Raw genomic sequence first — 71,054 nt, forward strand, 5'->3', positions numbered from 1 at the left:
ACCGAACATTTTTCCGTGTGTCAGAAAACCAGTGATTGTTTTCACAGTCGGTCTGATGAATTCTGCTTTTATGAACTGATGTTTTTCGTCGTTAAAATGTCAAACATGGTATTCAACTTACAAAACAGCTATTTTTCTTTCAATGTCTCAGTTTTCTTACTCAAGACTCTAAGCTGCTTATTAAAAGCTGTGTTAAAAAGCTCTATATTCCAGCAGTAATCACTTATAATAGAGTGTTTGGTCAGTGACTCATGTCTCTCCTTCCTCTGGAATTTTCCGTATGCACTGATGCCATGATTGACCAAACTCCACATTCTCCCATCACATGCAACACGATTTGGGTAAGCGCGTTCCCACAGAGTATTCTGCAGCTGATTTAATAGTCACAGACCGGGATGTGTTATTGAGAACTGGAAGCATTGCATTATGTTCCAACATGTACTGTTGAGCCTGTTCTCCTCGATTGACCTTTAATAAATACCTCGACACAGGGCATCATGGCTCCTGAATCTACTTTCTCACCTGGGTTAATCTGATTATTCATAATTCCTGTGAAAAATGCTTTGCAGACAAGAAAGAGGCCGAGATTTGCCACGGAGAAAAGAAAAGAGTCGTGCAAGTGTGGTGACGAATAGAGGAGGGAGGGATACTAATTAGCTGAGGATGTCTGACAGTTTCTAAGAGGAAAAAAATTATTACTTGCAATTTTAACAACACATATCAAAGACTGCACACACAGTTACATCAACATGGAGTTTATTTTCAATAATCAACAGCAGGTTTGAGGTAAATTTAAAGGCTGATTCCACTCTCGGTCACAGAAAGCTCATGTTGCCATGTCCTTTACTGGTTAAAACTTTTAAGCGTGTTACACATTAGGCCACACCCCAATCAGTGATGTCATAACAGATAGCCACTTTGATTCTTAACATACCACAAAACCACAATGTTCCCAGTTTGGTTCCGGGTGGGGACCCTAGCTGCAAGTCATCCTCTTCTGTGTTTCACGATAACTGATCTGGTAAATTTGTTTTGTTAATGTTGGGGTGGAGCAACATCCAGAAAATAATGTATTTAAATATTGTTAAAGTTACTCTCTTGGTTTCCAAATTTTGAGATCTAGAGGTTCGGATTTGTTGTCAGAAAACAAACAAAAACAAAACGGCACACAAGAAATAGTTTAGTTCCTTCCATCACTTGTGCAGATGAAGTCCGTCAGTCAACAACAAAGAAAAAGAAACGGATATTGAGTCTTTGTAGGACCCCGACAGTGTCCTCTCTTCTCCTCTCAGCCCTTACAAGGAGGGCGAGGCATTTCAGTCCTGGGGGTCATGAGGGTCTTGATGATGTTTCTGCTCCAGGTTTGTTTGTGGGGTCTAGAACGGTCCCTTCATATGTGACCTTGTTCTTAATGCCGTCCTGGATCACCCTCTGCTGCACACGAAGCTTAGCATTGGTTATCCTGCAGTAAAACCTGGACAGGGTGACACGGCAGGCGCGAAGTCATGAGAGGCAAAACTGCAGAGAGACGTGAGCTCATGTTGGGAGAATAACTGGATGACTGTATACGATACTCTTTTTTTAAAATGTCAGCAAGGGTTTTTTCTCATCAGAAAGTGAAAGACAGACAAGAAAACGATGTCAACATTAAGACCTACCAGGACCCGAGCGTGGTGAGCATGAAGCCGGCAAATCCAACGTCAAAAGACCTCTTCACCCGACCTGCAGACGACAGGAACACAAACTGAGTCCAGACAAACTTTTTCCCTCACAACGTCAAAAAACCTGCATCTTTCATCGACAATGGAAATGTCACATGTGGTTTTGAGACCAAAATTCCAAATCATCTTTGACAGTTTGTCATCTGTAACAGGGACATAGGAGTTAATTTGTTAAAGACATTAAAGTTTAATTCCTGAAAGACGGACCTTTACCGATAGTTTGATAGTTGTTATGCAACTTGACATTCACTCAAATGTACACAGTTTCTTGTATATTTACTTGAAACAAAAACATTTGTTTAGCTAATTGCAGTTGAGAATTTCAAGACAGACACATGGAACAAACGCTGCATGTCATCAGGCTTTTAATGCATCACTGTACTACATTTGATATGTAGTTTATTAGATGTGCAATTTCCTCTTAATTTATCACACACAGTACTTTCCCTGTAATATTATGGACAAGACATGTACACTCATGGAGCTGTTGCAAATCAAGCCAACCAATTAATTCTCAAAATCCTGTTTCTGCTGGTTAACATTATAAAAAGATAGAAAGGACAAACTATAACTACGTTTGCAAAGAAAACAAACACAAACACAGCTCAGACTCTAATAAGACCCACTTGTCGCCAGAAAGTGCAGCAGACCAGCAGTAAGTGACCCTCCAGCTCCATGCAGGATGGCGTCTCTGGCACACGGAGTGTTCTGCACATCCAGAATCCCCAGCAGCCTGAAACCCTGTAGGACAGACAGACGGAGGGTAAAGAAACAGACTGACAGTAATGTATGTAAGCATTCAATGGCTTCAAATCACAACTTGCACTATGCGGCTACACCTGGCTGTAAATGCACTGTACATGTCAGCAGCTGGATGGAAGGAGAAAATGAGTCTGGGATCAATGTTTTACTGAAATCTATTCATTATTTGAAGAGTGATCTGTAAGCCGAATTGTTTAGTAGGAACAAGTCATCGCCGGGAATATTTCAGAGAAGCTTTTTACAGACGAGTTTCGTTTTCGGGGACAAGTTAATCTTTAATGACGTAATATTTGAATGGGATTCGGTTTCAGAGGTCATTTTTGATAACGGAGAGCTGTCAGCTGTATATGTTTGCTGACTTATTAATGTTATCGCTATATACTTTTGGCACTCTAATTTACGTCATGCTGACTTGAGATACAGTTGGGTAATGTTTAACGTGATGTCATGATGCTGTTGACCTTCTGAAAACTGGAAGGTAGCAACATTATTCCATCTGAAATGTTTCCTGATGTGAATGACCGAGCGGCACTAACCTTGTTCGACTCCTCTTCTTCTCCTGCCATTATACAACTCTGGTTGTCTCCTTGTGCAAAATTTGCTCTCAATGTATGGTTAAATAACCACTTCCGTAACCATATTGTCTTTCACGCATGCGCTGTACATACCGAATGGTCCGTCTGCTGTTTATCGCCGACTCGAAAAGAGCAAAATCCTGATGTATAGTTCCGATGTACATACAAATTGGGATTGAAGGTGCACTATATTGTTTTGGGAAATAAATTCATATAGTATGATATACTATTCATATTTAAAATAATACAAAATCAGATTTATTTATTTGATGAATATCTTTCCATAATGAATAAAGCAGCTGTTCTCAGAGGCTCCCCAGAAGAGTGTTTAAAGGTAGAAAGGTTGCTGTCAGAAGGTTCTTGCAAATATAAGAAGTGAAACAGTATGAAATTGTGTTGTCCTTGTTGTACTTACAGTTTTTTTATTCAGTTAATTATGTCATGAACATTATGTCTTTCTGACTAAAATGTTCCCCAAAAACTACATATATTTATTCAAAAGGTCATTAAAACTTTATATTTCAAGAATGTGAAAATGTCAGAGGATAATGTTTGCTAGATGATACTATTAAACTTGTGCATAATTAAATAATTTTCCCTTAATTATTCCCAATTACTATAGTTTTTCTTTTTATCATTGTATTTATTTATTTATTGTTTATTTTTTGTTTAATTTTCATTAAGTTTTGGTTAGAGGCTACTTCTGCTTCCTAATTAGAGATTAAATCAAATGTCCTGTACGTGCTGCACCCAAAGGAAAACAAAACATTGAAGTCGAACTGTACTTTATCAAGTAAGTAATTTGCTAATATATATTCCAAATATCTTCAAATGAACTAATGATGAGTTTATGAGTTCATGATATATCAAATCATGTTGTAATATAAATGTTCCTGCTTTTCAGCATAATCAACATTTTTTAAAAAGTGACATTTTACAATATCTGTGATTTGAAAGTGCAACATTTGGGGCAGCACAACCTAGTTTTTTAGGGTTTAGTGATATTTCTGCTTCAGTTTTGCTTCATATTATTATCAACAATGTAAATTCCGGTCAGGATGGGGGAAAGAAGCAGTGATTAATTAAAATCCCAAGGCTGAAGTTTTGAAATGTGCTCATTTGTTCCAAACAGGAAAACCATACTGTGTCATCTCACCTTGAGTCTCTACGACGACAGGATTGATGTTATAAATAAACCATGTCAGGAGGAAGTCTGGATGTCACAGTGATCCTGCACTGATAAAACAGGATTATTACACCGGCAGCAGCAGATTACTGCCTGACGTCTTTGCCCTGCTCCATGATCATGACCACATAAAGATCAGTTTATAGGCCTGTTCAAATGGAAACTTAACTACCACATAACGCTAATTAAATTACATTAAAGCTGATATCAACCTGTTAAACTGTGTTCCCTTTATTACCAAACAGACATGTTAACAGCACTTTACACACAATTCAACCAATCTAACAAACAAACTTTATTCATATGATACCTTTAAAACAATAACAAAACATGGGCTAAGAAATAAGATTAAAAAGGGTTAGAGACTTTGAAGTCTTATGCACACCAACTACAATACATATTAAAATGTAATAAAGGGGAAGAAAAATAACAGTAAAGAAAAATATGAAAATTGATTATAGTTAAAGGGTTAATAAAATAAATACATAAATAACAGAACATTTAAAACAATGATTGAACATAATATGAACAGTTAAGATTATGTTTATTTTCTTCTTTTACTTGTTTGTTAATACATTTCTATATTAGCTTAATGTGTAGTTTAAAGTCAATCAGTCAGTCATATCAAGACATGCATTATTAATTAACCTCGGATGACATTTTGCTTAATCAGTGAAAAGTCATCGTTCCCATACCGGGAGTCGAACCCGGGCCGCCTGGGTGAAAACCAGGAATCCTAACCGCTAGACCATATGGGACATACGTGCCTTCCGTTCACGTCATCATTCCAGTACTCCATATAGGAATTACAGTTGCAATAGATTATGTATTTATTATTGCCTTTTTTCCCTGCTGTGCACTTTGCCGTGTAGATCAATAATCAGTATAAGTCCCCATCCGACCTGACAACACGTTCATTTTAAATGTACAGGTAGGTTAAGTAAAGAAAGAGATTAAGAAACACACCTTTGGACACACAGAGCGCTGCAACGATCCACAGGTAGTGTGAGGCCTGTGAAGGGCAGCGGCGCCCTCTGGTGGTCATGTTGGAGAACAGCATTCAGATCTAAACTCCTTTCAGTGTTAAAAGCGCAGGTGTTACCAGTCACGTTAATGGCACCTGTACACTTCCTGCTTTCACAGTGGAAAGTGTTTCCATTTTCTGCTGCTCTAAACTTTCTCTCCATTTTGAAAGATATCATTTCTTTGTACTAAACTACATTTACTGCCTGAAAATGAAGATTCTGGATGTGTGACTTTCACTTCCGTATCAGTGTTATATTTTAGCACAGATTCTTTACTTTGATGACTTTATGACCCTGCAAATAATTAATCATTTTATGCAAATACAGACGATAAAACACAAAACAAAGATCTCAATTTAACTGACGATATTTAGTTTTAGACCAACTATCAGTCTAAACTGTCACGTTGGACTGCTTCACAGTGATTTTATTTATGAACCCTTTGTTGGTTGTGATTCTAACATCACAGTTCAGCCTCAGGTCAGAGCACAAACCCTCCTCTCTGCTTCAAAACTACAACCGTCACAGAACCCACCACTTGCTCCTTCTTATAATATTCTAGTACTTGAGAATAACAGGATGCACAAAAATGTTCTCTCTTTAAACCAACACAGGTAACCAGGGCTGACGTCCAACATGAGCCTGTTTCATCCTGGATACCAGGCTCCTCTGTGCTGTATAAAGACTGACAGGGACACCTGACCTCAGCACACCGCCTGCACATCACAGAGAGGTAAGTCAGACTAACAACCAGCGGGAGATTCTTCACATTTATCTGAACCTGATTTATTAATTTCTATTTTTTTATTTGGCTCAAGTATTGTGAAAGAATTGAAGTAAATTATTTGAACTCTAGAGATACAAATAGAAATGAACAACTGTGGTCAGCTGTAGTTCACAGGAGCAGCTCACAGTAAGATGTACTGTACATACGGGTTGTCGTTAATGATTTTATTAATGGTTTACAGATCATTCCTGAATGCCTCACGGATGGTCATGTGTTTCAACTCTTTACAGGAAGGTTGAACACTCTTTAAAGTCTCTTTCTTGATCAATTCAAGCTCAACAGGGAGCACGAGAGGATTCAGATCAACCAACCAATCCTGTTTTCTTCCTCTGCCTGCTGATACTAACGGATGTTGATGCAGATAACTATAGTGATGCTTCTCTGTCTGAAAACTCGATTTCAGATCATATTTTTTCCAACATTTATATTGTGTCTAAATAAGAAGTAAAATATGTTATTCATTTATCTTTTTAAAATATTTTTACACCCAGTAGCACAATCGAGTTAATTAGTTTCATGTGGTGTAGTTCATCAGGCTCGATTGACAGTCTTGGCAAACAACTCGACGACTGTCATCATATTTTTATTAATTTCTTGATGAATCCTATTTGGTGCACAGTAGTGTATGTGACATCACCTTCTATCAACTCAAACCAGTGAGAAGAGGGCAAAAAAAAGAGAGAAAATGTAGAAATCTCTTATGTGAACCAGCTAAAACTGTTCTAACTCTTCACTCAACTTGCTGATGTTTGATATTAAACCAAGGACACAGAATAAATTGAGTTATAAAAGCTGGCGCAGCAGATAATCAACAGAATGACTAACTACATGGAGTGATTGATTAACCAACTAACTGACCCCACCTCCTCTGCTGCAGGATGACGGCTGTGCAGGTCATCAGAGTGATGTTCCCCTTCATGTTGAGTTTCTTTCTGGGAGCCTCACCTTCCATTTGGCCCCTGGCGCCTGCAGGTAAATGAGGCAATCAGACAGTTTTGAGTGGCACTTTTGTCTGCAGCTCACACAGGATTTTATCACTTACAAAATAATGATACAGTTCTGTATAAGTGACTTTTTAGAAAGTAACAAAAAAAGGAAGGGGCTCCTTTTTTGTTTTGGCTTCAAACGAGCATTAAGTAACTTTTTTTGTGTGTCCAGAGTTTTAGCCTACTTACGTTCAGGTAGATCTTTGGGTGATTTAATTTGTTCCCATCCTCCCTCACACAGCCCAGACTGTGTTGAGCATCAGTGGCCAATTTTAGCCTACCACAAAAACATGCTGTCCGTTAAAAAAAAAACCCTTTGCTTATTTCAAAACATAGTGCAGAAAATTAAGCTTGGAGTAGATTGGAATGATTAAATTCCCAGTGAAGTTTACTGTTTCAGTGAACTGATTTCCTTTTAAATCATAAAGTTGAAGCTAAACTGTTAAATATACGGCCTCTGATCCATACATACCCTTGTAAAGTGTTTAAGGGAGCACTTCAAAAACACGTGTGTGTGTGTGTGTGTGTGTGTTTGTGTGTGTATGCATTTATAAAGAACCAGAATCTGTTTATTCCCTGATATTGACATTGGCCCCAAAAATCCAGTATTGGTTAGGCTTTACATGATTCATAAAACTGGATTTCCACGTCAAAGGGAAATTTACTGCAAAGAAAGAGGAAGTTTGTTGTATTAAACAGGAAATGTGCTAATGAACATCATGCATGCTGAAGCTTCAGTGCTGTGGGTCACACTGTTCAGCTGAAGTGTTAGCAGGGCCTCTGTGAGTGACAGTGTGTCTTCCATCACCAGAGGCCTTCCAGCTGCCGCCCTGCCAGCTCATCAACCAGACGGTGTCTCTTGAGAAGGAGGGCTGTCCCAAGTGTCACCCAGTGGAAACGACCATCTGTAGTGGTCACTGCATCACCAAGGTATCGTGGTGACTTGGACTTTTCTCGCTTTTTATACAACTGCGCTTGAAGGGTATACACAGTGTCAAACTTCAAAGCATAGGGGCACTGACCAGGCTGTTTTTTTTTTTTAAATGTCATGGTGAAAATAAATGTTTCCTGTGTGGAATGGAGTGAAAAAAAATATATTTTAAAAGGATTTTTTTTTTCAAAATAAAAACAAAGAACATTTTAACAATGATTTTTTCTCTCTCTCTCTCTGTGTGTGTGGAACCCAGTCGAAAAAATACAATTTAACAAGGATTTTTTTTTTCCTCATGTGGAACAGAGTGGAAAAAAAATAAAATAAAAAATCCTGAGTGGAACGGAATGTAAAAAAGATGGAATGGTGTGGAAAAACCAAAAAATTTCACAAGGAACATTTTTTTTCGTGTTTTCTTCTTGGTTCTACACAGGAAAAGCTATTTCTTTTACTCCATTCCATATGGGGGAAAAAAAAATATTATGTGAAACTGAGTGAAAAGACAAAAAGATATAAAAAAAATATATATATCTTTATCAAAATAATATAAAAAATGTTTTTTCACCTGATTCCAAAAAGAAAAACAAAAATTTAATTTTTGTCCCCTATGAAATATTCCCACCATTCCACACAAGCAGAAAAAAAATAAATAAAAAATCCTTGAGAAATTTGTGTCATTCCACTCCGTTCTACACAGGAAAATAAGTATTTTTTTTTTTTTAAAAAAAACATAACAAAAAAAAAAATCACAAGGAATTTTTTTTTCTCACTTGGGAACATTGTAAAAGTTTGTTTACCACTCAGGAAAAAAGTTCCACACAAGAAAAAGAAAATTCACCCAGTTCCATATTTTTCTCACTTCTTCCTTTCAATTCCACACAGGAAAAAAAAAATTCCTTATGAAAAAATATTAATTTCTTTGTGTGTGAAGCCAAGTGAATAAAAAACATCTTTCCTGTGTGGAACAGGGTGGGAAAAAAACATTCATAAAGAATTGTTTCTTTCACTTGTGGCACAAAGTTAAAAAAAATAAATAAATAATAAAATAAAAAAATAATAAAAATAATGTTTCTTCATAGAAAAATGTTTGGTGTTTTCACTCCAATCCACACAGGAAAAAAAAATTGCCCTATGAAAAAAATATTCCTTATACGTGTTGAACGGAGTACAAAACAAAACTTTTTTTTATTCCACAAGGAATTTTTTTTTCCTGTGTGGAATGTAGGGGAAAAAACATTTTCTTCTGTGTGGAACTAAGTGAAAAAGAAAACATTTATTACCACTTGGTTACACAAATGAAAAAATATCCACACTGACAAACATTATTCACTAGGTTCCAAATTCCATTTTTAAAAATGGATCAACAAAGAAAACAAATTCTAACTGGTCCGTCAGGGCTTCCATGCATTGGTGTACTTTTGTGTATGCCTTTATACATGTGGAGAGATCTTTCAATGTTTTGTTTTGGTCTTTACATTTTTATTTGGGTTCATCTTAAACTGAACATTTTGCTCAAAGAATAGTTGAATCTGTGATTGTTTAGAAGACAGATTCAACCCCCGTACGTATGACCTGTAGGTTAGAAGCGCTGCTGCATTATTAGACTTGAGGGAAAACAATGACCTTTTTCTTTTGCCTCTCCAGGACCCAGTGATGAAGACCCGGTACGTTTATCAGCATGTGTGCACATACCGGGACTTACACTACAAGACATTTGAGCTTCCTGACTGTCCACCCGGTGTGGACCCGACCGTCACTTACCCTGTGGCTGTGAGCTGCAGCTGCGGCCTCTGTGCTATGGACACGTCTGACTGCACCTTTGAGAGCCTGCAGCCCAATTTCTGCATGAATGACATACCTTTCTACTACTAGTCTCGAGTAATGGCAGCATAAAGCCCATTAAAGTGCACTATACATATAGAAACTGTGCACCCATTGTTGTCAATAAAGATTTGCGCAAAGAGTTAAGTTTTCTGTTTCTTGTGCAGTAAACTAGACAGAATAACCAGGCTGAACATACATAATCTTAGAGTTTCCATTAAGTTGAACATTGGTACTCAGATACCAACCAAATGTTTCTATATCTGGAAAGCAATCATGAGGAAAAACAAAACAAAACACACAACTGCCTTCCCTTCCCTCTTAACTGGTATTTAGCAGACCAAAGTGATTAACAGTAATTCAAACATACATTCATACACTGAATGTGGCTGCCATGCAAGGTGCTGACCAGTACTTCAGGAGCAGTTTGACATGCTGACCAGGGGAATCGAACCAGCAACCTTCTACTAACAAGAAGCTGGTGCTACCACTGAGCCTCAGCCCCTATTTATTTATTTTCTTGAGAATGTTGTCATCACACCTAAGCACACTTACCCAACTGATTATATTTCATTATTTTATATTGCAACTCTGACTGTGGCAAACAAACTCAAGTTGGTTAAATAAAGAAGTCAGTAAACTATTGACCATTTTACACCAATTCATAAGCAACAGCCATCTGATTAAATGTTCCACCCCGTGAGATAGTTTTCCACACAGCAGCAGGGCACAGTGAAATTAGTTGGTAGTTGGAGGTGCCTGTCGCCTGCATCTCTTCATCTTATCTGTCAGCTAACTTACCAGCTAATCAGAAAGAAAAGGTATTCAACGAACAGTCAAACGTTTGAGAAATGCACTAGTTACGTGTTGGATATCAGTTAAAAATAAGTAAAAGTATAAAAGGGGGAAACATTCAGTGCGTTTAGACTTTACTGACTGGAAAACTTGTATCTGTTGTCCCTGTCACACCTTATAGTTTATGGAAAAACCCAAAGACAAGATCCTCTGTGGCAACTGCAGATTTGGGCTTAATGGTTATTTATCAGGTTTAAATTCCGAAAGTTGGTCAAGGGCAGACATTCACATTTTGTCCAGAAACAGATTTTTATTTGAATTTCCAGAAAATGTACAATTTTATTTTAAGTGACAAACGTCACGATAGAAGATTGTATCCATACTGAAAGTACAAAACAGCTGCTGTTGAACTCATATTACATAAAGACTAACATATATACATAATTATTATTACGTTTAGTTTTTCATTTGTCCCAAAATTAAAATAATGCAAATACAACAGAATGACAGTTTTGGATAGATGAACATTAGATACAGCTTTAACAAATAAACAACTACACTGATAAAAGGTTTCAGGAGTAAGACAGCAGGGCAGCTCCTTTCTCTGCCTACATGAAGCTGACTGTGTGAATGTTGTCATCATTCACACTGTTGGACTGTCATTGCTGTCCATTCTGCAGCAACACACAGAGGCCAGAAGCTTGTCTATGGTCCCTTTCCTCATGAAAACATACAGAAATAAGTTGGCAAGGGGACTCAACTGGACAAACACAGAAGCCAGATTGGAGAGGGTATAGTCTTCACCCTTTGCCAGAAAATAAATGATTAAGGGCAGAAACAGCAGTGTGTAAATGAGCAGCACCAGGACCAAAATCCCCACAATTCTTCGTTTTTCATCAGAGGGGACACGACTGGCAGACAGAGCTCTGATGGTCCCACCCAGCAAGAAGATGAACAGTGGGAGAGGAAGGAGGAGATAGGTAGAATAAATGATCGAATATTCCTCAAAGCAAATCCAGAATCTAGAACTGATGAAGACAATAGGAAGGACCCAGACCACGACACAGACCAACACAGGGGTCTTGATGGTTCGTTTGAAGCTGTACCACAGTGGACGGGCAATGACCAAATACCTGTAATACAATATGGACACATAGTGTTTGAGGAGCTTCAGAATTATACAGTTTTATAATGGTCAAACACAGAAGTAGCTACACACATAATAGATATAGACATATACAGATATACAGAAACAGGTTGTTACCTTTCCAGTGCGACACACACCATGAAGCCAACACTGGCCATCAGACCTACATCATAGAGAAAAGATCCAACTTCAAATGTGATCGATTCCTCCCATCCTGCCACCCATATGATCAGGCAGCAGAGCTGAATGAGGTCGGAAATGAGAAGGTTGATGACGTAGATTGGAGCAACATGATCCTTTCTCACCTGCAGGGAAACATTGGCAAAGGTAAAGAACATGTAAAGAACAGGGAGACACAGATACATATGCTCAACATCAGTACTGACAGGTATTTGTCTTGACAACTGCTTCTGGTCTGTCTGCAAAAAGACGACATTCAGCGATGCAACTGGTTGATGTTTATCTTAGCCACGAGTTTGTGAGCAGGAACTCAAAAAAAGCACATCATCCTGTCATTGAGTAGGAAGTTGTAAATATTGAAAAATCTGGTCTTACTATGTGACCAGTACTGACCTCGGTCAAACAGAAGAAGAGATCTGAGATAAAAAAAAGATTAGGAAATCGGAATGATATCGTACGGAATAAGCACACACACACACACACACACACACACACACACAGCCAGATAGGGAGATCTCTGCATAACGGTGAACAGTGGCGTGCACAGGTAGACACTAGGTGGTGCTAAAGCACCTGCCCTTTGCCCTCTGGACCAAGCAAGTGCCCTTTTGAAAGTTTGTTTTTTGTTTGTTTTTTTGGTGGCCCATGCTGACGTGATCATCTATGAGTGCTTGTCGATTAAAAGCGTGTGATAATAATGCCCCAATTAATATCCCCTCCACCCCCCACCCCACCCGCACACACCTCTGTCAACGTGAGCATGCAGAGCGGACACAAACGGAGGCGCGTTGTAGCAGCAGACAGTGCACAGCTGCAGCCCAAACACACCTCCTCCCCTGCCCACCAGCCAGGTAACACATGAATGAATCGAGTTGAGTGTGTTGTTTGCCCCCTAAGCCTCAGTTGCCAAGCTTTAACTTGCATTTATTTGTCTCTGTTGTGAAGTAGCCTGTCTCAACGCCACACAGCTGGGCATAAATTTGCCGACTGCTCACCTGCTTAACAAGCTAGACGCTACCCAAAATCAATAATAGATATGACGTCATGATGACCACCGGTAGAGTTTGTCATTGGTATCCTACAGCATGTGAATCTATCAGTATACTTACTTAAGATTAATATTTAGTAGGCTATTGTGTAGGTTTACATTAGGCTACATAATTAACACTTGCAGTAATTTATTTGCTAAATGACAAACAGGCAATTCACACAAAGTGGTTTGGCTGTACTAAATTAGGCATTAAGCTATTTTAGCTAATTATATTATTTTGTACCAACAAGTTATTTCTATGTTACAAGACTTGCAGTAATCTTGTATTTACCTTAATAGGCTATATTCAACCTTAAAAAATAGGCTATTATTAACACTATTATTATTCTATTCTCGGCAGCTACAGCAGGGAAGCAGTAGGCTTATTTTTTAAATCTCACACTGCTATAATAAGGCAGCCGTCAGTTCTACATGCCCTTATCTTTCACTGAGCACCTGCCCCCCAAAATGTCTGTGCACGCCACTGACGGTGAAAACAGGAAATGTGACGACACATGAACCTGCATCCTGACGCATGGTTTTACCCATAAAGAAGAGCACACACAAATATACACACATACTCACACAGTCCAGAAGAATTACTGGTAGTTACACAATTATCAAAGGAAAACACTTTTGATACGAAAACAAAGAGCACCATGACATTTTGATGTTTATCCAGACTATCGCCATACAACTGTGTAAACAGATGAACAGAAAAGAGTCTGAGGTATAACATGCTTGGCCAGTCCAGAAACAAACGAACCCACTATCTGCAAGCCTCGTCTGTGTGATTCTTCTGAGAGTTTTGGCTACGACATAAACAGGCTACAAAGGCTTTTAAAGCAGTTACTTAAAAAAAAAGCACATTCAAACGTGGAAGAAGGTTATATCAAAGGATGTTTCATAAATCTGTATGATTAAATGAAATTACTTAAAACGACATCAACAAAAAGGGAGAATGAATAAGATAAAAATAGATGAATTAAACAAGAAAGAAAAACGTAAAACAAAACATTGGCATCTTCCTTTGTCCAAATTGTCAACTTAAACATCTGTACGGGCAAAACTGACGACAATTTTATGATTTTAGTTGAGTTGTAACAGAATGGCATCAACTTCAGTTAACAGTTTTAAAGAGGACAGCAACACATGTAGACTGCATGTGCTCCATCAGCTCATTGTACATTTTGATTATGAAGTATTTTTTTCCTGTAGACCAAGATCCTTTACAGAAAGACTGTACAGCAGACACATGACACAGACAGTTAATACATTCAATGCTGGTCATAATGTACATACCAGAGAACAAAGAGCAAAGATGGCCACAAGGATCAAACACAGGCCGATAGAAATGATAATGCATGTCACCACATCCACGCTAGAGAGGTTGTGTTTGATACCATGATGGTGAGAAATGTTGTTCCTGCATTCATAGCTGTTGTCCTGCGAGACGTTGGTAGAGGTGAATTCTCCCATTGTTCTGAGTTAAACCTGTTGTTTGAGATCACATTTTAGAAAGGGAGCCAGATTTTAATTTTTTTTGACATTGTTCATATCATGAAAATAAACACAAATACAGTATGGCTAATCTATCCACAATCATCAAAACTTCTGTATTTTTATTTTCATTAATTGATATGAATATTCTTGCAAATAATTTTTAATGACTGTTTGAAGATCTTATTATCTCTGCTTTTAAGAGAAAACAGCAAAACGTACCTTTCTGAGGCTGAAAGACCACCTGAATGAGTTCCCTGCACCAACGTTCGATGTTTTGTCCTCTGCATGCAGACACTCTACATTAAATATGGTAGGTGACAACATCCAGCATGTTCCTGTAAACTGTCACCTCCTCTTCTAAGGAAAGGAATATGCATTACGCAAATCTTCTTGTTAAATTCTTTGCAACCATCACAAGTCTGTTACAAAATGACCACAGAAACCTTTTTGCTTACGTGCACATGAAAGTTGTCATTTTGATTAGCACAGTTTAGTTTAGAGGAGTCAAACAAGCCACAGTCCACTCTGGTCCTCTTATACAGCACAAATCTGTGCTTAACTGAAAGTACAAATGTTTTACTCACAAATCCAGGATGCATCTAAATGCTGGAAAATTTAGATCTGCCTCATGCCATGTGTACACACTAATGATGAAGGCCTGGATGTCTTAGAAGCCCGGACACCTTTAAACCTAATACATAGTAAAGATGGCTCGTTTGTGAACGAATCAGTTGGAATTGAAAGACTCTTTAATGCGAACGAACTGACCTGATTCCACGTTTCACTTCTATCTCGTTCATTCTTTCGCTTTCACAGTCTAGTTGCTGTGTTGTTCACTGTTTAGTTATCAGAGTGGTGAAGAGGACTGTGAGCCAGCCAATCGTATGCTGAGTCTAGGACACTGTGGTCGAATTTTAGCCAATGAGAAACAGAAAGGCATAGCAAACATTTCCTGAAAAAAAAACCCGTTTCATTTTGTTAGTAGTTCATCGTTTTCAGTCAGTCAGTCAGTCAGTCACCCTTGGTTAAGTGAGCGAGCAGACGATATGATATGATCATTATTCACTGTTGTGTCGTCTAAAAGTACACAGAATCGTGAAGTTGCAGCTACGTATTTGCCTTCAACTACAGTGTTATGTTGACCGTTAGCACGATGGTTTGAGAACGAGGAGCTGAGAACTGAACATTACAATACTTACCGCTAAACTATGTTGTACCGGAAACGCGACTGACCGAACGAACGAACGATCGATATGAGTGATTCTTACTGCCGAACTGACCGACAGAAACTTAATTTCGACATTGAACGATGAAATCCACCTCTGATGCATAGCATAATGGATGTGCACTCGTTAAGGTTTTAATACACAACAATTTGAATGAAAAGCTACTGCTATTCTGATTGGATCGTTGCTTGTGAGTTTTTTTGCTGTCTTGTGTTTTGCCAATAAGTGTTGACGTGTTTTTTTCCTCGTGTGTTTTTTCAGTTCCGTGTACCTCGCTGCCTCATTGCCTGAGGCCCCGTCCAGACGACAAAGCTCTTTTGTGAAAACGCACACGTATTGCATCGTTTTGGTCGATCGTCCATACGGATCCTGAAAACGCAGCACCTGAAAACGCACTTTTTTCAAAATGGGTCTGAGGGTGGAGAAATCCAAAAACGCAGCCCTCCTGTTCTCGTGTGGACGGCGAATCCGCATTCTTTCCAAAACGATGACGCCATCACTCCACCCCTCGACCTCTTGCCTCTGACCTCTGAACTCGGCGACGTCTCATAACAACAACAACAACAATGGCGGACTACATGCTCGTGTTCGTGCTGCAGAAGATATTGAGCCTTTCTTGCAACTTACTCTCCTTGTAGTTGAGTGTGAGTCGCAGCAGCAGTTCGACCTCATTAACGGTCCACACAAACGATTCTGGTTTCCTTGCACTAGCCATTTTCATCTTCTTCTTGTTGTGTTCAGTTTCTGCGTCTACTGTCTGTTTGTTTACAGTGCACAAGCTTAATGCGCATGCTCCGTGTCTTCTTCTCTGTTTTTGGTGAATGTCAAGCGCCACCTATGGGCCTGGAATATAAACTACAGCGTTTTCTTTTGTTTTCAGTGGATCCGTGTGGACACAAATATTCTTGAATTGATGCCAAGGAAGACGGAGAAAAAAAGATCGTTTTCGCCCGTCTGGACAGACCCTTAGTTACTGTTTTTGCCCCGTGCCTGAACGTTTTCCTGCTGCTGGAGTTTCCCTGCCTGTTTCCCCTGTGTAATGGATAAAAAAATTTAAAAAAACTTTTTTAAACAAAGAAAAATAATTTTCTTTCCTGTGTGAAATGGAATGAAAAGACAAAACAGCTTGAATGCAAAATGTTTTTGTCATGTGTGGAACCGAGGGAATTTCTTTTACAAGGAAAAATCCTTTTTTCTTGTATAGAACAGAAAATTAGTTGTTTTCCAAGTGTGGAACCGAATGTTTTTTTTAAACAAAGATCATGTTTTTCTGTGTGGAATGGAATGAAAAAAAAAGATTTTCATGAAATCTTTTTTCTATTTTGATCATGAAGCTTTCATAAATGGATCACCAGGAAAAAAAAATAAAAATCTCACTTGGAGTATTTTTTAGGTGTTTCTTAATACATGTAGAAAAATCTATCAATGTTTTGTTTTCCGTCTTCAATATTCAATTACATTTAGCAGTTTTGGGTTCAAGTTAATCTGAACGTACAGCCAAAAGTCAAAACTTTGACAATAACAGCTCTCTGAGAGTAAATTCAGTCCTCATCCTCCCTCCATGTGGATGAAAGTCAGGTGAAGTTTGGCAGCAGAATAGTGTTGCAGCATTCACCTGAACAACTGCAGTAGCTGGAGTCTTGAAACATGGAAGACAAACAAACAAACAAACAAACAAAGAAGGACTCCAAACAGAGTCTCTGGAAGCACTTAGATTTGATAAGAAGTTATTTACACACATCCCAAAGTGGAAATCTTCACTGTGGTTGCTAACTAAAAGTGTTCACACACCTCATCTTCGCTCCAGCCTTCCACAGACTTGGATAATGCCAGACAAGCTGTATGGAGCTGTTTCATGTTTTTTTTTTTATGTTATTCTTTTGATTGTTTTGTAAAGTTTAAAGATAAGTATCCTGCTACTTAATTTGTCTGTGAGAATACCACAGCATTGTTTTACTGTGGTGTTCCAGAAATGGCTTTCCTTCAGCAGGGGGGAGGCCACGATGACTGAGTTTTATTTCTGGGTGAGCTGCTTCCTTAACATGTTTTTAGAAAACTTGTTCTTTTCAAATGTTGCAACACCACATTTTACATAACTTTCAACACATTTGCATCGTGCATTTCCTCGTTAAAAGGTCATCACTCATTTCACAGAGAGCATTGTCATGATAAAAGTATGAATATCAGAAATAAGGGGGATCACAGCACCTAATGAATGATCAGATGTGGCTCTTGCACATCTGATGGATGTCTGGCATTTCAGATATTTCAGCTGGCTGTCCCTCAATTTGAGCAGTTCTCTTTTCAAAGTCACAAATTTACTGTAAGTTCAGTTATTAATCATAGTGGATACACAACATTAAACAGCCCTGACTGCATTTCAAAAAATATACCGAACAAGATAAGATGTCACATGGAAACTAAACATCCTGAACACAAAGAGAACCCTGTTGATTGCATCAGAAAACATACTCAACTGTCTTGCGCAACATTGTGGCTGCACTAAACTTCTGTAACACAGCGAGAGTTTAAGATGCACAATTGCCTGTTTTCATATATCAAGACAAAAGCAAATAGGGTTAAACTCGTCATTGAAAAAAAATATAAATGTGAATATAAAGTAGAATAGACACTCAAGCATATCTGGGATAGATACAAGTCTTATCTGTCAGCTCTCTTACCAGCTAATCAGAAAAACATGATATTCAATGAAACAGTCAACGGTTTGGGAAATGCACTGGTTACATGTTGGATCTCAGTTCATAATAAGTAAAAGGACAAAAAGGGAAACATCCAACTCTTCAGACTTCACTGACTTGAAAAGTTTGGGTGTTATCTGTTGTCCCTGTCATATCTCATATTTAATGCTAAAACACATTTTTGTCTAGAAACAGAATTTTCTAGAATTTTCAGAAAATGTACAATTTTATTTTAAGTGACAAACATCATGATAGAAAATTGTATCCATACTGAAAGTACAAAACAGCTGCTGCTGAACTCATATTAAATAAAGATGAACACATGTACATAATATTTGATTATGTTTAGTTTCTGATTTGTCCCAAAAATAATGAAAGAGCAACATAAATACAGTCTTAGATAGATGAACATCAAATATAGCTTTAAAAAATAAAAAAAACTACATTGATAAAAGTTTTCAGGATCAAGACAGCAGGGCGGCTCCTTTCTCTCCCTCCCTCTTTCTCTGCCCACATGAAGCTGACTGTGTGAATGATGTCATCATTCACACTGATGAACTGGTGATATCACTGCTGTCCATTCTGCTGCTGTCATTGCTGTCCATTCTGCAGCAACACACAGAGGCCAGAAGCTTGTCTATGGTCCCTTTCCTCATGAAAACATACAGAAAAGAGTCTGCAAGGGGACTCAACTGTACAAACACATCAGCCAGGTGGGTGAGGTGATGATGGTACATCTCTGCCATGAACCAAATGATGGATGGCAGAAACAGCAGTGTGTAAATAAGCAGCACCAGGACTAAAATTCCCACAATTCTTCGTTTTTCATCAGAGGGGACACGACTGGTAGACAGAGCTCTGATGGTCCCACCCAGGAAGAAGATGAACAGAGGGAGAGGAAGGAGGAGGAAAGTCCCCATGATGATGTATGTGATATAATCATCCTGCGGCACCCAAAGTGTGAGGGCACACAGGACAGGAGAAAGGACCCAGACCATAACACAGAGAACCACAGAGAACTTGATGGTGTGTCTGAAGCGGTACCACAGTGGACAGGCGATGACCAGATACCTGTAAAACAAGATGAACATACTGTGTTCAAGAGGCTTCACAGTTATATAGAAATATAACAGTAAGACACAGAAGAAGCTACACACATACTGGTGAGACAGATAGTTACCTTTCCAGGGCGATGCACACCATGAAGCAAATACTGACTATCACACTAATTAGGTAGATATGAAATACAATTTCAGTCATCATCTCATCAAATTTTGTCTCCAGAGGGATCATACAGCAGAACTGAATGAGGTCTGAAATGAGAAGGTTGATGACGTAGATCGGAACAACATGATCCTTTCTCACCTGCAGGGAAACATTACAATTACAAAACACCCAAACTTGAAGACTTTTAAAAATGTTTTTCTTGGAGTTCTTTAATGGAGCCATTAACCTCAACTGTTTAACAGAAGGCTGGAATGGTGCCACACATGCAAACTGCATGAGTTTACAATCCAATAACCATCATGTTAATTTTAATAATGAGGTTAATTATTCCTGTACATTAAGATCAGAGCAAGATCTGTCACAAACAGACAAATTGTACAACAGACACATGACACAGACAGTTATTAAATAAATCAAAAGTCAAAAGTTACGTACCAGAGAACAAACAGCATAGATGGCCATGAAGGTCAAAGGAAGGCCGATAGCAGTTATTATGCATGTAACCAGTAACATGAATTTACTAGGAGGCTCATCGGGATCTGAAAAGGTGATGTTGCTGGAATTAAAGCTTTTGTTCTGCGAGGTGTTGTTGATGTTGAAATCTTCCATTCTTCAGAACATGTGATAGAAAAATAGCAAGTGATTTAAAATCCACCTGATGTTGTTCAGTGACATCATGACAGTAAAACACAATATTAATATACCCAAAATCTAATTACAAACTATGTCAATTAAGTTTTATATATTAACATAACTTTTAATCTAAAATCATGTAATGACTGTTTGCAGTTCTTCTCATCTCTATGAGACAAAAAGTAAAGTTATACATTTTACCTTTTCTTGCTGAAAGCCTCCACCTGAATGAGTTCCCTGCACCAACGTCCGATGTTTTGTCCTCTGCATGCAGACACTCAACATTAAATATGGGAGGTGACAAGATAAATGGTCACTTCCTCTTCTAAGGAAGGGCATATGCATTGGCAAATCTTCTTGTTAAATTCTTTGCAACCACCACAAGTCTGTTACAAAATGACCACAGAAACCTTTTTGCTTATGTGCACATGAAACTTGTGTTACGGCCGTCGCCGAGCTCTGCCTCCGTTTTACTGTGTCTGTGTGTGTGTGTGTGTGTGTTTGCCTGTCTCTTGGTGTTGTTTCAGGATGTTGGTGCTCCTCCCCCTTCTTGGCCTGAGTAAATCTGAGTGGACCAGCTCCTGGAACGACACACCGATCTGGGCGGAGCAATTCGTGGAGGTGTCTATAAATTTCTGGCCAGCATGGCAGTCGGGGCAGCTGTGATTTCTATTGAGCAGTACGCCACTGTGGCTCTCCAGATTGTGCGGGCATTTGAATTTTCTGTGATGGAGACACTTGTTAACAGACTGTGGACTGGGCCAGGTTTAGACACCTTTAGGGTTCTGATCACACACACGTGTAGTTTTCTTTGATAGACCCACTAGGAAGAGGGGTGCTGTTTCGACTGTGTTTTGTTTGGAGTAATCTGGAAGTAGACAGAGAGGTTTTATTTTCAGTTTGTTTAAAAATAGTAGCTCAGTTTTATGAGTCCTCTTTTGGTTATATTTGTTTCTTTGATTTACCAGCACCCGCTTCCGTAAAATAAATAACTCTAAATGACCAATTACATCTGGTCTTATGTTGCTCCCGTTTTCCCTATTGAGCTGGGTCGTAACCAGGCATGGACTGGCCATCTGGCGTACCAGGCTATGCCCGGTTGGCCGACGCACATTTTTGTGCCGGTGTGTCATAATTTAATCAAAAAAGTACATTATAAATCATTTTTATTGACCGTGACAGCCCATTGGTTGATTTTCTTGAGGATATAGTATGAAAGCTGCCCCACCCCTTCCCTGCACTGTCTCCTGTAACTGCTGCTAGGTTCAAAGTGTTAAACGCGATGCTAGCTATTACCCTTTTTCATTCAACATATCAGTAACTGGCGTGGGATAAACATGAAATAAACATAACACAATGACACACCTCTGCTGTCTCATTCTCACACACACACATACCTGGTTGTATGACAGAAAAAGAGGGGAACGGTGAGTAACATTTTTCTCCCTTTTCGTGGGCACATCTCTACGGAAGAAAACAGCATCGTGTTAAGCTAATAATGCTAGCTCCGTGCTACACATTTCCGTCGGCAACAAAACATAAAAAACACCATTTAAGTTGTGGAGAGCATGGAAAAATCAACACTAACACACAGCAAATCCATACACACTATAATATTAATTTTAACATGACTCCAACAACTATAAACAAAGTTTTTTCCCACGAGACTCGGGACATGTTACCTCTCGGTTGAATCCTTATTTCTACTGAGGATTTCCCATGATTCCTCTTCCCATACACTTTTCAGCCACACACACAACAGACAGCAGAGGGCGCTTATCCCACATTTAGCTGGATTTACTCACACTCTTTTAACTATGTTACATACACCCACCAGAAATCCTGCTAAATTGGGGTACAGTAAACAAAAGACTCAAAAAACAACACATTTATATAAGTCACAAATTACTGCCAGTGTGGCCATAAGAACACTACTCAGTCAAAATCAGTTAGAAACGTTCCACTAGGGAATAAGCAAGTAATGTTTTGGCCACTCCCCTTACCAACCCAGACACAAAAGATGCCGTATACACCTCTCATATAATAAACATTGCTCAATAGCAGAGATAACTTATGTATCCTAGGCCACAGCCAGGCAAAAAAACATATTTCTGGATCATTGAGACTACCCAGAAAACATATTCCTCACAAAAGAAAACAGTGAATCGACTGTTGAAGCTGAGTTATCTACGACCTGCCCATTCATCTCACAAATGAGTCTAGCTGGAGGTTTTACAGGTCTGCCTGACCTAGTGTTAAGTGCAGGCAGCTGTACACAAACAACATGGTCTTGTGTGTGTGTAGGAGGCTGTGTATCAGTGTTCAGGGGAGGGGCCATGTTCAGGTGGTACAGGTGACATTGACACCGCACTTTCAGCAGTGGCCTCAAAAGCAGACAGCTGGTCAGCACACTCCAAGGAAGCAGGGGCATCCAGGTCCTCACTCACAGCATCTGGGGCCACAGTCACATCTGCACCAGAGGGGTGAGCCTCAACATCCCCTGAGGGAGAACAATCAGGAAGGACGGTTGCACAACCTCGTCAATCCCATCATCCATGTGCACGAGCCAGTTAATGGTCTTTGTCTCACTGTCCTGAACATCGGAAGGAACCACTGGTTCACACACTCCACTCCCAGCAACAGATGAGCAGTCAGAGTCCACAATGTCGTCACATCCTACAGGTAGGAAACTCACAGGGAGTAGAAGGTTTCTGTGAACAACCTTTTCTCTTGATGTTACAGGATCTCTGATATGGTACACATTGATCCCGTGCTTCACAGACACCACTTCAAATACCATGGATTCCCATTTGTCTGCAATTTTCCTTTTTCCTCTTTCACCACGGTTTGCAAGCAACACTCTGTCCCCGACTGTGAGAGGTGAGCCTTTGGCTCTGCAGTTGTAGTTCTTCGCCTGACGGGCCTGTTCAAGCTGACTGTTCTGCTGGGCAATGTGTGCAGCTTCAGATAAGTCATGTTTCAAACGGGCAACAAACTCCTGATGGTCAACAACAGTATCGCTAGGGAGGGCATGCTGGAATAAAACATCAACAGGCAAACGTGGGATCCTCCCGAACATCAGGAAAAAGGGGGCAAATCCTGTTGTTTCATGCTTAGTGCAATTGTAACAAAATGCCAGCATCTGAAGCATTTGGGGCCATCACGCTTGGGATTGTGGGGGCAGGGCTCTTATCATATTCCCAAGAGTCCTGCTGTATCGCTCAACAACACCATTCCCCATGGGATGGTATGGGGTAGTATGCGATTTCTGGACACCAGCCATCTCCAGGAGCTCTTTAATGAGGCGACTCTTGAAATTGGCTCCTTGATCCGAATGGATGCGTTTAGGGAACCCGTAAAATGCAGAAAAAGTAATTCCAGAGACGACGAGCAACCTGTTTTGCTGACTGGTTTTTGCACGAGACAGTTTGGAAAAATGATCAGTGACAACAAGAACATCCACACACTTCTTGTCATTCTGTTCTGCAGTCCAGAAGTCAATACATACAAGGTCCAGAGGTCCGTATGCTTTCAAGTGGAGCAAGATCGTTGGGCTCAGGGGTTTTCCCCACTACACAGCGAAAATAGTTCCTCACATGATTAATGATGCGACTTTCCATGCGTCTCCAGAAAAACCTCTGCCTAGCGAGGGAGAGCGTACGAACCTGACCCCGATGACCAGCTGAATCATGTAGGCCATGGAGGACTTGGGATTTCAGGGAGTCTGGAGCAACAAACTGGAGAGTTGTAGTGTTCATTTGTCTGTCTTTCTTTACCTTGTACAACACGCCTTCTTTGATGGAAAGTTTGGGCCAGTGTCTCAAGAGTTTCATTACACCACGAGGCTCCTCCGTACACTCACGTCTAGTGGGTCTCCGGTGACGCTGGATGTAGTGGAGTACTCTGCTCAGAACAGCGTCCTGCTCTTGTAGGTTTATCAGCTCACTCCTCGGTGTAGAAGCAGTCAGGTCGACACTGAAAAGTTGGGGAATAGCTGGACCCGTACCTCTCACTCGGCTGACACCTCCTGAGTCATGCGCCTCCAGAACAGCTGACACGTCCTGCGACTGCAGGGACCCTGAAGGAGGAAGTGAGATTACAACAACTTCCTCTTCGGGCTGACCAGTGACAACCTGACAGTTTTTATTGAATCTAAATGCATCTTGTACTGTCCTATCCACCATCCCACTGACTTGGTTCAATAGCAAAGCATAAGGCTCGCTCACAAGACGGTGGCTCATGCATGACTGGACAAATGGCTCTCTGCTTAGCGTGTCAGCAACCACATTCTTTGTGCCAGGGACATAGTTCAGATCAAAACTGTATGCTACAAGCTTTGAAACCCACCTCTGTTCGCATGCATCTAACCTAGGCTTAGTCAAGATGTATGTTAGAGGGTTATTATCGGTCCAAACTGGCAGTAATTTGTGACTTATATAATTGTGTTGTTTTTTGAGTGTTTTGTTTACTGTACCCCAATTTAGCAGGATAGAAATGATTCAACCGAGAGGTAACATGTCCCGCGTCTCGTGGGCATGTTACCTCTCGGTTGAATCCTCATTTCCACTGAGGATTTCCCATAATTCCTCTTCCCATACACTTTTCAGCCACACACACAACAGACAGCAGAGGGCGCTTATCCCACATTTGGCTGGATTTACTCACACTCGTTTAACTATGTTACACATAGCATAATGGATGTGCACTCGTAAAGGTTTTAATACACAACAATTGAAATGAAATGTTAATGCTATTCTGATTGGATCGTGCTGAAAAAAACTACTTTTTACCGTGTGGAATGTGATGGTTCTGTGTTTTGTGTGTCTTTGCCCTGTCTGTTTTGTCATCACTACCTCTATAAAACCTCTAGTCTTCACCCTCCTTCCCTGCCAGATAATTACGTCTTGTCAGTAGAGCTGACCGTGTTCGCTTGTGAGTTTTTTTGCTGTCTTGTGTTTTGCCAATAAGTGTTGACGTGTTTTTTCCCTCGTGTTTTTTTTTAAGTTCCGTGTACCTTGCTGCCACGTTGCCTGAGGCCCCGTCCAGATGAACAACGCTTTTTTGCGAAAACCCACACGTATTGCATCGTTTTGGCCGATGGTCCATACGGATCCTGAAAACGCTTTTTTGAAAACGGGTCTCAGGGTGGAGAAATCCGAAAACGCAGCCCTCCCGTTCTCGTGTGGACGGCGAATCCGCATACTTTCCAAAACGATGACGCCATCGCCCCACCCCTCGACCTCTTGCCTCTGACCTCGGCGACGTCTCATAACAACAACAACAACAACAATGGCGGACTACATGCTCGTGTTCGTGCTGCAGAGAATATCGAGCCTTTCTTGCAACTTACTCACCTTGTAGTCGTGTGTGAGTCGCAGCAGCAGTTCGACCTCATTAACGGTCCACACAAGCGATTCTGGTTTCCTCGCACTAGCTATTTTCATCTTCTTCTTGTTGTGTTCAGTTTCTGTGTCTACTGTCTGTTTGTTTATAGCACACAAGCTTGATGCGCATGCTCCGTGTCTTCTTCTCCATTTTTGGTGAATGTCAAGTGCCACCTATGGGCCTGGAATATAAACTACAGCGTTTTCTTTTGTTTTCAGTGGATCCGTGTGGACGCAAATATTCTCGAAACGATGCCGAGGACGACGGAGAAAAAAAAGATCGTTTTCGCCCGTCTGGACAGACCCTTAGTTACTGTTTTTGCCCCGTGCCTGAACGTTTTCCTGCTGCTGGAGTTTCCCTGCCTGTTTCCCGTGTGGAACGGAAAAAAAAAAAAAAAACTTTTTTAAACAGAGAGAAAGAATTTTCTTTCTTGTGTGAAATGGAATGGAATGAAAAGACAAAACTGCTTAAATGCAAAATGTTTTTGTCATATGTGGAATCAAGGGAATTTATTGTACAAGGAAAATTCCTTTTTTCTTGTGTAGAACAGAAAATTAGTTGTTTTCCAAGTGTGGAACCGAATGTTTATTTTTTTAAACAAAGATCATGTTTTTCTGTATGGAATGGAGTGAAAAAAACAAAGAAAAAACGTTATTTTTTCCTGTGTGGAATGGAATAAAAAATTAAGATTTTCATGAAATCTTCTTTTTCTATTTTGGTCATGAAGCTTTTAGAAATGGATCACCAGGAAAACAAAAAAAAATCTCACTTGGGGTATTTTTTAGGTGTTTCTTAATACATGTAGAAAAATCTATCAAAGTTTTGTTTTCCGTCTCCAAATTTCAATTACATTTAGCAGTTTTGGGTTCAAGTTAATCTGAACGTGTTGCCAAAAGTCAAAACTTTGACAGTAACAGCTCTCTGAAAGTAAATTCAGTCCTCATCGTCCCTCCAAGTCAGGTGAAGTTTGGCAGCAGAATAGTGTTGCAGCATTCACCGTAACAACTGCAGAAGCTGGAGTCTTGAAACATGGAAGACAAACAAACAAACAAACAAACAAAGAAGGACTCCAAACAGAGTCTCTGGAAGCACTTCGATGTGATAAGAAGTTATTTACACACATCCCAAAGTGGAAATCTTCACTGTGGTTGCTGTCACGTCGCCCAGCTAAGTGTTCCCCTTTTACCTTGCCAGTTTCTCTCCTGTGCTTCTTGTATTGTATTTTGGTTCTCACTGTTGTCTCTGTTCCAGGTCATCACCTCCCGTCCTTGTGTCCTTCCCTCCTGTGTGATTACCTGCCCCGCCCTGATGTGCTTCACCTGTGTCTCTTTGTCTCACCTGTGTGCTTAAGTAGCCTGTCTCCCCCACCTCCTGTGCCAGTTCGTCTTAGTTTTGTCTAGCGTTCCAGCCTTTTTCTCCGAGCTCCTAGTGATTGTATCTTTCTGGTTTTTTGGACTTCTGCCTGGTTTCTCCGACGCTGCCTCTGCCTGACCCTCTTGTATTGTTTGCCTGTCTGGACTGATAACCCGTGTACCGAACCCCTTTTTGATTAAAGACACCTTCTCTGAGCTCTGCGTCCTGCGCTTTGGGTCCTGTCTCTGTGCCTCCCGTTACAGAACTAACTGGCCAAGATGGACCCAGCGGACGCTGGCTCTGTGCTGCAGGCGCATGCACAGAGGATCCAGAGCCAAGACGACCACATCGCCGCTCTGACTCGAGAGATGCAGGGGCTCGCTGACAGGCAGGAGAAATGGATGAGCTCAATGGGAGCACAGTTCGCTATGTTTGTGGAGCAGGCACAGAAGACGCCGTCGCCACCGTCACCGGCACCTCCTCCCAGCAGTGCCGAGGCGTCTTCTCCGGGACCCACCGCTCCTCTACCTCATCCCGTCCCTCTTCACCTCTCCAAGCCTGCTGTTTTCTCCGGGGACTCAGGTGATTGCACAGCTTTCCTCACACAATGTGAACTCCACTTCGAGCTCCAGGCGGCTGCCTTTCCTTCTGAGCGAGCCAAAGTGGCGTATATTATTTCTCACCTGACGCCACGGCTGAGTGGAGCCGGAAGACGGCCATCTGCAACTCTGTGGCCCGGTTCACCAAGTCTTTTACCCAGATTTTTCAGCTGACTACTCCCGGCCGGGAGGCAGCACGGGCTCTGGTGCGGCTGCGGCAGGGAGGACGCTGGGTCTCCGATTACGCCATCGAGTTTCGGACCCTCGCAGCAGAGAGCGGCTGGAATCCGGAGGCTCTGTTCGACACTTTCATCGAAGGCCTATCTGAGCCCCTCAAGGATCAACTCACTCCTCTCGATTTGCCTGACGGCCTTGATGCCCTCATCGCCTTGGCCATCAAGATAGACAAGCGTTTGTTTGAAAGAGAGCTGGGTCGCAGCAGGTCAGCATGTTCTCCGCCCCGCCAGCAGGGACGCCATTACTCCGGTGGACGGTCCCCGTTTTCTTCGTGGCGCCACTCATCTCCTCCCAGGTCTGACGCAACTCCGACGGAGGAGCCCATGCAGCTGGGGCGCATCCGTCTCTCCCTTGAGGAACGACAGTGCCGCATGGTGGAGGGGAGGTGCCTTTACTGTGGACTGAGCGGACATTATATCGCCACCTGCCCTCGGAGAGGCTCCGCGCCGCCCAGCAAGGTAAAGGTCCTCACCAGCAGTACTCTGTCTATTTCCAATCCTGCTAAGCTACCAGTCACAGTCACTCTGACCTCTCCTTCACAAACTATTGTAACCCCTGTGTTCATTGACTCTGGCTCTGATGCTAACTTTATGGACTTTGCTCTTGTTAGTTCTCTCAGCCTAAAGACGTATCGGCTCCAGACACCCATTGAGGCCTTCGCTCTGGACGGCAGACTTATCTGCAAGGTCACCCATCACACACAGTCACTCCTCCTCTCCTTCCCGGACTCTCACACGGAGAGGATTAGTTTCCATGTTTTCAAGGCTCCTCAGCACCCCCTAATTTTGGGTCACCCCTGGCTATCCTCACACAACCCACACATTGACTGGAACACTAACCAGGTGATATCTTGGGGAAAAGAGTGCAGGGGAAAGTGTTTCCCCGCCCCCAAGGCTCTGTCTCCCGCGGAGGACGCCAAGTACCCTGACCTCTCTAGGGTCCCCTCCTGTTACCACCAGCTTAAGGAGATGTTTAATAAGGCCCGAGCTCTCTCTCTCCCTCCACATCGCCCTTATGACTGCGCCATTGAGCTCCTTCCAGGAACCTCTCCACCTAAGGGGAGGTTATACTCCCTGTCCAGACCTGAGACCCTAGCCATGAAGAAGTACATTGATGACTCCCTCGCTGCTGGAATTATCCGTCCTTCCTCCTCCCCTGCCGGTGCAGTATTCTTCTTCGTGGACAAAAAGGATAAGTCTTTACGGCCTTGCATTGACTACAGAGGTTTGAACGACATCACCATCAAGAACAGGTACCCCCTCCCTCTGATCGCATCTGCGTTCGAGTCCCTGCAGGGAGCCAAGTGGTTCACCAAACTAGATCTCCGCAACGCCTATCATTTGGTCAGAATCAGGGAGGGGGATGAGTGGAAGACTGCCTTTAACACCCCCAGCGGGCATTACGAATATCTTGTGATGCCTTTTGGCTTAACGAACGCTCCTGGAGTGTTCCAGGCCCTTGTGAATGACGTCCTCAGAGACTTTTTGAATGACTTTGTTTTTGTATATCTGGATGATATCCTGATTTTCTCTCCCGATGAGCAGGCTCATATCCAGCATGTCACCCAGGTTCTGCAGCGTCTCCTCCAGCACCAGCTCTATGTCAAGGCCGAGAAGTGTGAATTTCACGTTCACTCGGTCTCCTTCCTCGGCTTTAGGGTCTCCCAAGGCAAGGTGGCTATGGATCAGGAGAAGGTGAGGGCAGTGGCTGACTGGCCGGTTCCCACCTCTAGAAAGGAGGTGCAGCGATTTTTGGGCTTTGCTAATTTTTATAGGAAATTTATCAGAAATTTTAGCTCTATTGCTGCACCTCTACATGCTTTAACCTCTCCCAAGACTCTCTTCCAGTGGAACACCCGTGCCGACGCTGCTTACAGTACCCTTAAGAGGAGTTTCTCGTCTGCTCCCATACTCACCCTGCCTGATCACGAACGCCAGTTTATTGTAAAGGTGGATGCCTCGGACGTGGGCATAGGAGCAGTCCTGTCCCAAAGGTCTGCAGCAGACGGTCGTTTGCACCCCTGTGCTTTTCTCTCTAAAAGGCTTTCCCCTGCTGAGAAGAACTATGATGTGGGCAACAGAGAACTACTGGCGGTGAAGGTGGCACTGGAGGAGTGGCGGCACTGGCTGGAGGAAGCACAGACCCCTTTCCTTGTGTGGACTGATCACAAGAATCTGGAGTACCTGAAGAAGGCCAAGAGACTCAACGCCCGTCAAGCAAGGTGGGCCCTCTTTTTTACCCGATTCAATTTCACTCTGTCCTATCGTCCAGGTTCCAAGAACACAAAGCCAGATGCACTCTCTCGTCTGTTTTCGGCCAGGAGTAACGGTCAGTCTGACAGCACCATTCTCCCCCTGTCCTGCGTAGTGGGGGCTGTCTCCTGGGAAGTCGAAGCCCAGGTTCTACGAGCTAATGTTAATAACCCACCGCCGGCCGGCTGCCCGCCGAATCGGCTATTTGTCCCTAACCCTCTCCGCTCACAGGTCATTCACTGGGCCCACGCTTCACGACTCTCGTGCCATCCAGGAGTTAAACGGACCCTCTTTGTGACCAGGCAGAGATTTTGGTGGCCTGCCATGGAGAGGGACATCACAGACTATGTAATTGCCTGCCCAGTGTGTTCACAATGCAAGACCTCTCGCCACCCCGTAGCTGGCCTGCTCCGCCCCCTCCCTGTGGCACAGCGGCCCTGGTCGGACATTTCAGTGGACTTTGTTACTGGACTTCCTCCTTCAGAAGGTAACACAGCCATTCTCACCGTTGTTGATCGCTTTTCCAAGATGGCTCACTTTATTCCCCTGCAGAAGTTGCCCTCAGCCAAGGAGACAGCTGAGGTAATGCTCCAACACGTGTTTCGGCTCCATGGCCTGCCAAGGGACATCGTCTCCGACCGGGGTCCCCAATTTGTGTCTCAGTTTTGGCAGACCTTTTGTCGGCTCCTGGGAGCCACGGCCAGCTTGTCCTCAGGTTATCACCCGCAGTCTAACGGTCAGACAGAGCGCTTAAACCAAGTCCTGGAAACCAGCCTTCGTTGTCTTGCCACCCAGAACCCTGGCTCCTGGAGTAAACATCTCATCTGGGCAGAATATGCCCACAACTCCCTTCCTAGCTCCTCCTCTGGTTTCTCACCGTTTCATTGTGTTTATGGTTACCAACCCCCCCTCTTCCCCGCCCTGGAAGAAGAGGTCAACGTCCCGTCAGCCCTTGCCCTGGTCCGCCGCTGCCGCCGCATATGGGACACTGCCAGACGCTCCCTACTGCACCGCTCGGACCAGTATAAGGTGGCAGCAGACAGGCGTCGCTCCAAGGGGCCCACTTATCTGGAAGGACAAAGAGTGTGGCTTTCGACCAAAAACTTGCCCCTCCGTCATGTGGAAGCCAGGAAGCTTGCCCCAAGGTTTGTGGGACCGTTTATCATCTCTAAAGTAATTAACCCTGTTGCTGTGAAGCTTAAACTCCCCAGAACTATGAGGGTGCACCCTGCGTTCCACATCAGCCAGGTGAAACCCGCAAGAGAGAGCGCTCTGGTCCCTGCATCCAGAACCCCGCCTCCCCCCCGAATCGTGGATGGAGGCCCTGTCTTCACTGTCCGCAAGCTTTTGGCTGTTCGCCGACGAGGACGTGGGTTCCAGTACTTGGTTGACTGGGAGGGCTACGGCCCGGAAGAACGATCTTGGGTTCCCACCAGGCACATCTTGGACCCTCACCTTATACGGGACTTCCACCGCGAGCGTCCCGGGGAGCCTCGGCCGCCAGGAGTCGGCCGTTGGGGGGGGGGGGGGGGGTACTGTCACGTCGCCCAGCTAAGTGTTCCCCTTTTACCTTGCCAGTTTCTCTCCTGTGCTTCTTGTATTGTATTTTGGTTCTCACTGTTGTCTCTGTTCCAGGTCATCACCTCCCGTCCTTGTGTCCTTCCCTCCTGTGTGATTACCTGCCCCGCCCTGATGTGCTTCACCTGTGTCTCTTTGTCTCACCTGTGTGCTTAAGTAGCCTGTCTCCCCCACCTCCTGTGCCAGTTCGTCTTAGTTTTGTCTAGCGTTCCAGCCTTTTTCTCCGAGCTCCTAGTGATTGTATCTTTCTGGTTTTTTGGACTTCTGCCTGGTTTCTCCGACGCTGCCTCTGCCTGACCCTCTTGTATTGTTTGCCTGTCTGGACTGATAACCCGTGTACCGAACCCCTTTTTGATTAAAGACACCTTCTCTGAGCTCTGCGTCCTGCGCTTTGGGTCCTGTCTCTGTGCCTCCCGTTACAGTTGCTAACTAAAAGTGTTCACACACCTCATCTTCACTCTTCAGCCTTCCACAGACTTGGATAATGCCAGACAAGCTGTATGGAGCTGTTTCATGTTTTTTTTGTTTTTTTTTTTTGTTATTCTTTTGATTGTTTTGTGAAGTTTTAAGACAAGCATCCAGCTACTTAATTTGTCTGTGAGAATACCACAACACTGTTTTACTGTGGTGTTCCAGAAATGGCTTTCCTTCAGCAGGGGGGAGGCCACGATGACTGAGTTTTATTTCTTGGTGAGCTGCTTCCTTAACATGTTTTTAGAAAACTTGTTCTTTTCAAATGTTACAACATCACATTTTTCATAACTTGCAAAACATTTGCATCGTGCATTTCCTCGTTAAAACGTCATCACTCATTTCATAGAGAGCATTGTCATGATAAAAGTATGAATATCAGAAATAAGGCGGATCACAGCACCTAATGAATGATCACATGTGGCTCTTGCACATCTGATGGATGTCTGGCATTTCAGATATTTCAGCTGGCTGTCCCTCAATTTGAGCAGTTCTCTTTTGAAAGTCACTAATTTACTGTAAGTTTAGTTATTAATCATAGTGGATACACAACATTAAACAGCCCTGACTGCATTTCAAAAAATATACCGAACAACATAAGATGTCACATGGAAACTAAACATCCTGAACACAAAGAGAAGCCTGTTGATTGCATCAGTAAACATACTCAACTGCCTTGCGCAACATTGTGGCTTCACTAAACTTCTGTAACACTGTGAGAGTTTAAGATGCACGATTGCCTGTTTTTATATATCAAGACAAAAGCAAATACTCTTCATTGAAAAAATATAAACGTGAATGTAAAGTAGAATAAACACTCAAGCATATCTGGGATAGATACAAGTTTTATCTGTCAGTTCTCTTACCAGCAAATCAGAAAAACAAGGTATTCAATGAAACAGTCAACGGTTTGGGAAATGCACTGGTTACATGTTGGAACTCAGTTAATAATCAGTAAAAGTATAAAAAAGGGAAACATCCAACTCTTCAGACTTCACTGACTTGAAAAGTTTGGGTGTTATCTGTTGTCCCTGTCATACCTCATATTTAATGCCAAAACACAATCAGGAAATTTAAAAAACACAAAAGAACAAAAAACTACAAGCTCCTCTGTGGTAACTGCAGGTTTGGGCTTTATATTCATTTATCAGGTTTAAATTCAGAAAGTTGGTCAAGGCCAGACATTCACAATTTTGTCTAGAGACAGATTTTTATTTGAATTTTCAGAAAATGTACAATTTTATTTTAAGTGACAAACGTCATGATAGAAGGTTGTATCAATACTGAAAGTACAAAACAGCTGCTGCTGAACTCATATTACATAAAGATGAACATATGTACATGATATATTATTATATTTATTTTCTTATTTGTCCCAAAATTAATGAAAGAGCAACATAAATACAGTTTTACGATAGATGAACATCAGATATGGCTTTAAAAATTAAAAAACTACATTGATAAAAGTTTTCAGGATCAAGACAGCAGGGCGGCTCCTTTCTCTCCCTCCCTCTTTCTCTGCCTACATGAAGCTGACTGTGTGAATGTTGTCATCATTCACACTGTTGAACTGGTGATATCATTGCTGTCCATTCTGCTGCTGTCATTGCTGTCCATTCTGCAGCAACACACAGAGGCCAGAAACTTGTCTATGGTCCCTTTCCTCATGAAAACATACAGAAATAAGTCTGCAAGGGGACTCAACTGGACAAACACATTAGCCAGGAGGTAGAGGTGGTGATTGTACCTCTCTGCCATGAACAAAATGATGGATGGCAGAAACAGCAGTGTGTAAATAAGCAGCACCAGGACCAAAATTGCCACAATTCTTCGTTTTTCATCAGAGGGGACACGACTGGCAGACAGAGCTTTGAGAGTTCCACCCAGGAAGAAGATGAACAGTGGGAGAGGAAGGAGGAAGAAAGTCCCCATGATGATTCTTGTGACAGAACCATCCAGCGGCACCCAAAGTGTGAGGACATACAGGACAGGAGAAAGGATCCAGACCATCACACAGAGAACCACAGAGAACTTGATGGTGTGTCTGAAGCGGTACCACAGTGGACAGGCGATGACCAGATACCTGTAAAACAAGATGAACATACTGTGTTCAAGAGGCTTCACATTTATATAGAAATATAATTGTAAGACACAGAAGAAGCTACACACATACTGGTGAGAAAGATAGTTACCTTTCCAGGGCGATGCACACCATGAAGCAAACACTGACCATCAGACTAATAAGGTAGATAGGAACTACAATCATCCTATCACTTCCTGTCATCAGAAGGATCAGGCAGCAGAACTGAATGAGGTCTGAAATGAGAAGGTTGACGACGTAGATCGGAACAACATGATCCTTTCTCACCTGCAGGGAAACATTATAATTACAAAACACCCAAGCTGAAGACTTTATAAAATGTTTTTCTTGCAGTTCTTACTAAATGGAGCCATTAACCTCAACTGTTTAACAGAAGGCTGGAATGGTGCCACGCATGCAAACTGCATGAGTTTACAATCCAATAAACGTCATGTTAATTTTAATAATGAGGTTAATAATTCCTGTACATTAAGATCAGAGCAAGATCTGTCACAAACAGACAAACTGTACAACAGACACATGACACAGACAGTTATCAAATAAATCAAAAGTCAAAAGTTACGTACCAGAGAATAAAGAGCATAGATGGACATGAGAGTTAAAGGAAGCCTGATAGCAGTTATTACGCATGCCATCACAAATATTATGAGCTTGTATCTATGAAGCTCAATGGGATCCAAATAGGTGATGTTGCTGTTATTAAAGCTTTTGTCCTGCGAGGTGTTGATGTTGAAATCTTCCATTCTTCAGAACATGTGATAGAAAAAGTGCAAGTGATTTAAAATCCACCTGATGTTGTTCAGTGACATCATGACAGTAAAACACAATATTAATATACCCACAATCAAATTAAAAACTGCTGTGTCAATTAAGTTTCATATTTTAATATAACTTTTAATCTAATATCATTTAATGTCTGTTTGCAGTTCTTCTCATCCCTATGAGACAAAAAGTAAAGTTATACATTTTACCTTTTCTTGCTGAAAGCCTCCACCTGAATGAGTTCCCTGCACCAACGTCCGATGTTTTGTTCTCTGCATGCAGACACTCAACATTAAATATGGTAGATGACAAGATAAATGGTCACTTCCTCTTCTAAGGACGGGCATATGCATTGCGCAAATCTTCTTATTAAATTCTTTGCAACCATCACAAGTCTGTTCCAAAAGGACCACGGGAAACCTTTTTGCTTATGTGCACATAAAAGTTGTGTTACAGCCGTCGCCGAGCTCTGCCTCCGTTTTTCTGTGTGTGTGTGTGTGTTTGCCTGTCTCTTGGTGTTGTTTCAGGATGTGGGTGCTCCTCCCCCTTCTTGGTCTGTGGAAATCTGAGTGGACCAGCACCTGGAACAACACAGCGATCCGGGCGGAGCAATTCACGGAGGTGTCTATAAATTTCTGGCCAGCATGGCAGTCGGGGCGGCAGTGATTTCTATTGAGCAGCACGCCACTGTGTCTCTCGAGACACTTGTTAACAGTCTGTGGACTGGGCCAGGTTTAGACACCTTTAGAGTTCTGATCACACACATGTAGTTTTCTTTATTAGACCCACTAGGAAGAGGGGTGCTGTTTGACTGTGTTTTGTTTGGAGTAATCTGGAAGTAGACAGAGAGGTTTTATTTCCATTTTGTTTAAAAATAGTAGCTCAGTTTTATGAGCCCTCTTTTAGTTATTTTTGTTTCTTTGATTTACCAGCACCCGCAGGCCCTCTGTCCTTCACTACACCTATTGGTTGTGTTTTTTTTTCATCCGTAAAATAAATAAAATAACTCTAAATCCCCGATTACATCTGGTTTTATGTTGCTTCCTTTTTCCCTATTGAGCTGGGTCGTAACACTTGTCATTTTGATTAGCACAGTTTAGTTTAGAGGGCCAAACAAGCCACAGTCCACTCTGGTCCTCTTATACAGCACAAATCTGTGCTTAACTGAAAGTACAAATGTTTTACTCACAAATCCAGGATGCATCTATATTTACTTGCTAGCTGGACAATTTAGATCTGCCTCATGCCATGTGTACACACTAATGATGAAGGCCTGGATGTCTTAGAAGCCCGGACACCTTTAAACCTAATGCATAGTAAAGATGGCTTGTTTGTGAACAAATCAGTTGGAGGGAACGACTCTTTAATGCGAACAAACTGACCTGATTTCTCGTTTCACTTGTCTCTCGTTAATTCTTTTGCTCTCACAGTCTAGTTGCTGTGTGGTTCACTGTTTAGTTATCAGAGTGGTGAAGAGGACTGTGAGCCAGCCAATCGTATGCTGAGTCTGGGACACTGTCGTCGAATTTTAGCCAATGATACACAGGAAGGCATAGCAAGGCATCATCGTTTTCATTCATTCATTCAGTCACCCTTGGCTACAGTGGCGTGCACAGACATTTTGGGGGGCAGGTGCTCAGTGAAAAATAAGGGCACTTTATGCGTCATGTAGAACTGACGGCTGCCTTATTATAGCAGTGTGAGATTTAAAAAATAAGCCTACTGCTTCCCTGCTGTAGCTGAATAGAATAATACTAGTTTTAGTAACAGCCTATTTTTTAAGGTTGAATATAGCCTATTAAGGTAAATACAAGATTACTGCAAGTCTTGTAACATAGAAATAACTTGTTGGTACAAAATAATATAATTAGCTAAAATAGCTTAATGCCTAATTTAGTACAGCCAAACCACTTTGTGTAGTTAAAATAAAATGTGGACAGCTTTTAAGATAGTTCAGTAAAATTAGAGGAACAGTTCAACTTAAAAATCTGAGCTTTAAAATGCCCTAAACAGTGAACATGACTCTTGACTCTGACCTTTCATCTTCATCCTCCTCTTCCTCCTTGCTGCTGGTGGATGCAGAGAGCTGCTCCCCTGGGCTGCCTGCTGTAGCTCCCTTTCTCTTTCCTTTCTTATCCTCTCCTTTCTAGGCATTATGCTGCAATTGGTAAATAAAAAGAGACCAACAATATGAATAAGACTGTTTGTCATTTAGCAAATAAATTACTGCAAGTGTTAATTATGTAGCCTAATGTAAACCTACACAATAGCCTACTAAATATTCATCTTAAGTAAGTATACTGATAGATTCACATGCTGTAGGATACCAATGACAAACTCTACCGGTGGTCATCATCACATCATATCTATTATTGATTTTGGGTAGCGTCTAGCTTGTTAAGCAGGAGAGCAGTCGGTTAATTTATGCTCAGCTGTGTTGCGTCGAGACAGGCTACTTCACAACAGAGACAAATAAATGCAAGTTATAGCTTGGCAACTGAGGCTTAGGAGGCAAACAACACACTCGACTTGATTCATTTATGTGTTACCTGGCTGGTGGGCAGGGGAGGAGGTGTGTTTGGGCTGCAGCTGTGCACTGTCTGCTGCTACAACGCGCCTCCGTTTGTGTGCGCTCTGCGCATTCACGTTGACAGGGGTGTGTGCGGGTTGGGTAGGGGGTGGGAGGGAATATTAATTGGGGCATTATTATCACATGCTTTTAATCGACGAGCACTTATAGTTCTATTTCATCCTTACTGACCGCCAGAGGCGGTGCTTCAGCACTGAATGTCTCCATCTCACACATGCACAGGTCGAGTGTTTATACCAACAAGTCACCTGTGACCCCTGATGATACCCGCAAGCCTATATCTTTCGGTGACATCAGAGGATCTGTTCCTTTTCATCTTCTCGCTTCGCAGATAGACGTACGTCAGTGAGCTCTTGCTGAACTAAACACGTACTTACTGCTGCTTCGTCGCTGGTAGCCTTGCGACAACCTGTCGGAGCTGCGAGCTGCTCGCCTTCCAAGGGCTGCGACGAGCTGAGACGGGAATTTGTTGCGGTTTGCCGCGGACACCCCTTCGGATCACCATCGGTTCGTCTCTACAACTGGCTAAGTATACCAGACGTAGTGTTACGTTTCCTTTGAGTATCCCTTTCTTTGGTAAATAAGGTTGGTGAAGGCGTTGTACTCGCTCCCTCTCCCGACATTTGTGCTATTGGTCACGGCGCTAGCGGTTAGCACTGCCTGCTTGACCTAGCGTCTGTGTAATCGGTACACCGCTGATTGTACCCGCTTTCCGTTGTAGTTTTTTATGTTGGTGAAGCCAATGTACTCGCTCCCTCTCCCGACATTTGTGCTGTCATTCGCGGGCATTAGCAGTGTTGTCCGCTTGAGCTATTGTCTGCGTAATCGGTACACCGTTGGTTGTATCCGTTTTCAGTTGTAGTTTTATATGTTGGTGAAGCCAGTGTACTCGCTCCCTCTCCTGACATCCGTACTACCGTTACATCTGTGAGTAATTTGTTCAACTTGTACCCGCCTTTCGTTGTAGTTTTCCCATGTTGGTGAAGGCAGTGTGTGCGCTCCCTCTCCCGTCATAGGTGTATATTATTATTTTTTGCAACAGCTGCATCTTGAGCTGTTTGCTTTCCTTTTGGCAGTTTTACCGGCATTTCCGCGTATTTTGTGGCACCTGCGGTTGTGCCCATTTGATTTGTCTTTGCGCAGCAAGCTGACCTTGCTGGTGAAGGCAGTGCTCTCGCTCCCATTCCCAGCATAGGCGGGTGCTGTTGCCCTTGCAGTTAGCAGAAGTGTTAGCCACTAAGGCTAACTGCATTTGTTGTGCGACACCTGCTGGTGAAGGCAGTGCGTTCGCTCCCTCTCCCAGCATCTGTTGTCTTTCTCAATTTGCTTGTGTTTGAACCAGTTGTCACCATGCTTGGTGACCACTCCTGCTCGGCCTGTCTGGCCTCTCTGCAGTCTGAAGATGGTCATGATATGTCTCCTCCGTGCCTTGGCCTCGATCACCAGAGGGAGGGGCTTTCAGTGGACCCGTGCATGAACTTTAGCTTCATGCCCCGGGCAGTGCGGGTTGCTAGACTGGCTGAGGCTGAACACCTGCTGGGCCATGTCCCAGAGCCGGACCAGTTGACCCCAGCCCAGCGATTGCCTCCAGCACAGCCTAGCTGACCTAAACGTCGGGCTGCAGTGGCTGCGGGCGCCTCCTCTGGGAAGAGGGTCAAGGAGTCTAAACTGGCCTCCAGGGTGGACCAGTTGACTGAGGAGCTAAATCAAATGAAGTCCCTCTTCCTAGCCATCCAGTCTGGGACTGGTGCAGTGGATGTGTGTGCTCCTGCTCCCCCTGCCGTCATGTTCGAACCAGAGGAGGATGTGCTCTCCGTGGCTGCTTCAGCCACTGAGTTCGCTGACTACGGGGCGGATGTGGTCCCCCAGGACGTTGCCTCCCACACCTCCAGTGCAAGCTCCCACTCCTCAGCCCGCAGTTTCAGTGCTGGGTCCGAGAATAACTCAATGGGTGCCATCATTCGTATGGCCCTGGCCCGCCTGCAGTTGGATGTTCCGCAGGCTCAGCCGGCTCCCGCCAGTGCTTTCTTCAGGCGTGGTCCAGCCCCTGCCACCTTTACTGTGCCTCCGTCAGAAGAATATCTGAGGGAGTTGCACGCATGCTGGAGAGATACTAGAGCCCTCTCCCACGCAACGTCAGATGGCCGGACCCTGGCAGCCATGCAGGATGCAGCCAAGTTCGGCTTGGCCCACATGCCAGAGGTTGAGCCGGCTATAGCGGCTCTGATTGTTTCACGCGATGAGGCTCAGTGTCGGGCCACGGATGACCTGCTCACTAAGGCCTATGAAGCAGCAGCACGCATGGGACGCATCGGCAATTCCCTCTCGCATCTGATGCTCGCTCTCTCAGCATCCCTGCAGGAGGCTACGCTGGACGCTTCCGTCCACAGCTTCACGCATCTCTGCAGGCATTTGCTCTGATGTCCAGAGAACTGGGGCGCCTGATGTCCACACTTGTCCAGGCCCGCCGCCAGGTGTGGCTGGCACAGTCGCATCTCACTGAGGCGTGCCGGAGAACCCTCCGCAGCATCCCAGTGGAACCCGGCGAGATTTTTGGGTCGGCTGCTGTAGAGGCGCTCGAGCGCACAGTCCAGGCCAGGCAGACTCGGCAGCAGCTCTCTGGTCTTCACAGGAGCATGCCTCCTCCCAGCAGACCTGGGGGTTCTTCAGCTCCCCCCAGGCGCCGCTCTCAGCCACAGACTCCCCCCAGTGGCTACCCTAGGTCTCAGCGAGCGGTTCAACAGCCGGCTCAACGATATCCTCAGGGCTTTCGAGCCCCCGAATGACTGCCCTCTAGACAACCTCAGAACTTCGACGCTGCCCATCGTCACCCCAGGGCCTCTAGAGGCCGGGGGACCAGGCGCTGAGAGTCCGGGGCCGGTCGTCGGCTGTTTTTCCCAGCAGCAGCTCAGCTACTGGGCTGCTTCCACCAAGGACCCTTGGGTGATTTCCACCTTAACCCACGGGTACAAACTTCAGTTCCGACGCTGGCCCCCTGCCTTCAGCCGGGTCAAGATGACTATCATACGCGACCCGGCAAAAGCCCATGCCCTCAACCAGGAGTTGTCCGCCCTCCTGGACAACGGTGCCATCGAGCCAGTAGACCCCCTGTCACCCGGGGGGTTCTATTCGACTTACTTTCTTGTCGACAAGAGTACGAGTACTTTCATGTCCCCATTGCACCACACCACAGACAATTTCTGCGGTTTGCCTTTCAGGGCTTCCACTTTCAGTTCAGGGTTCTCCCGTTTGGCCTCTCCCTGTCTCCACGGGTGTTCACCAGGTGTGTGGCGGCAGCCCTCTCACCCCTGCAGTCGCGGGGCATGAAGATCCTGCCGTATCTGGACGACTGGCTGGTCTGCGCGCCATCCCAGTCTCAGGTGACCCGGGACACAGCGATTCTCCTCTCACATGTGGCCCAACTCGGCCTCAGAGTGAATTTCCAAAAGAGCTGCTTGGCTCCCTCACAGAGTGCACTCTTTCTGGGGGTGACTCTGGATGCTGTTGCCATGAAGGCCTGTCCATCACCTTGGCGCGTGGACGACATCCTCCGCCTCCTTCTCCTCTTTCAGGAGGGCCGCTGCTTGCGCTATGTCCAGTATATGCGCCTCTTAGGCAAGCTGACGGCTGCTGCCACTGTGGTGCCCTTAGGGTTGCTGTCACTACGTCCCCTTCAGAGGTGGCTGAACAGCTTCCACTTGGATGCCAGGCGGCACCGGCACAGGAAAGTCAAGGTGTCACGGCATTGCCTCCTTGCTCTGACCCCATGGAGGGAGAGATCATTTCTCCTTCAGGGCATGCCAATGGGTTCCATTGCATCCTGTCAGGAGACCGTCACAACAGACGCATCCCTCTCAGGGTGGGGTGCTGTGTGGCAGAACCGGTCAGCTCAAGGCCTGTGGCCTGCAAAGGACCGCTCGGACCATATCAATGTGCTGGAGCTACGGGCAGTGCACATGGCACTGCAGCTTTTTCTCCCATTCCTGAGAGAGAGGCATGTGCTAGTACGGTCGGACAACGTCTCAACCGTCTCTCACATAAACCACCAAGGGGGAACCAGGTCTGCACGGCTGTTGCAGGTGTCCCGGGACCTCCTGTTGTGGGCGGCCCCCCGCCTAGCCAGCATAAGGGCGATGTATTTGCCTGGGGACCGGAACCGGGCTGCAGACCTATCACGTTGCAAGCCTCCACCGGGGGAATGGCGGCTTCACCCAGAGGTGGTGCTCAATATCTGGGACGTCTTCGGCAGGGCAGAGGTGGATGTCTTTGCCACAGAAGAGTCGACCCATTGTCCCCTCTGGTTCTCCTTGACAGAGGAGGTCAGCCCTCTGGGCCAGGATGCTCTCGCCCAGAGGGCCAGAGGGTCTTCTCTATGCCTTTCCCCCGATGCCTCTGATTCCTCAAATACTGCAGAGGGTCCTCCAACAGGGCCACAGGCTGCTATTGGTAGCCCCCTTCTGGCCAGGGAGGACATGGTTTCCTCTGCTGCACAGGCTGTGCCGCGGATCACCGTGGCGTCTCCCCCACAGGATGGATCTCCTGTCCCAGTTAGGGGGCCAGGTCTGGCATCCCGACCCTCATCGCCTGCAGCTCTGGGTTTGGCCACTGCAGGGCCCAACCCGCTGCTGTCAGAGTGCTCAGACACCGTCCAATATACCATACTGAATGCTAGGGCGCCTTCTACCTGGATGCAGTATGAGAACAGGTGGAAACTGTTCTCTGTCTGGTGTTCGGACAGGGGTGAGGACCCCGTGCACTGTACAATCCCTAAAATTCTGGAGTTCCTACAGTCACTCCTGAATGGCGGACGGTCCCCTGCTACTCTGAGGGTGTATGTGGCAGCCATTTCCTCTCGACACACTCACGACATCACCGTGGGGTGCCACAGACTTGTGTCCCTTTTCCTAAAGGGAGCCTTGAGGTTACAACCCCCAAAGGCACAGAGAATACCAGCATGGGATCTGCCCTTGGTGCTGGATGCTCTGTGTCTGCCTCCTTTTGAGCCCCTGGCACAGGCAGAGTTGAAGTGGGTGTCTGCTAAGACTGCCTTTCTGCTTGCCATCACTTCAGCAAAGCGTGTTGGGGAGCTACATGCTCTCTCCGTGAGTGACTCATGTCTAAGGTGGAACTCAGATGGCTCAGGGGTCACTCTGTGGCTGAATACAGCCTTTCTTCCTAAGGTTCTCTCGTCGTCGAACCTTAACCGACCTATCCACCTGGCACAGTTTATTCCCCCCGCAGGGGAGGAAAGGTTAGGACTGCTGTGCCCTGTGCAGGCCTTAAGAGTCTATATAACTTTGACCGCAAGCACGAGACGGTCAGAACAGCTGTTCATCTGTTATGGTGGTCCTAAGAAAGGCTGTGCTCTTTCCAAGCAGCGTCTGTCGCATTGGATTGTGGATGTCATCACCCAGGCGTATGAACACAGTGGTCGCCCCCAGCCATCCAGGGTGAGGTGCCACTCTACTAGGGCTCTCTCTACATCATAGGCGACTCTGCGTGGTGTGCCCCTGGGGGACATCTGTGATGCGGCATTGTGGGCATCACCAACTACCTTCTCCAGATTCTATCGGGTGAATGTGGCCACTCCCCACCCACTGGGTGTGGCCCTGCTGCCCACCTCTACTGCTTCATCTCACTGAGGTATGTATTGGCATTCCTCGTGACCTTGTTGTTATGGGTCATCCAGTGCTGAAGCACCGCCTCTGGCGGTCATTAAGGATGAAATAGAACGAAAGTTACGTATGTAACTACGGTTCTATGAATCCTGGATGACCGCCAGAGCATTCTGTCACTCAGAATCCTTGTGGTTTCGCGAGAAGATTCTGCAGGAACAGATCCTCTGATGTCACCGGAAGATATAGGCTTGCCGGTATCATCAGGGGTCACAGGTGACTTTATTGGTATAAACACTCGACCTGCGCATGCGCGAGATGGAGACATTCAGTGCTGAAGCATCCAGGATTCATAGAACCGTAGTTACATACGTAACTTTCGATTATCATGTTAGCATGCGCCACAAAAAAAAAAAAAAAAAAAAAACTTTCAAAAGGGCACTTGCTCGGTCCGGAGGGCAAAGGGCAAGTGCTTTAGCACCACCTAGTGTCTGCCTGTGCACGCCACTGATTGGCTAAGTGAGCGAGCAGACGATTTGATATGATTAGTTTAGTTTAGGTAGTTTATTTCTAATATGTAAAAAACAAAATTATCATACCCTAATGGATAGTCATAAAGAAAAAAAAGAGAGAGAGAAATTAAAAATAAAATTGAAAATAACAAAGTATAACAAAGTAAACATAAATTGAAAACTATAAATTTTGTTTACATATCCGAAAAGGAGTGGGAAGAAGTATAAACTTATTTCATTCCACCCCCTTTTAATAAATAATACCACTGAAATATTTTTCCTTCTATCAATAAAATAATAGTAACAATAATAATAACTTACATTTGTCAATTACCTTTGTTCTATATCTGACAAAACATAAATCTATTACAAAAATATTTATCCTAATAAAATATTATATTATTCTTTATATTATTATGATATATAACATACACACACATACTGAAGATGACACAGAGTACATATATAAACACACATACACACAGACCTACACATGCACACATATATATATACATACATACATACATACATATGATATACACACACATACTGAAGATAACACACATATACATAAATAACAAAATAATTAAACATACACCCAGTGATAATCATACACCCTCCTCATTTCTGTACCTTGTAAAAATCATCTCCTTATATTTCACGCATATTTCAGACTGTTCCATAATTTAACTCCACAAATTGGAATACAAAAAGTTTTTCTTGTTGTGCGTGCCTTCAGTATTTTGAATTTAACATTTTCCCCTTAAATTATAACCCCCTTCCCTTCCAGTGAATACTGTCTGAATATTTTCTGATAGCAGATTATTTTTTAGCTTTGAATAGTATTTGTGCTGTATGAAAATCCACCAAATCTTTGAATTTTATTAGTTTTGACTGTAAGAATAGTGAGTTTGTGTGATCCCTGTATCCTGCCCCATGAATGATCCGTATTGCTTTCTTTTGTAAAATTAGAAGTGGATGTATTGAAGTCATGTAGTTATTGCCCCAAACTTCAACACAGTAAATGAGATATTGCAAAAATAATATACAATATAGAATACGTAGTGATTTATGATCCAGTGCATGTTTTGCTTTATTTAATACTGCGATGCATCTTGACATTTTGGTTTGTACATGTTTATTTTGTGATTTCCAACTAATCTTCTCATCTATGATCACCCCTAAATATTTGATTTCATTTACTCTTTCAATACTAACCCCATCTAATTGTATCTCTAGGTGTACATTAGTTCTGTGATTGCCAAAAAGTATTATTCTTGTTTTGCTCAGGTTTAATGTTTATTTTTGTCCAACCATGCTTTTAATTTATTCAATTCAGTATTAATCACTTCTGTTAAACTTTGTAGATCACTACCAGAACAAAAAATATTTGTGTCATCCGCAAATAAAACCAACTTCAAAACTTTTGATACCTTGCATATATCATTGATATAAGGCAGTGGTCCTCAATATCCGGCCCGCCGGCCTCCTATTTGTGGCCCCCGAACTGTTATTCCTTCACCATGTGTTTTGGTTGGGTCAGCACTGTACACCGGGACTTGTCTCCATGCCAACGATACACAGACAGGTGGGTCACTCACCCATGCGAGCGTAACTTTTTTACCTCTCACTTTCGTTTTCGGAGCAGTTCGCGTATTCACATTTTACAGGTGGTAAGACATTAAAAATAACGTGTTTCCAAGTACACTGGTTTAACAAAGTGAAGAGTGAAAATCAGGGACTCAGAGAAACAAATGCATTTGCATTCATTCGTATCTAACAATGGAACACCTAGAGAAGTTGCCCGTATGTTACGTAAATTAATAAGTTACAATTAATCTCTTCTTGTCTTTTAATGTAGATACATGTGTTGACGGGCATAGGAACTTTGAAGAGACATTTCCTCAAAATTCAGAGATAAGCACAACACAAATAAATGCACTGAAATCGTCATATCAAGCTGCAAGCAGGGTTCTTGTCACATCTGTCACAATGAAATAAAATAATGCATGACTGAAGTGATGGATACAATGTTTGAAGGCAAACCAAAAGAGGAAATATTCAACTATGTATTTTAATTTATGTTAAAATAGAAATTACATGTCATTTCTGTTCGTATTTTGTTGTTTAGAATGAAAAGGATATTTTCTTTTGAATATTACAGTATTATTGCATGTGGCCTGACCGACCTCAATACATGGACCTTTGAGTCATTGAAAAAAATCTTTGTGGCCCTTCAAGATTCGTATTTGAATACCCCTGATATAAGGTATAAAGAGTTTGGGGCCCAACACTGACCCCTGAGGGACGCCACAGGTAATGTCCAAACACTCTGAACAAGCATCACCCAGTTTCACAAACTGCTACCTTTTTGTTAAGTAGCTCTTGATCCACTCTAATGCTTTTCCCCTGATGCCATACCGGTCTAGTTTCTTGAATAATATATCATGGTTTATTGTGTCAAATGCTTTTTTTAGGTCTATGAATATCCCAACTGACTTTCAGTGAGTAATCTGTGTTTATTAATGAAACTGTCCAGCCGGTTATTGTAAGTTTTTTCTAGAATTTTAGAGAATTGAGATAATAATGACACAGGTCTGTAGTTTGTGAATTGGTGTTTGTTCCCAGTTTTGTACAGAGGTATGACCTTTGCTATTTTCATTTTGTCTGGAAATGTACCTGTAATACCTGTAAATAATAGGTTACAGATGTATGTTAATGGTTTTGAAATCCCCTCAATCACTCTTTTCACAACAGTCATATCAATATCATCACAGTCCTTAGATGTCTTATTTGCACATTTGGTAACAATATTTATAATTTCTTTCTCATCCACTGCTGTGAGGAACATTGAGCTTAGATTCCGGTCTATTAAACTGTCACTCTGCTCCTCAGATGTTACTGGATCTGGGATTTGTTCTGCTAGGTCAGGTCCAACACTAACAAAGAATGTATTAAAGCTTTTAACTACTTCATTCATATCATGCTTTTCAGTGTTATTGATAATAAAATACTTAGGATAACTTAATTGTTTAGAGCTATTTTTTATTAAAGTGTTCAGTATGTTCCATATATCTTTAATGTTATTCTTGTCATTATCTAATAGTTTGTTATAGTATTCTTTCCTAGCTATTCTTATAATATTAGTTAACTTGTTCTTATACTTTTTATATTTATTTTCTGCCTCCTTTGTTCCCTGTCTCATACATTCTCTGTACAGTGTATTTTTCTTTTTGCAGGCATTCTGCTAACCCTTTGTGATCCAAGGATGATCAGCATATTTTAGTTTCCTATTAATTTTTTCTACAGGACAGTTTTTATCATATAGTATTTTAAATATTTTTAAGAAATTGTCATATGCACTATTTATATTATTGCTATTGTATACAATATCCCAGTTTTACGCCATTAGGTCATTTTTGAGTGCTGTTATTGATACTTCTGTTCTCACTCTCGTATATACAGTTTTATTCTCAGGTAGATTAGTCTTGTAGTCATTGTCATACACTGTAAAAACTGGTAGATGGTCACTGATGTCACTGATGAGTAGCCCGCTTATTGTATTGTGAACAATGTCATTTGTGAATATATTGTCTCTCAGAGTTGCACAGTGCGAGGTTATCCTGCTGGGTCTGGTGATTTTTGGGTATAGGCTCATACTATATACTGTGTTAATGAAATCATCAGTCATTTTGTGTTTATTTGGATTAAGGAGATCAATATTGAAGTCTCCACAGATGAAAATTGTTTTATGACTCTTATTTGTGGACATTTCCTCCATCCATTCCTTGAACAGCTCAATATTTGAGCCTGGTGTCCTATATATACAACTAACGATTACTGGTTTATTTTTTCCTTTAGACAGTTCAATTGATATGCATTCATGCATGTTGTCCACAACCATTGGCATACTTTCCAACACCATGAAGGTAATGTTTCTGTCCACATATATTGCAACTCCTCCTCCACCTTTATTTTGTCGAGCCATATGCACAAACTCAAAACCTTCCAATTCAAAGTCCACCCCTTTTTCTGCGTTAATCCATGTTTCAGATATTGCAATGATGTTGAGTGATTGTTTAAACTGATTCACGTAGTCCTTGATACTTGCAAAGTTTGCATACAGACTCCTGCTATTAATGTGTACAATTGATAGTTTTCCATCCTTATTGATTTGGTTATATTGTTTATCAGTGTAATAGCAGCAGTTATTACTGATGGTGTTGAAGAGGTAGTTGTCCGGGTCAATGTCATGTTCCATATCCAATAAATTGTGTTCCGTATATTGAAATGTTTGTAGTTCAGGGTTGTCATGATCATTGATCCTCTGTGTTGTGTTACTGTTGTCTCCAGGACTAAATGAGTGAACTCTTTCAGTGTGCATCATGTTTATGTGTTTGTTACATTACAGTCCAGTCCAGCTCATGTTGATCATTGGTAGTTGTCCAGGTCATTGATACTTTTAACCATCAGCACTTTCGCCTCTTCCAGCGTTCTGTTTAGTTTAATATATATTTTGCAGTTTGAAGTCCAGGTATGTTAATTTTTTTTCTGTTTCTTCAGGTAGCGTGCTTGTTGATCATTATCCACTGTTGTGTCTTCTAAAAGTACACAGAATTATGAAGTTGCAGCTACATATTTGCCTTCAACTACAGTGTTATGTTGACCGTTAGCACGATGGTTTGAGAACGAGGAGCTGAGAACTGTACATTACATTATTCACCGCTAAACGATGTTGTACCGGAAATGCAACTGAACGAATGAACGAACAAATGATATAAACGATTCTTCCTGCCGAGCTGACCGACAGGAACTGAATCTCGACATTGAACGATGAAATCCACCTCTGATACATAGCATAATGGATGTGCACTTTTTAAGGTTTTAATACACAACAATTGAAATGAAATGTTAATGCTATTCTGATTGGATCGTGCTGAAAAAAACACTTTTTACCGTGTGGAATGTGAGGGTTCTGTGTTTTGTGTGTCTTTGCCCTGTCTGTTTTTCCCACCTCCTTGTTCTTCTCCCTCTGCAGGACGAGGCTGACGAGGCAGACGAGGCACACATGAGCCAATCACTCATCACAACCTCTATATAACCTCTAGTCTTCACCCTCCTCCCCTGCCAGGTAATTCCGTCTTGTCGGTAGAGCTGAAAGTGTTCGCTTGTGAGTTTTTTTGCCGTCTTGTGTTTTGCCAGTAAGTGTTGACGTGTTTTTTCCCTTGTGTGTTTTTTCAGTTCCGTGTACCTCGCTGCCTCATTGCCTGAGTTCCTGTTTTTGCCCCGTGCCTGAACGTTTTCCTGCTGCTGGAGTTTCCCGCCTTTTTTCCTTGTGTGGAACGGATTAAAAAAAATAACTTTTTTAAACAAGGAAAATAATTTTCTTTACTGTGTGAAATGGAATGGAATGAAAAGACAAAACAGCTTCAACAAAAAATGTTTTTGTCATGTGTGGAGGGAATTTCTTTTACAAGGAAGATTTCCTTTTTTCCTGTGTAGAACAGAACATTAGTTGTTTTCCAGGTGTGGAACCGAGTGCAAAAGAAAACCTTTATTTTTTTTAACAAAGATCATGTTTTTCTGTGTGGGATGGAGTGAAAAGAACAAAGAAAAATTGACAAGAAAACACTTCATTTGTTCCTGTTTGGAATGGAATGAAAAATTAAAGATTTTGATGAAATCCTTTTTGTTTCTCAATCTGTTTTGATTATGAAGCTTTTAGAAATGGATCACTAGGGAAAAAAAAATCTCACTTGGAGTATTTTTTAGGTGTTTCTTAATACATGTCAAAAGATCTATCAATTTTTTGTTTTCTGTCTTCAGATTTCAATTATATTTAGTTTTTTTGGATTCAACTTAATCTGAACGTGTTGCCAAAAGTCAAAACTTTGACAATAACAACTCTCATAAACTATGTCTTGAGTGTGTACAGAAACAGTGACAGTCGACACAGTGAGAGGAATGTTACAACTCATCATCAAAAAATGAAAGAAATTGCCTAAGTTGACCAAACACCGACGTCAACGATCTATGATGGAAATCGTGTACAAGAAATAACCATGACTCTCTCTATGTCACTGTTTTCTCTTTATTGCAAAGTCTAATGTTGTCATTTGCCAGTGTGCTGAGGAGAATGCATCAAGGATAGTTCACTCAATTCAGTCCTCATCGTCCCTCCATGTGGATGAAAGTCAGGTGAAGTTTGGCAGCAGAATAGTGTTGCAGCATTCACCTGAACAACTGCAGTAGCTGGAGTCTTGAAACATGGAAGACAAACAAACCAACAAACCAACAAACAAACAAACCAACAAACAAAGAAGGACCCCAAACAGAGTCTCTGGAAGCGCTTAGATTTGATAAGAAGTTATTTACACACATCCCAAAGTGGAAATCTTCACTGTGGTTGTTAACTAAAAGTGTTCACACACCTCATCTTCACTCTTCAGCCTTCCACAGACTTGGATAATGCCAGACAAGCTGTATGGAGCCGTTTCATGTTATTTATTTTTTTTGTTATTCTTTTGATTGGTTTGTAAAGTTTTAAGTTAAGTATCTGACTGAGTTTTATTTCTGGGTGAGCTGCTTCCTTAACATGTTTTTAGAAAACTTGTTTTTTCAACTGTTGCCACATCACCTTTTACATAACTTGCAAAACATTTGCATCGTGCATTTCCTCGTTAAAACATCATCACTCATTTCACAGATAGCATTGTCATGATAAAAGTATAAATATTAGAAATAAGAGGGATCACAGCACCTAATGAATGATCACATGTGGCTCTTCCACATCTGATGGATGTCTGACATTTCAGATATTTCAGCTGGCTGTCCCTCAATTTGAGCAGTTCTCTTTTCAAAGTCACTCATTTACTGTAAGTTTAGTTATTAATCATAGTGGATACACAACATTAAACAGCCCTGACTGTATTTCAAAAAATATACCGAACAAGATAAGATGTCACATGGAAACTAAACATCCTGAACACAAAGAGAAGCCTGTTGATTACATCAGAAAACATACTCAACTGTCTTGCGCAACATTGTGGCTTCACTAAACTTTTGTAACACAGTGAAAGTTTAAGATGCACGATCGCCTGTTTTTATATATCAAGACAAAAGCAAATAGGGTTAAACTCTTCATTGAAAAAATATAAATGTGAATGTAAAGTAGAATAGACACTCAAGCATATCTGGGATAGATACAAGTTTTATCTGTCAGCTCTCTTACCAGCTAATCAGAAAAACAAGGTATTCAATGAAACAGTCAACGGTTTGGGAAATGCACTGACTTAGACTTCACTGACTTGAAAAGTTTGGGTGTTATCTGTTGTCCCTGTCATACCTCATATTTAATGCCACATTCTGGAAATTTAAAAAACACAAAATAACAAAAAACTACAAGTTCTTCTCTGGTAACTGCATATTTGGGCATTATATTCATTTATCAGGTTTAAATATAGAAAGTTGGTCAAGGCCAGACATTCACAATTTTGTCTAGAGACAGATTTTTATTTGAATTTTCAGAAAATGTACAATTTTACTTTAAGTGACAAACATCATGAAATAAGATTGTATCCATACTGAGAGTACAAAACAGCTGCTGTTGAACTCATATTACATGAAGATGAACATATGTACATGATATATTATTATTAAGTTTCTTATTTGTCCCAATAATGATGAAGAGCAACATGAATACAGTTTTACGATAGATGAACATCAGATATAGTTTTAAAAGATTAAAAAAAACTACATTGATAAAAATTTTCAGGATTAAGACAGCAGGGCGGCTACTTTCTCTCCGTTCCTCTTTCTCTGCCTACATGAAGCTGACTGTGTGAATGTTGTCATCATTCACACTGATGAACTGCTGCTGTCATTGCTGTCCATTCTGCAGTGACACACAGAGGCCAGAAACTTGTCTATGATCCCTTTCCTCAAGAAAACATACAGAAATAAGTCTGCAAGGGGACACAACTGAAGAAACACAAGAGCCAGGGAGGTGAGGTTGTCGTGACGGAACATCTTAACTGTGAACAACATGATGGCTGGCAGAAACAGCAGTGTGTAAATAAGCAGCACCAGGACCAAAATTCCAACAATTCTTCGTTTTTCATCAGAGGGGACACGACTGGCAGACAGGGCTCTGATGGTCCCACCCAGGAAGAAGATGAACAGTGGGAGAGGAAGGAAGTAGAAAGTCCCTATGATGATGTTTGTGATATAAAGATCCTGCGGCACCCAAAGTGTGAGGACATACAGGACAGGAGAAAGGACCCAGACCATAACACAGAGAACCACAGAGAACTTGATGGTGTGTCTGAAGCGGTACCACAGTGGACAGGCGATGAGCAGATATCTGTAAAACAAGATGAACATACTGTGTTCAAGAGACTTCACATTTATATAGAAATATAATTGTATGACACAGAAGAAGCTACACACATACTGGTGAGACTGATAGTTACCTTTCCAGAGCGATGCACACCATGAAGCCAATACTGACCATCACACTAATAAGGTAGATATGAAATACAATCATCGTATCAATTCTTGCCATCAGAGGGATCATGCAGCTGAACTGAATGAAGTCTGAAATGAGAAGGTTGATGACGTAGATCGGAACAACATGATCCTTTCTCACCTGCAGGGGAACATTATAATTACAAAACACCCAAACTGAAGACTTTATAAAATGTTTTTCTTGCAGTTCTTACTAAATTGAGCCATTAACCTCAACTGTTTAACAGAAGGCTGGAATGGTGCCACGCATGCAAACTGCATGAGTTTACAATCCAATAACCATCATGTTAATTTTAATAATGAGGTAAATTATTCCTGTACATTAAGATCAGAGCAAGATCTGTCACAACAGACAAACTGTACAACAGACACATGACACAGACAGTTATTAAATAAATCAAAAGTCAAAAGTTACATACCAGAGAATAAACAGTATAGATGGCCATGAAGGTCAAAGGAAGGCCGATAGCAGTTATTATGACTGACACCGCCAATATGGAATTGAGTATTCTACGAAGCTCTTCGGATCCACATAGGTGTTGTTGCTGTAGTCAAAGCTGTAGTCCTGCGAGGTGTTGTTGATGTTGAAATCTTCCATTCTTCAGAACATGTGATAGAAAAAGAGCAAGTGATTTAATATCCACCTGATGTTGTTCAGTGACATCATGACAGTAAAACACAATATTAATATACCCACAATCAAATCAAAAACTGCTGAGTCAATTAAATATAATATATATTAATATAACTTTTAATCTTAAATCATTTAATGTCTGTTTACAGTCTTTCTCATCCCTATGAGACAAAAAGTAAAGTTATACATTTTACCTTTTCTTGCTGAAAGCCTCCACCTGAATGAGTTCCCTGCACCATCGGCTGATGTTTTGTCCTCTGCATGAAGACACTCAACATTAAATATGGTAGGTGACAAGATAAATGGTCACTTCCTCTTCTAAGGAAGGGAAGGAAACGTCATCACTCATTTCACAGAGAGCATTGTCCTGATAAAGTATGAATATTAGAAATAAGGGGGATCACAGCACCTAATGAATGATCAGATGTGGCTCTTGCACATCTGATGGATGTCTGGCATTTTAGATATTTCAGCTGGCTGTCCCTCAATTTGAGCAGTTCTCTTTTGAAGTCACTTATTTACTGTAAGTTTAATTATTAATCATAGTAGACAAACAACATTAAACAGCCCTGACTGTATTTCCTAATATATATCGAACAAGATAAGATGTCACATGGAAACTAAACATCCTGAACACAAAGAGAAGCCTGTTGATTGCATCAGAAAACATACTCAACTGTCTTGCGCAACATTGTGGCTTCACTAAACTTCTGTAACACAGTGAGAGTTTAAGATGCATGATTGCCTGTTTTTATATATCAAGACAGAATCAAATAGGGTTAAACTCGTCATTGAAAAAAATATAAATTTGAATGTGAAATACAAGAGACACTTAAGCATAACTGGTACATATACAAGTCTTATCTGTCAGCTTTCTTACCAGATAATCAGAAAAAACAAGGTATTATTATCTTTATTGACAGACTCGAGGTCCAGGTATAAAAAACACACACAATAAACAGACAAACATAAGATTACACATACATTACACGTGTGCTCAATGGTTAAAAAACATACACATGTTGGTTCCAATATTTCCAAAAGCTGGAGAAATATCTTGTCTCACTTTGGGTAGGGTCAGTCAATGATATTATAATCCCATTCCTAGAATCAATCAGCCGACGCATAAATGTATACAATGAAACAGTATTCAATGAAACAGTCAACAGTTTGGGAAAGGCACTGGTTACATGTTGGATCTCAGTTCGTAATAAGTAAAAGTCTAAAAAGGGGAAACATTCAATGCATTAGACCTTACTGACTTGAACATTGTTGGTGTTATCAGTTGTCCCTGTCACACCTTATATTTTATGACAAAACACAATATGGGGGAAAACAACTATAAGATCTTCTGTGTTAACTAAAGGTTTTGGCTTTATGTTCATTTATCAAATTTAAATTCAGAAAGTTAGTCTAGAAACAGAATTTTCAAAACAGCTGCTGCTGAACTCACTAAATAAAAATAAACATATATATGTTCATTTTTATGTGTGTGTGTGTGTGTGTGTGCAGTATTATGTTTAGTTTGTTATATGTTCAAAAATTAGTGAAAAAGCAACAGAAATACAGTTTTGGAGAGATGAACATTAGATATAGTGTTGAAAAATAAACATTACATTGAAATAAAGATTCAGTAGTAAGACAGCAGGACAGCTCCTTTCTCTCCCTCCCTCTTTCTCTGCCTACATGAAGCTGACTGTGTAAATGATGACATCATTCACACTGTTGAACTGCTGATATAAGTGCTGTCCATTCTGCTGCTGACATTGCTGTCCATTCTGCAGCAACACACAGAGGCCAGAAGCTTGTCTATGGTCCCTTTCCTCATGAAAACATACAGAAATAAGTCTGCAAGGGGACTCAACTGGAGAAACAAAAACGAAAGGTTGGTGCTGATGTCGTTATCGACTCCCGATAGCCAAATAACAGCAGGCATGAACAGCAGCGTGTAAATAAGCAGCACCAGGACCAAAATCCCCACAATTCTTCTTTTTTCATCAGAGGGGACACGACTGGCAGACAGAGCTCTGATGGTCCCACCCAGGAAGAAGATGAGCAGTGGGAGAGGAAGGAGGAGATAGGTGGTAGAAATTATAGCAGAGACATTTTCATTGATCCAGAATGTAGAACTGATGAAGACAGGAACGATCCAGACCAAGACACAGACCACCACAGGGGTCTTGATGACACGTTTGAAGCTGTACCACAGTGGACGGGCAATGACCAAATACCTGTGATACAATATGGACACATAGTGTTTGAGGACCTTTAGAATTATACAATATTATAATGGTCAAACACAGAAGTAGCTACACACATGATAGATATACAGAAACAGGTTGTTACCTTTCCAGTGCGACACACACCATGAAGCCAACACTGGCCATCAAACCTACATCATAGAGAAAATATCCAACTTTCAATGTGATTGAATGTGATTCCTTCTGTTCTGCCACTGATATGATCAGGCAGCAGAACTGAATGAGGTCGGAAATGAGAAGATTGATGACGTAGATTGGAGCAACATGATTCTTTCTCACCTGCAGGGAAACATCAGCAAAGGTAAAGAACATGTAAACAACAGGGAGACACAGATACATATGCTCAACATCAGTATTGACAGGTATTTGTCTTGACAACTGCTTCTGGTCTGTCTGCAAAAAGATGACATTCAGTGATGCAACTGGTTGATGTTTATCTCTGCCACGAGTTTGTGAGCAGGTACAGAAAAAATCATGTTATCTTACCATTGAGTAGGAAGTTGTAAACAGGCCATAAAGACTTTAAAGTAGTTACTTTACAAACAAAATAATCTTACCTTACCTCTTACCTTTACAGAAAGACTGTACAGCAGACACATGACACAGACAGTTAATGAGTAAAATATTGGTCATAATGTACATACCAGAGAACAAACAGCATAGATGGCCACAGGGGTCAAACAAAGGCCGATGGAAATGATAATGCATGCCACAACCTCCATGCTGGACAGGGGGCGTTTGATACCATCAGGGTCAGAGATGTTGTTATGTGAGGCGTTGGTAAAGTTGAATCCTTCCATTCTTCTGAGTTAAACCTGTTGTTTGTGAGCTCACGTTATAGAGAGGGAGCAAGATTGAATTTTTTTTGTTCAGTGACATCATGAAAGTAAACACAAATACAATATCCCACATCTACCCACTATCATGTTTAATCATTACATTCTGTATTTTTAGCTTCATAAATTGATATAAATAATCACAAAAATTCATTTCTTTGACTGTTTACAGTTCTTATCATCTCCGTAAATAAGAAAAACTGCTGAATTTACCTGTCTAAGGCTGAGCGATCCAACTTGAATGAGTTCCCTACACTACCGTCTGATGTTTTGTCCTCTGCATACAAAGATGCAATATTAGATATGCTAAGTGACAACATGCAATCATTTCCTGTTAATCTACTCTTCCTCTTCTGAATAACTGAAAAAAGGGGTCAGGCACAAATATGCTCTGTTGCATTTCAACAGTCACTATTTCAGTGCTTTAGGATGTAATATTCTGTTGTGGTTGAAGCATGCCAAATACAGTGAATTTGAATGAATTAAGGTTTAATTTGTAAGAAATTATCAGAATTTGAAGGTCACTTTACTCATTGCTGAAGCTATCTTTGGCTACACTGACTGCCATGTTGTCAGCAAGTAGGTCAGGTAGTCATGGAGCTCAGTGGCTCTATTAGCTGAGGGAGTCTGCCCACACAGCCACCTCAGAAGGTAACAGGGCACAGTCAACCAGCCTGCCAGTGAACACAGCTGGACACCAGACAGTTGCTAGGTGAGGACAGGTGATTGACAGCAGCTTCACCTGACTCTCCATCAGCATGGAGGGAGGAGATGATCACTACATTTTTATTTCTGGGTGAGCTGCTTCCTTAAGATGTTTTTAGAAAACGTGATAATTCAAATGTTGCAATATCACATTGTACATGGTTTGCAAAACATTTGCAGCATGCATTTCCTCATTAAAACATTATCTCTCATTTCACAGAGAGCCTTGTCATGATAAAACTGTATATATGACAAATAAGGAGGATCACAGCACCTAATGAATGATCAGATGTGGCTCTTGCACATCTGATCAGTGTTGGGTATAGTTACTTTGGAAAGTAGTCAATTAGGTTACAACATTACCATCAATTAAAAGTAATCAGTTACGTTACAGCTTTACCTATGAATAAAAAAAAAACGCGTTAGAGTACTCATGCGTTATCAAAAATTAAAAACCGTTTGCAGCGCCTCGCACACGCTGCAACTTAACTGACACACACACAGCCTCCGTTTAATGCACCGAGAAGTCGTGACAATGATGAATAACGTCCGTCATCTAGCCTTTTTTGTTTTTTTTTAATTCGAAGTTGAATTTTTTGCTGGCGACAGAAGCTTTTCATCAACGCAGAGTTTTCATGTTACCTTCATGTTGTTCTTGTCCTTTTCGCTGGCGAATTGAAAATAATGTTCGTACTTCCACGATGCAAAAGCTGTCCTCTCTGCCATCTTGCCGGAGGTTTGAAAACACTCTCACTCTCTCTCTCTCTCACACACACACACACACACACACACACGCGCACACAGGTAACGTAGGTCAGCAGCAGGGCACAGACGCATCACAGTGCTGCGCCTCCGCTGACACATCCGCAGGTGGCACAGTACTGTCTGACAAAAAGCAGGCTGCAGTCGGGATTAACGGATTATTTCTTAAAGAAATAACAAAGTTACTGATTGCTTGACGCACGAAACTAACACGTTACGTTACACGAAAAAAGTAATTAGAGTACTCTTTAGAGTACTTTACAACTTTGTAACCCGTTACCCACAACACTGCATCTGATGGATGTCTGGCATTTCAGATATTTCCGCTGGCTGTCCCTCAATTTGAGCAGTTCTCTTTTCAAAGTCACTAACTTACTGTAAGTTGAGTTATTATTCATAGTGGATAAACAACATTAAACACTTCTAAAAGTGCAAGAGTCATTGTAAAGCTCAATTTCAAAAATATATCGAACAAGATAAGATGTCACATGGAAACTAAACCTCCTGAACACAAAGAGAAGCCTGTTGATTACATCAGAAAACATACTCAACTGTCTTGTACAACATTGTGGCTTCACTAAACTTCTGTAACACAGTGAGAGTTTAAGATGCTTGATCGCCTGTTTTTATTTGAAAATGTACAGTTTTATTTTAAGTGTAAAACATCATGACAGAAGATTGTATCCATACTGAAAGTACAAAACAGCTGATGCTGAACTTATATTAATAAAGATGAACATATGTACATAATATATTATCATGTATAGGTTCTTATTTGTCCCAAAAATAATGAAAAAACAACAGAAATACAGTTTTGGAGAAATGGACATTGGATATAGCTTTAAAGAAACAAACTGCATTGATAAAAGGTTTCAGGAGTACGACAGCAGGGCGGCTCCTTTCTCTCCCTCCCTCTTTGCATGAGATGCATGATAACGTCTATTTTCAATTAAGACAAAAGCAACTCTTCACAGAAAAGATATAAACGTGAATGTAAAGTAAAACAGACACTCAAGCATACCTAGTACAGATACAAGTCGTATCTGTCAGCAATCTTATCAGCTAATCAGAAAAAACAAGGTATTCACAAAAGATCAGAAAACTACAAGATCCTCTGTGGTAACTGCAGGTTTTGGCTTTATGGTGATTTAGCAGGTTTAACTTCAGAAAGTTGGTCGAGGGCAGACATTTACAATTTTGTCTGGAAACAGTCCCAAATATAATGAAAAAGCAACAGAAATACAGTTTTGGAGAGATGAACTTATAGCTATATAGCTTTAAAAAATAAACCAAATTGATAAAAGGTTTCAGGATCAAGACAGCAGGGCAGCTCCTTTCTCTCCCTCTCTCTTTCTCTGCCTACATGAAGCTGACTGTGTAAATGTTGTCATCATTCACACTGTTGGACTGCTGATATCATTGCTGTCCATTCTGCTGCTGTCATTGCTGTCCATTCTGCAGCAACACACAGAGGCCAGAAGCTTGTCTATGGTCCCTTTCCTCATGAAAACATACAGAAATAAGTTTGCAAGGGGACTCAACTGTACAAACAAAAGAGAAAGGTTGGTGCTAATGTTGTTATCGACTCCAAATTGCCAAATGACAGCGGGCATGAACAGCAGCATGTAAATGAGCAGCACCAGGACCAAAATCCCCACAATTCTTCGTTTTTCATCAGAGGGGACACGACTGGCAGACAGAGCTTTGATGGTCCCACCCAGGAAGAAGATGAACAGAGGGAGAGGAAGGAGGAGGAAAGTCCCCATGATGATGTCTATGATATAATCATCCTGCGGCACCCAAAGTGTGAGGGCACACAGGACAGGAGAAAGGACCCAGACCATAACACAGAGAACCACAGAGAACTTGATGGTGTGTCTGGAGCGGTACCACAGTGGACAGGCGATGACCAGATACCTGTAATACAAGATGGACATACTGTGTTCAAGAGGCTTCACATTTATATAGAAATATAATTGTAATACACAGAAGAAGCTACACACAAACTTGCGAGACAGATTACCTTTCCAGGGCGATGCACACCATGAAGCCAACACTGACCATCAGACCTACATCATAGAGAAAAGATCCAACTGTATATGTGATCGATTTCTTCTCTTCTGCCACTCATATGATGAGCCAGCACAGCTGAATGAGGTCAGAAATTAGAAGGTTGATGACGTAGATTGGAGCAACATGATTCTTTCTCACCTGCAGGGAAACATTGGCAAAGGTTAAGAACATGTAAACAACAGGGAGGCACAGATACATATGCTCAACATCAGTACTGACAGGTATTTGTCTTGACAACTGCTTTTGGTCTGTCTGCAAAAAGACGACATTCAGCGATGCCACTGGTTGATGTTTATCTCTGCTACGAGTTTGTAAGCATATGTAAGTACTGAAAAAATCATATCATGTTATCATTGAGTAGGACGTTGTAATCAGGCTACGAAGGCTTTTAAAGCTGTTCCTTCACTAAAAAAGAATCTTTTAATCATGAAGTTAATTTTTGCTGTAGATCAAGATCCTGAAAGACTGTACAGCAGACACATGACACAGACAGTTAATAAGTTCAATCTTGGTCATAATGTACATACCAGAGAACAAACAGCATAGATGGCCACAAGGATCAAACAAAGGCCGATCGAACTGATAATGCATGCCACCACTTTCATGCTGGACAGGGCATCAGGGTCAGAGATGTTGTTATGTGAGGTGTTGGTAAGGCTGAATCCTCCTATTCTTCTGAGTTAAACCTGTTGTTTGTGAGATCACATTGTAGAAAGGAAGCAAGATTTTTAATTTTTTTACCTGACATTGTTCAATGACATCATGAAAGTTACTCAGATAGAGTAACCTAATCTAAACACAATCGTATCAAATCAATACATTTTGTATTGTTATTTTGATACATAGATATATTCTTGCAAATTCATTTGTATGACTATTTAAAGATCTTATTGTCTCTGCAATTAAGAGAAAACAGCAAAACGTACCTTTCTGAGGTTGAAAGACCACCTGAATTAGTTCCCTGCACCAACGTCCGATGTTTTGTCCTCTGCATGCAGACATTCAACATTAAATATGGTAGGTGACAAGATAAATGGTCACTTCCTCTTCTAAGGACGGGCATATGCATTACGCAAATCTTCTTGTCAAATTCTTTGCAACCACCACAAGTCTTCTCCAAAATGACCACAGAAAAACTTTTTGCTTATCTTCACATGAAACTTGTGTTACGGCCGTCGCCGAGCTCTGCCTCCATTTCTCTGTGTCTCTGTGTGTGTGTGTGTTTGCCTGTCTCTTGGTGTTGTTTCAGGATGTGGGTGCTCCTCCCCCTTCTTGGCCTGAGGAAATCTGAGTGGACCAGCTCCTGGTACGACACACCGATCCGGGCGGAGCAATTCGTGGAGGTGGCTATACATTTCTCTCGAGATTGTGCAGACATTTGAACTTTCTGTGATCGAGACGCTTGTTAACAGTCTGTGGACTGGGCCAGGTTTAGACACCTTTAGAGTTCTGATCACACACACGTGTAGTTTTCTTTGTTAGACCCACGAAGAAGGGGGGTGCTGTTTTGACTGGGTTTTGTTTGGAGTAATCTGGAGGTAGACAGAGAGGTTTTATTTCCATTTTGTTTAAACATAGTAGCTCAGTTTTATGAGTCTTCTTTTGGTTATATTTGTTTCTTTGATTTACCAGCACCCGCAGGCAGTGGCATGCACAGGTAGACACTAGGTGGTGCTAAAGCACCTGCCCCCCCCTTTTTTTTTTTCTCAAAGCTTTATTGCAAATCACAATATGTCATACATTTCAGTTTGAAATGAAATTCACATAAATTTCCAAAGAGCTCATTTGAGGAAAACATTTGCTTGCACTTAAAACAGTACAAGCTTATAACATATTCAACAGGTAAATAATAAAATAAAATAAAACAAAATAATAATTACAGGGGTTGACATTACAACAAAATGCTTCAGCGTGTTTAAGAACACAGGACTGTAAACTCAAAAAGCAAGAGACTCTGATATTGTTTCATCCAACTTGTTTATGGACTGGTTTTCCTCCAATAACACCTTTAGGGATGTTATATAGTTTTTAATTTCATTCTTAAAATAGTTTATGGTGGGTTTGCTGTTATTCCATTTATTCTTGTGTATATGATACTTTCCCAGAAGGAAAAAAAATGTTCACCGTTTTGGATACCTTTTTTGACAGACCTTCCATATAGATCATCACTTGAGATTTGTTAAACAAAGAATTGTTAATCCCAATATTTAACCATCGATAAACATATTTCCAAAACATCATTGTGACTGAACAAGAGAAGAAAAGGTGTTCAATTGTTTTGTGTTCTGTCATGCAAAAAACACACGGATTAACTACGAAATTGAACCTTTTCCTTAGAGTTTCAGCAGCAGGATAAATACTATTTATCAATTTGACTTGAATGTCTTTTACCTTGGGTGAAATTGGCCATGTAAGATAGCTACAATAAGTCTTTGTTAATGTTACTTCATTATCTGATATCTTTATTTTCGTTGACTTTTTGATATCATGGAATAGCTTTTCTTTAAACACACTTCCAAGTACTTGTTGTTACATTTTGTTTCACCAAATTTCAATTCACCATTACCTACCTGATTCATTAAATCAGGTAGTTTAAAAGACACATTTGAATTTATGAGGATATTTTTAATCATGATTTTAAGGGAAGTGGAATAGCTCTACTGATTTGATTAAATTCTCTATAAGAGCATTTTAAATTAAACTTTTCTACAAATGAATTAAATTGTGACAAATTACCATTTTCATCCATCAAGTCAGTAACATATAGAACCTTTTTGTCATACCATTCTTGTTTAAATAAAGTCTTCCTGTTAATCAATATGGTTCTGTTATTCCACAAGGTGGAGCTATGTGGTGTGAAGGTGTGAGTGAACATCATTTTCCAGTAGAGCAGTATTTGTTTATGGAAGTCAGACAGTTTGATTGGGGGTGGGGGGGACATAAAGAGATTGACAAGGATATACTAATTTTGATAAACCTTCTGCTTTTGTTAACAAGATTCTGCCAAGAATAGAGAGATCTCTCATGAGCCAATGTTTGAGAGATTTTTTCATACTCTCTCTTTTCACTTCAATGTTAAGTTGTTCTCTCTTATTTCTATCTTTAGACATAACTAAACCTAAGTATTTTAATTCAGTTTTGACAGGAATGGAGCCTATATTTGTCTCAGCACATCTGCAATTTGACTTATTCAATATTCATAATCGAAAATGGTAATTCATTTAATTTGGGGGTGATTTACAATTAGATATGCTAGCATTTGTGTACATAAAATAAATAATTTGGGTGAAAACCTTGTCTTATACCACGTGAAATCTTAATTTTTGGTGTCATTCCAGGGTTGAGGGAGATGTAACTGTAAATATCAATATAAAACATTTTTATGATCTTGCAGAACCCTTCTCCAAATCCGAGTTTTTTGAGCACCGTAAACATAAAATCTTGTTCCACAGTGTCGAATGCTTTGAAAAAATCTGTGAATAACACAAGACTATCTGATTGAATGAATGATTGATAGTCAATCATATCTAGAATCAGTCGAATATGGTTGTGAATATGTCTTCCCTTTATAAAAGCTGATTGATACTCTTCTATAAGTTTTCCAATTACATGCTTTAAGCGATTTGCATAAATTAAAGCAACAAGTTTATAATCATTGCATAGTAAGGTAATTGGTCTCCAGTTGTCTAGCATCAACAAATCTTTTTGGGGTTTTTGTAGTAAGGTTATCAAACCTATTTTCATAGTAGGAGACAAACTTCCTTTCTTAATACATTCCAAAACATTTTCTAAACACAACACAATTTCTATTACAGTTAATTCTTCTTCAAGTATATGTTTGTCTTCTACATCAAGTTTTTTTTATGTCTTCATCATTGATTTTTTCAAATAAAAAGTCACAATCTGATTTATTGAATTTTGATTTGTATAAGTTACAATAAAATAGACACATTTCATCTTGGACTAATTTCTGATCTTCAATTATAATATAATTTCTCATAAGTTTACTTATTTTTTTCTTAGTTTGTCTTTGTTTTTCAAGTCCAAAGAAATAAGTTGAACTTTTTTCACCCTTTTCGATCCATCTAGCTCTTGATGGATCGAAATATAAGCTCCATTTGCCTTTATTGTGTACATGTCATCTAATTGGGATTGCAATGATTTTAATTCAGTAATGTTGTCTAAGGATAGTTGTGTATTACTTGTTAATGAATTGATTTTGCCAATTAGATCCTTTTGCTTTTGTTTCCTTATACGTGACCTGTGTCAACTGCTATTTGTTTGGTCTTTAACTTAAACCATTTCCATTTACTGATATCACTCATGTCTAACTTTTCAACCTGCAAGATAAGAGACTTCACCTGATCACAACATTCAACATTTTGTAGGAAATCATTGTTAAACTTCCAAATATTTGGAGAATGGAGCCTATATTTGTCTCAGCACATGAATGAAGAGATAGTATTTCACATTTTTTCAAATTTAGACATAATCCTGAAGCTTTGGAAAAGACTTAGGATATTTTTTTACAATTCATGTGTTGCTTGGATGTTAATAAGTTTAGACTAATCATACAGTGGTCTGTGAGCGGAGAGGCTGACATTTTATAATCTGAAATATCATTACATAACTCACATGAAATCAGCCAGTAATCTAGTCTTGAACATTGACCGTTTCCTGCAGAGTTATACCATATATACTGAACTGATGTTGGATTTGATGTTCTCCAATAATCAGTTATATGTGTTGTTGTACATAAAGACAGTATAGTGTCACTGTATACAGGTTGAGAATTCCTATGAGGTAGTCGGTCTAGCCATGAATCCGGGGCTATATTATGGTCTCCTCCCAATATGTCTTTGTCTGAATTATATGTTATTTTCCATTTATTTAGGATTACATTAGGCTACATTATTACCAGTAATTTATTTGCTAAATGACAAACAGGCAATTCCCAATAGCCTGCAGAAAAAGTCCTGTGCCTTGTTGAAATATAACCAAACAGTCTTATTCATATTGTTGGTCTCTTTTTATTTACCAATTGCAGCATAATGCCTAGAAAGGAAAAAGAAAAGGAGCTACAGCAGGCAGCCCAGGGGAGCAGCTCTCTGCTCGCCTGGATAAAAGCATCCACCAGCAGCAGGGAGGAAGAGGAAGATGAAGATGAAAGGTCAGAGTCAAGAGTCATGTTCACTGTTTACGGCATTTTAAAGCTGAGATTTTAAAGTTGAACTGTTCCTCTAATTTTACAGAAATATCTTAAAAGCTGTCCACATTTTATTTTAACTACACAAAGTGGTTTGGCTGTACTAAATTAGGCATTAAGCTATTTTAGCTAATATTATTTTGTACCAACAAGTTATTTCTATGTTACAAGACTTGCAGTAATCTTGTATTTACCTTAATAGGCTATATTCAACCTTAAAAAATAGGCTATTACTAAAACTATTATTATTATTATTACTATTATTATCAACATGTGCCTGTGATGTTTATTCATGTTTTAAATCTCACACTACTATGATAAGGCAGCCGTCAGTTCTACATCCCACATAAAGTGCCCTTATTTTTCACTAAGCACCTGCCCCCCAAAATGTCTGTGCACGCACTGCCTGCAGGCCCTCTGTCCTTCACTTATTGGCTGTGTTTTTTTTTTTTGATGATCCCACTTCTGTAAAATAAATAACTCTAAATTACCGATTACATCTGGTTTTATGTTGCTTCCTTTTTCCCTGTTGAGCTGGGTCGTAACACTTGTCATTTTGATTAGCACAGTTTAGTTTGAAAAACGCTGAAAAACTGTGCACTTTGTGATAAAAGCATGAAATTTGGTACCGTTAAGGCCAAAGGCAGTCTGGAAAAAATTGGATATCGGGCCATCAAGAATTTTCAACATGGCGGCCGTGGTGGCCATTTTAAAAAAGAGGCACTTTTAAGATTTACCAAAGTTTTGGTTTTGGGCACGTTAATTTTGAACGAGAGTGCATGGGGCAGGATACGCTAGCATCAAAATCGCTATTTGTAGAACACTAAGAAGGCTCGACAAAACATGAAACTTTGCTCGTAGCATCACCAGGGTCTCTACTCATGAACACAAGCATTGAGAACATTGTTTGTGTACACAGAGTTTATGAAAAAGAAGGTTTTTGAACTACTCACGATAGCTGCTGCATGTCCATGCCATGACATGCAGCCTGCCATGAAGGCAATGCGCCTTCATTGCAGGCAAAAAGTGTTGATCCCTGAGTGCGACCTGACAGGCAGGAGAGTAATGGTGAACCGCTCCTCAAGCAAGCCTGTCAGGTTGACGAAGGTTTGACTCATATTCAATCCGAAATAAAGCCTCGGTTGCTTTTTGGTGAGAGTTTCGCTTTAACGTGCTAATGTGCTAATGCCACATTTCAAATGGTGGATTGCTGTTAATATTAGACTACCTAGTAGGAAGTTACCGCAGAACCATGTCTGCTTTATTTAGGCTTGAAACTAGATGACTGAAACTTATTTTAGAAAAATTATTATCATTTTACCCTGTTCCACATAAAGAATTAATGTGCTAACGTGCGAATACCACATTTCAAATGATGGACTGCTGTCCTCAGCATGCCACCCCTTGCTGATCTGTCCTCGATTTCTCCATGCACACATGAGGAAGCTGACCCTCGTTTGTTGTGACATGTGGCCCATGCAGTACAAAATGGTCATCAGAAAATTATGATCCAAACTGTTGATACTGATGTTGCGGTTCTAGCTGTGGCAGCAGCTCAAGCTCTAAAGGCAGGGGATGAGCTTTGGTTGGCATTTGGTACTGGAAAGAGTTTACGATACCCAGCAGCCCATGACACAAGATCGTAAACAAAAGGCGTGCTTATGTCATGTGAACCTGTTGAAACCTTACTGCGAGAGGAACAAGCCCATGCTCTCGGATGTGAAAATTGTTGTTGTGTTGAACACTTATATGCATGTAGGTGAAGACACTTTCGTTGTTTCGGAGGACAGTGATGTTGATCCAGTGGATCTTGATGTTACTCTTAGTCCAGAATTTTCTCTGAGTAGGTTGCCAAATTCTAAAATTTTGACTAACTTGGATGTCCATCTTTCTTATTTGGATTCTCCAAGACATTCTGACAGCGCTGAGTTGATTGATAAGCATCCTGCCCTGTTCTCTGATATGCCGACACGCACAAACGTTCTTCAACATCGATGTAGGTGATGCTGCTCCTATTAAGCAGCATCCTTACAGAGTGAATCCTGTTAAGCGACAGCTTTTGCGTAAGGAATTAGATTATATGCTACAACATGGCATTGCTGAACCTAGCGCTAGTTCATGGTGCTCCCCATGCCTGCTTGTTGATAAGTGAGATCATACACTCCGTTTCTACACTGACCGTGGCAAGGTTAATTCTGTTACCAAGCCTGATTGTTACCCTCTTTCCTGACTGGATGATTGTATTGACAAGGTGGGATCTGAAGTTTTTGTTACCAAGCTAGCCCTTCTAAAAGGTTACTGGCAAGTCCCTCTAACTGACAGAGCTTGTGAAATCTCTGCTTTTGTGACACCAGACACCATGCCTTTTGGGGCGCAGAATGCACCAGCTAAATTTCAGCGTCCGGTAAATAAAGTATTGAAGGGAGTTGCAGATTGTGAAACCTATCTTGATGATGTGGTTATTCACAGTTCTTCCTTGTCTCGGCATGTAGCTCAGCTGGAAGAGGTGTTCGACAGACTAGCTGTTGCCCTTGAACTTAGCCAAATGTGAATTTGGACAGGCCACCGTAACATATTTGGGTAAAGTGGTTGGTCATGGAAAGGTTTGTCCCATTGAGGTCAAAGTGGAGGCCATTGTGAATTTTGGTGTGCCCAGTTCCAGGCGTGACTTGAAACACTTTCTTGGCATGGCAGGTTATTATCGAGTTTCTGCAAGAATTTTGCCACTGTTGCTTCCCCCTTTGACTAATCTGCTTAGTCCTAAGGTTCCTTTTGTTTGGACAGAGATGTGTGAGTTTGCCTTTGAGAGCCAGAAAGCACTGTTGGCTAGTGCTCCTGTTCTGGGTGCACCTGACTTTAGCGGGCCTTTCAAACACGGCGAGTCTTCGACGATTGACCCCATGTTTGGACAGTTACTACTGTCAGTTAGGCCTATTGTGCATTGTGAGCGTCCAAATAGGCTAAATACTTAAGTTGCCACCTGAATTCCTAATCATAAAAATGTGTGATTTGATCCCAATATCATTCATATCACAGGAATCCATGCAACTTTGAAGCAGTAACGTTTTTCAAACCATGGTGGCCATCTTGAAAAATAACAGCTATCTTGAAATGTATTTGTATCATTCATGTACAAACTCCAAAGAGGTAAATAAATGTAGCTAACTGTATGATCAGTATCATATTATAATCAACACTAAAGAAAATTTACAAATAGTAGTCCTATGATGGAAATTGTATACAGGAAATGGCCATGACTCTCTCTCTCTCTCTCTCTCTCTCTCTCTCTCTCTGTTTTCTCTTTATTACAAAGTCTAATGTTGTCTCAATTTTTCTGACAGAATTCTCTAAGGAAGAAGGTAGCCATTTGCCAATGTGCTGAGGAGAATTCTTAAAAGAACAGTTCACCCAAAAATGTTAATTCAGTCCTCATCCTCCCTCCATGTGGATGAAAGTCAGGTGAAGTTTGGCAGCAGAATAGTGTTGCAGCACTCACCTGAACAACTGCAGAAGCTGGAGTCTTGAAACATGGAAGACAAACAAACAAACAAACAAACAAAGAAGGACTCCAAACAGAGTCTCTGGAAGCTCTTAGATTTGATAAGAAGTTATTGACACACATCCCAAAGTGGAACTCTTCACTGTGGTTGCTAACTAAAAGTGTTCACACACCTCATCTTCACTCTTCAGCCTTCCACAGACTTGGAGAATGCCAGGCAAGCTGTATGGAGCTGTTTCATGTCTTTTGTTTTTTTTTGGTTATTCTTTTGATTGTTTTGTAAAGTTTAAAGATAAGTATCCAGCTACTTAATTTGTCTGTGAGAATACCATGACATTGTTTTACTGTGGTGTTCCAGAAATGGCTTTCCTTCAGCAGGGGGGAGGCCACGATGACTGAGTATTATTTCTTGGTGAGCTGCTTCCTTAACATGTTTTTAGAAAACTTATTGTTTTCAAATGTTGCAACACCACATTTTACACAACTTGCAAAACATTTGCATTGTGCATTTCCTCGTTACGAGGTCATCACTCATTTCACAGAGAGCATTGTCATGATAAAAGTATGAATATCAGAAATAAGGGGATCACAGCACCTAATGAATGATCAGATGTGGCTCTTGCACATCTGACGGATGTCTGGTATTTCAGATATTTCAGCTGGCTGTCCCTCAATTTGAGCAGTTTTTTTTTTGAAAGTCACTAATTTACTGTAAGTTTAGTTATTAATCATAGTGGATACACAACATTAAACAGCCCTGACTGTATTTCAAAAAATATATCGAACAAGATAAGATGTCACATGGAAACTAAACATTCTGAACACAATGAGAAGCCTGTTGATTACATCAGAAAACATACTCAACTGTCTTGCGCAACATTGTGGCTTCACTAAACTTCTGTAACACTGTGAGAGTTTAAGATGCACGATTGCCTGTTTTTATATATCACGACAAAAGCAAATAGGGTTAAACTCTTCATTGAAAAAATATAAACGTGAATGTAAAGTAGAATAGACACTCAAGCATATCTGGGATGGATACAAGTCTTATCTGTCAGCTATCTTACCAGCTAATCAGAAAAACAAGGTATTCAATGAAACAGTCAACAGTTTGGGAAATGCACTGGTTACATGTTGGATCTAGGTTAATAATCAGTAAAAGTATAAAAAGGGAAACATCCAACGCTTTAGACTTCACTGACTTGAAAAGTTTGGGTGTTATCTGTTGGCCCTGTCATACCTCATATTTAATGCCAAAACACAATTTGGAAATTTAAAAAACACAAAAGAACAAAAAACTACAAGCTCCTCTGTGGTAACTGCAGGTTTGGGCTTTATATTCATTTATCAGGTTTAAATTCAGAAAGTTGGTCAAGGCCAGACATTCACAATTTTGTCTAGAAACAGATTTTTATTTGAATTTTCAGAAAATGTACAATTTTATTTTAAGTGACAAACATCATGATAGAAGACTGTATTCATACTGAAAGTACAAAACAGCTGCTGCTGAACTCATATTACATAAAGATGAACATATGTACATGATATATTATTATTACGTTTCTTACTTGTCCCAATAATAATGAAAGAGCAACATAAATACAGTTTTACGATAGATGAACATCAGATATAGATTTAAAAATTAAAAAAACTACATTGATAAAAGTTTTCGGGATCAAGACAGCAGGGCGGCTCCTTTCTCTCCCTCCCTCTTTCTCTGCCTACATGAAGCTGACTGTGTGAATGTTGTCATCATTCACACTGCTGAACTGGCGATATCATTGCTGTCCATTCTGCTGCTGTCATTGCTGTCCATTCTGCAGCAACACACAGAGACCAGAAGCTTGTCTATGGTCCCTTTCCTCATGAAAACATACAGAAATAAGTCTGCAAGGGGACACAACTGAAGAAACACAGCAGCCACGGAGGTGAGGTGGTGATGATTGTACCTCTCTGCCATGAACAAAAGGATGGCTGGCAGAAACAGCAGTGTGTAAATAAGCAGCACCAGGACCAAAATTCCAACAATTCTTCGTTTTTCATCAGAGGGGACACGACTGGCAGACAGAGCTCTGATGGTCCCACCCAGGAAGAAGATGAACAGTGGGAGAGGAAGGAGGAGGAAAGTCACTATGATTATATATGTGATAAAAAAATCCTGCGGTGCCCAAAGTGTGAGGACAAACAGGACAGGAATAAGGATCCAGACCATAACACAGAGAACCACAGAGAACTTGATGGTGTGTCTGAAGCGGTACCACAGTGGACAGGCGATGACCAGATACCTGTAAAACAAGATGAACATATGATGAACGACAACTTTATATAGAAATATAATTGTAAGACACAGAAGAAGCTACACACATACTGGTGAGACAGATAGTTACCTTTCCAGGGCGATGCACACCATGAAGCCAACACTTGTGTTAATTTTAATAATGAGGTAAATTATTCCTGTACATTAAGATCAGAGCAAGATCTGTCACAAACTGTACAACAGACACATGACACAGACAGTTATTAAATAAATCAAAAGTCAAAAGTTACGTACCAGAGAATAAACAACATAGATGGCCATGAGGGTCAAAGGAAGGCCGATAGCAATTATCATGCATGACACCACAAATATGGGATTGAGTATTTCTTTAAGCTCATCGAGATCCAAATAGGTGATGTTGACGTATTTGTATTGGAAGTCGTTGTCAAAGCTTTTGTCCTGCGAGTTGTTGTTGATGTGGAATTCTCCCATTCCTCAGAACATGTGATAGAAAATGAGCAAGTAATTTAAAATCCACCTGATGTTGTTCAGTGACATCATGACAGTAAAACACGACATTAATATACCCACAATCAAATCAAAAAC

The 71,054-nt window shown here is 41.2% G+C and overlaps 7 protein-coding genes, 1 non-coding gene and 1 pseudogene across 8 annotated transcripts; 1 reads left to right on the forward strand and 8 right to left on the reverse strand.

Moving 5' to 3' along the window:
• Positions 1–739: 739 nt before the first annotated feature.
• Positions 740–3,178, reverse strand: cox20 (cytochrome c oxidase assembly factor COX20). Its single transcript, XM_030440851.1, has 4 exons — positions 3,020–3,178; positions 2,348–2,462; positions 1,659–1,722; positions 740–1,474 (listed from the first exon to the last, which is right to left on the reverse strand). The coding sequence occupies exons 1-4, from the start codon at positions 3,047–3,049 to the stop codon at positions 1,330–1,332; spliced, it is 354 nt and encodes a 117-aa protein (XP_030296711.1). The 5' UTR covers positions 3,050–3,178; the 3' UTR covers positions 740–1,329.
• Positions 3,179–4,930: 1,752 nt separating this feature from the next.
• trnae-uuc (transfer RNA glutamic acid (anticodon UUC)) lies at positions 4,931–5,002 on the reverse strand. The gene has a single exon. It is a non-coding gene; the product is annotated as a tRNA-Glu (tRNA).
• Positions 5,003–5,914: 912 nt separating this feature from the next.
• On the forward strand, positions 5,915–9,936 carry lhb (luteinizing hormone subunit beta). Its single transcript, XM_030440850.1, has 4 exons — positions 5,915–6,002; positions 6,934–7,028; positions 7,854–7,972; positions 9,618–9,936. Exons 2-4 carry the CDS (start codon positions 6,935–6,937, stop codon positions 9,843–9,845), a joined length of 441 nt encoding a protein of 146 aa, XP_030296710.1. The 5' UTR covers positions 5,915–6,002; position 6,934; the 3' UTR covers positions 9,846–9,936.
• A 1,059-nt stretch (positions 9,937–10,995) lies between these two features.
• Positions 10,996–14,425, reverse strand: LOC115596823 (psychosine receptor-like; annotated as a pseudogene).
• Positions 14,426–17,908: 3,483 nt separating this feature from the next.
• On the reverse strand, positions 17,909–25,677 carry LOC115596235 (mas-related G-protein coupled receptor member X1-like). The gene is made up of 5 exons (XM_030441113.1): positions 25,589–25,677; positions 20,436–24,312; positions 20,037–20,211; positions 19,555–19,739; positions 17,909–19,445 (listed from the first exon to the last, which is right to left on the reverse strand). Exons 3-5 carry the CDS (start codon positions 20,208–20,210, stop codon positions 18,920–18,922), a joined length of 885 nt encoding a protein of 294 aa, XP_030296973.1. The 5' UTR covers position 20,211; positions 20,436–24,312; positions 25,589–25,677; the 3' UTR covers positions 17,909–18,919.
• Positions 25,678–33,558: 7,881 nt separating this feature from the next.
• LOC115597021 (G-protein coupled receptor 4-like) lies at positions 33,559–34,851 on the reverse strand (the record flags this gene model as incomplete). The annotated part of the gene is made up of 3 exons (XM_030442578.1): positions 33,559–34,192; positions 34,302–34,477; positions 34,777–34,851. Coding segments are annotated over 3 exons (777 nt in total), but the record flags the coding sequence as incomplete, so codon positions are not given.
• An 18,960-nt stretch (positions 34,852–53,811) lies between these two features.
• Positions 53,812–56,511, reverse strand: LOC115596913 (G-protein coupled receptor 4-like). Its single transcript, XM_030442384.1, has 3 exons — positions 55,755–56,511; positions 55,196–55,389; positions 53,812–55,080 (listed from the first exon to the last, which is right to left on the reverse strand). Exons 1-3 carry the CDS (start codon positions 55,908–55,910, stop codon positions 54,567–54,569), a joined length of 864 nt encoding a protein of 287 aa, XP_030298244.1. The 5' UTR covers positions 55,911–56,511; the 3' UTR covers positions 53,812–54,566.
• Positions 56,512–58,766: 2,255 nt separating this feature from the next.
• On the reverse strand, positions 58,767–60,091 carry LOC115596824 (mas-related G-protein coupled receptor member X1-like). Its single transcript, XM_030442235.1, is given in 3 exon segments — positions 58,767–59,330; positions 59,437–59,624; positions 60,014–60,091. Coding segments are annotated over 3 exon segments (789 nt in total). The 3' UTR covers positions 58,767–58,807.
• Positions 60,092–69,868: 9,777 nt separating this feature from the next.
• On the reverse strand, positions 69,869–70,602 carry LOC115597086 (proteinase-activated receptor 3-like). The gene is made up of 2 exons (XM_030442743.1): positions 70,579–70,602; positions 69,869–70,476 (listed from the first exon to the last, which is right to left on the reverse strand). The coding sequence occupies exons 1-2, from the start codon at positions 70,599–70,601 to the stop codon at positions 69,948–69,950; spliced, it is 552 nt and encodes a 183-aa protein (XP_030298603.1). The 5' UTR covers position 70,602; the 3' UTR covers positions 69,869–69,947.
• Between the last annotated feature and the right edge of the window lie 452 nt (positions 70,603–71,054).

The sequence above is a fragment of the Sparus aurata genome, chromosome 15 (genome assembly GCF_900880675.1).
Source record: "Sparus aurata chromosome 15, fSpaAur1.1, whole genome shotgun sequence".
In the NCBI taxonomy this organism is placed as follows: Eukaryota; Metazoa; Chordata; class Actinopteri; order Spariformes; family Sparidae; genus Sparus; species Sparus aurata.

Bases quoted from the DNA above. Each gene is read 5' to 3' on its own strand.
- cox20 (XM_030440851.1), bottom strand. From the start codon at position 3,049: ATGGCAGGAGAAGAAGAGGAGTCGAACAAG. The intron at 2,463-3,019 runs GTTAGTGCCGCT...TCTGTCCTACAG, and splicing joins AAGAAGAGGAGTCGAACAAG to GGTTTCAGGCTGCTGGGGAT. The intron at 1,475-1,658 runs GTAGGTCTTAAT...CACCCTGTCCAG, and splicing joins CTCACCACGCTCGGGTCCTG to GTTTTACTGCAGGATAACCA.
- lhb (XM_030440850.1), top strand. From the start codon at position 6,935: ATGACGGCTGTGCAGGTCATCAGAGTGATGTTCCCCTTCATGTTGAGT. The intron at 7,029-7,853 runs GTAAATGAGGCA...TTCCATCACCAG, and splicing joins TTGGCCCCTGGCGCCTGCAG to AGGCCTTCCAGCTGCCGCCC. The intron at 7,973-9,617 runs GTATCGTGGTGA...TTGCCTCTCCAG, and splicing joins GTGGTCACTGCATCACCAAG to GACCCAGTGATGAAGACCCG.
- LOC115596235 (XM_030441113.1), bottom strand. From the start codon at position 20,210: ATGGAAGATTTCAACATCAACAACACCTCGCAGAACAAAAGCTTTAAT. The intron at 19,740-20,036 runs GTACGTAACTTT...GTTTCCCTGCAG, and splicing joins TCTATGCTGTTTGTTCTCTG to GTGAGAAAGGATCATGTTGT. The intron at 19,446-19,554 runs GTAACTATCTGT...CTTGTTTTACAG, and splicing joins GTGTGCATCGCCCTGGAAAG to GTATCTGGTCATCGCCTGTC.
- LOC115596913 (XM_030442384.1), bottom strand. From the start codon at position 55,910: ATGGAAGGATTCAACTTTACCAACGCCTCACATAACAACATCTCTGAC. The intron at 55,390-55,754 runs GTATGTACATTA...GTTTCCCTGCAG, and splicing joins TCTATGCTGTTTGTTCTCTG to GTGAGAAAGAATCATGTTGC. The intron at 55,081-55,195 runs GTAACAACCTGT...ATTGTATCACAG, and splicing joins GTGTGTGTCGCACTGGAAAG to GTATTTGGTCATTGCCCGTC.
- LOC115597086 (XM_030442743.1), bottom strand. From the start codon at position 70,601: ATGGTGTGCATCGCCCTGGAAAG. The intron at 70,477-70,578 runs GTAACTATCTGT...CTTGTTTTACAG, and splicing joins GTGTGCATCGCCCTGGAAAG to GTATCTGGTCATCGCCTGTC.